Below are 71,403 nucleotides of genomic sequence, written 5' to 3'. Positions count from 1 at the left end.
CCTCTTGAAGGCCTCTAGTGAACATGAAATCTCGCTTAGGGTGAAGAGGGGTGCAACATTTAGAGCATGGAGAACTGCTGTTAAAGGGTCCTTGTTATGTTCATTCCAAATATACTCCCCCCCCCCCGCCCGGCTGCCCCCTCTCCAAGGCCGAGTCCTGAAAATACAACCAAACACCAAACGGTTCTGCAAGTTTGAGGCTGAAGCTCACTGTAGGCAGCACTGACTGCCAGTTGCCTGAAAGTTCTCCAAGAAAGCTCCTCCCCCATCCTGTCGCAAGTTTTTTAAAAAAGCCCCACCCCCCTTAAAAGTGAAACGGAATGAATGGATAGAACAATGCATGTATATACATGTGGTGTTTTTACAAATTAAGCATGAGGGGAGGGGCAAGACGGAGGGCTGAGCTGACATTTGATTGAGTGCCATGCCTGCCTGTCATCTCATTTGTGAAGCCAAGTTAACCCTGTGACTGACACACACACTGCAAGTTTTCTTTTTATAGATGGACCTTGTCTTCACTCTTCAGACGCACCTCTCGCTGAATGGGCACAGCCCTCCATTCAGGTGGTCTGGGAAGGTCCTGCCTAGATTGTGGGAAAGGAATGTGTGCAACTTCTCCTACCTGCAAAGAGGTGAGGCAGGAACTGGGAGATCAAATGCTTCTGGTCCTGAGACAGGTGTTCCGATAAGTCCCTCTGGGTGAGCACCCCGTGGCTATTCCTCCTTGTCATGTCCAGTCCTGGAACAGCCTCTGCTTGCTTGCTGAACTCACCATCCCCCTGGTAGGATGTGGACACAGATCTTGAGAGGCTGGTGCCTAGGAGGGCAGTCAGCAGCAGGCTGGTAAACACCTGGATATACATATCTGGGAAGGAAAGTTAGGAGGAGGTGAGGAGGTTTTTCCATCGCCCCATCACACAGCACCAAACACCCTAGCTGCACCAGTGCCTCCACAGCCTCTTAGGTAAACCACCTGTTATGATGATTAGCCTGTGTTGTTTGCCCTGTCCTGGACAGGGTTGCACTCCCCCTAAAGGATCGGGTCCGTAGTCTGGGGGTGTTCTTGGATCCAGGACTGTCACTTGAGGCACAGGTGAACTCAGTGGCAAAGAGCACCTTTTATCAGCTTAGGCTGATATACCAACTGCGCCCTTATCTGGACAGAGGTAGCCTAGCTACAGTTATCCATGCTCTGATAACCTCTCGCTTGGATTACTGCAATGCGTTATACGTGGGGCTGCCTTTGAAAACGGTCCGGAAACTTCAGCTGGTACAAAATAGGGCAGCACATTTACTAACAGGGACTGGCTGGCAAGATCACATTACACCAGTCCTCTTCCAGCTTCATTGGCTGCCACTCCAGGTCCGGACCCGATTCAAAGGGCTGGTATTGACATTTAAAGCCCTAAACGGCTTGGGGCCAGATTATTTGAAGGAACACCTCCTCCCATATGTACCTGCCCAGACCTTAAGATCATCCACAGGGGCCCTTCTCCGTGAGCCCCTGCCAAAGGAAGTGAGGCAGGTGGCTACTAAGAGAAGGGCTTTCTCCACTGTGGCATCCCGGCTGTGGAATGAGCTCCCCAGAGAGGTCCGCCTGGCGCCTACACTGTACTCTTTTCGTCACCAGATGAAGATCTTTTTATTCTCTCAGTATTTTAACACTTAATTTTAACTTAAATTTAAATCTTACTGTTCTAACTCTGTATTTTAATCTTATATCAATTTTGCTGCGTGGTTTTATCCTGCTTGTGCTTTTTATACTGTATTTTGTATTTGTGTTTTTAACCTGTTGGTTGTTTTATTATGGTTTTAATTTTTGTGAACCGCCCAGAGAGCTTCGGCTATTGGGTGGTATAAAAAATGTAATAAATAAAGAAATAAAATTTATTACATTTCTATATTTCCCCATGCCTAAAGCTCTCTGAGTAGTTCACAAAATAGATACTAAAGCCATAATAAAACATAGTGTACAATAAAAAGCACTACCGCATAACACCAAAGTAAAACCAAGAGCAGCACTAAGATTCAAAATTCTTGAACATGGTTTTTAGAAACCGAAGGACAAAAAAGTCTGGGAGAATAAACAGGTCTCCACTCGGCACCCCAAAGACCACAACATCAGCCCCAGGCGAGCTTCTCTGCGGAGGGTACCCCACCACTGGGGTGCCGCTTAGTTCAAAGCATTCCCCTGTTGATTGCTCCGGCAAATTGCAATAAAACGCGTGTGGCCATAAAACACGTTTGGGGAGAATGAATGACAGCTGCTCCTCAGCCCTAGCACTTCTGGTCCAAACACGCGCCTCGGACCTGCCTGAGAAGCATTTTCTGCATTCTGTCCAAAGCATGCTGAGCTACCTGAGACGGCTTCAAGCGCTGCTAATGGAAAAGATAAACATGAGGAAGGACGGACTTTAGATTTGTTTGAGATCGTAAGAATTGGCCTTGCTGGATGCAGCCGAGGTTCATCTAGTGCAGTGTTAATCTCTCTCCAGTGGCAGTGGCAAGCCAGATGCTGCCTCTGGAGAGGGGTGCTTTGGTGCTATGTTTTGCGTGCAGCATCTGCTACCCAGAGATATATTGCTTCTGAATAGGGAGGCTTCATCTAGCCACCATGGATTACAGCCCACTTGAGAGGTCTAGTGCTTTTAAAAAGCCATTTAAGCATGCAACTTCATCACAACTTGTGGTTGTGAATTATGTACATTAGTTGTACATTATGTGAGCAGGCACTTGTGTTTGCAGGAGAAGGCTATGAGACTTCATGAAGGTGGTAAATTTACCAACAACAACCATTACTACTAGAGGGGAGCTCTGAAAGAGTCAAACCAAAATCAAGATCTTCTACCATCCCCAGGGGAATGGAGGAACTACACATAATTTCAGCTACCTCTGGGGTATTTATTTATTTACAATATTTATACACCGCTCAATTATCTAACACAGATTCTGGAGTGGTGAACACAGGTATAAACAGCAAAAGAAAGACGATTAAAAAAAGCAAATTAAAATTGTTCAATTTAAAAACAACGTGGCTAGTCAGAAAAACAGTGGCTAGTCAGTTGAAGAAGGCTTCTCAAGGCGCCAGAAGCAGCCTAGTGTTTGTGCCTGCCTGACCTCCAGGGGCAGAGAGTTCCACAGAGAAGGGGCCACTATACTAAAGGCTCTTCTCCTGGTGGATTCCAGTCAAGACCATAGGTCCACGTGGAACCACCAGGAACATGCCCTCCAATGACCTCAGTGACCGGGCAGGTTGGTAAGGGAGAAGGCGCTCTCTCAGGTATCCTGGTCCCAAGTTGTTTAGGGCTTTGTACACAAGTACAAGAACCTTCAACCTGGCCCAGTAACGAATAGGCAGCCAGTGCAGTTCCCTCAGCAGAGGAGTTACATGCTGGAAAGGGGCAGCTCCAGACAACAGCCGAGCTGCAGCATTCTGCACTAGCTCCAGCTTCCGGAGCAGCTTCAAGGGCAGCCCCACATAGAGCGCATTGCAGTAATCCAATCTTGAGGTTACCAATGCCTGTACCACCATGGTCAAGCTATCCCTGTTCAGGAGAGGCTGTAGTTGGTGAACCAACCGAAGATGGTAAAAGGCACTCCGAGCCGTGGCAGCTACTTGAGCCTCCAACGACAGAAAAGGGTCTAAGAGTACCCCCAAACTACGAACCTGTTCTTTCAGAGGCAGTGCAACCCCATCCAGAGCAGGCAATGAGCCTGTCTCCTGGACTCGGGAACCACTCACCCACAGGGCTTCCACCTTGCTAGGATTCAGCTTCAGTTTATTGGCCCTCATCCAGCCCAATGTCTACTTCAACACTCAGCAGAAGGCTATGGCGTAATCCAACTCAATTTAGTTGTCACCACATCCCGTTAAAAGCAGTGGAGCATATTCCTTGTGACTAATTGAAGTCTAATGGTTTTGAATGGGCCTTGTTAATGAATTACTTTAGCTGGATTAGGCATAGCAATATTATCCTTGTTACTGAACCAATCGGGGGGGGGGGGGGAAGAGAGAAAACCCTCAAGAATTGCCTTATCTTTTATTTCTTTATAGAGCTATTTAGATTTCATTAAAATATGCTGCTAATTGATTTGTGAATAGGGTAGGGGGGAGTTAAAATCATGACATATTACTTTATTTATTTTGATTTTAAACCAGTTCTGTCCTTAAAGGGTTCTACCAAGACAGCAGAGAAGATCTGGGTTTTCCCCTCTTAGCGTACCATCCTAGATCTCAAAAAGTAGAAGCACTAGGGAAAGGGTGGGCAGAATTCCAATCCTATTTCAAAGTGCAAAATCTCCCAAGAGAACTGGCACTTCTATGGGGGAGCGAAACAGAGGCAATCTAAAGGGGGTGTGAAGAGAGCTCCCTGACTGAGAAACTCATGCAAGGAGAAGGCTACCTTGTCTCCCATTAGAACAATCGGCATGATTCAAGGGTTCCTCCTTCTTACCTGTAAGAGTTCTCTGTCAAAGCTCTTCTCTGGTCTCAGCAGAATTCCCCTTCCTCTGCTTTTCCTGATCTGGGAAGCTGACTTTTAAAGACAGAGGTGAACATGCTCCTCCCTCTCAGGGAAAGCTCCTCCCACAGTCTTTACTTCAGAGCTGCCTCTCTTATGTCAATGGCAAGTGATCAGCTGAGGTGGTGAACATCTTCTTAACTTTTCCTTCTATATGTTGTGTTGGTTATGAGTGAAAGCTGCTCCCTGGGCCGTTTAATATTCAGCTAGACTAGTTTAATTAACACCATAATTCTGATGATCTCATGCACCCTAGGACAGCAACTAGATTTGGGGGTGAGCGGAGGTGTTTTGAGGAGACAGAAGGAAGTCATGGCATAGGTCAAGCTCCATCCCCCACCTTCTCAGAATGATGCCAACAAGTGCCCCACCCCCGTCCCCAAAGCACTGTTGCTTCTCCCCCAATGCTCATTTCCTATGTCTTGGTTTTCTTCTGTCTTCCTTCCTCATTGGGCAAGTTTGCACATCATGATGCAAATTGTGAGTTACTTAACCCACAATTTGCCTGGATGCACACTGCTTCTGGCTTGCATAAACAACCTACGAATGCCCCATTCGTAGGCTGTTAGCAGGTTGTTTGAACCCAGACATTCTGGCCTATTATGGGTTAAAGAGTCCATAGTTAACCTAACAACAAATTGTTGGTTAACTCTGGGTTGGTTAACCCTTAAACAACCCAGAGTGTCTGGATTCAGAAGTAATGGATTCAGATGTCTGGGTGTTGATGAAAACCAGAAGCAGCTTATGTGCAGTGTCCATTGCTATCGTGACGTGCAAACTGGGTCATTGTCAACATCTGTTTCTATTAAGGCAGGGAGGAAGAAGAAAAGGAGAATGAGGTTACCTACGAGACAGCTGGCTAACACTCATCAATCAGGAGAGGTGCAGAGGGCCTTCCAGTTGCTGGGCGCTATTCCCATAGGCCCATAATAATAGTATTCCCAATTCCCTCCCTCTCTCTGCACCTCTCAGGCAACCTTGCCCCATGGAGGCCTGGCAGCCCACTGCTGCTTGCCCATGCCTTCACCTGGCTATTGAACTCCTTGCCTGCTCTCTGGGTCTCCCAAGAACATGAGATGCTCCAACTTTTGCTGTCCTTGTTGTGAAACAGCAGAAGCACATAAGACAACAGCTCTGTCTCTAGGTCAGCCTTCCCCAACCTGGGGCGCTCCAGATGTGTTGGACTGCATCTCCCAGAATGCCCCAGCCAGCTGAGGAAGGCTGCTCTAGGTGAAGTCCAGGACTCTGCATACGTCCATATGCCGGAAAAACAGATTTATGTGATTGGAAGTAATTGAAACAGATTGCTTTACTATATGATGTGGGCAGCTCACAAAAAAGGCAGAACACTGAAATGCAACCCTTGAATGCTGCCACTCCTGCTCAGCGTCTGGATCCTGAGGCTTCGCCAATCACTGTCCAAGACCTTTACAAGGGCTAGAAACTTTTTTTTTTTTAAATGAAAACTGTGATTCTTAAGGTATTGAATTATTCAGCGGAGTCAACACTTGCATTGTGCGCTTACAGATAGGACACATGTGGCCTTGCAAATGTCTCTTTAATAAGCAAAAGTACAAGCCTCCCACAGCATTAAAGCAGAGGTGGGGAACCAGCAGCCCTTCAGATGGTGTTGGATTCCACCTCGCATCAGCCCCACCCAGCAGGGCTAATGGTCAGGGATGATGGGAGTTGTAGTCCAACAGCATCTGGAGGGGTACAGGCTCCCCACTCCTGTGTTACAGGGTCATGTAGTGGTGAGATGTTTTTAAATATGGTCAGCAGGGTATAAATCTGTTAAATAAGTAAATAAATAAATAGCGGTAAAATCGTCTCTGCGCATTCACATGGGAATATGTACAAAAGCAATGTATTGTGACACAGAGATAAATCTGACTGTGCAAATGGCTGGACACCAAAACGAAATCTTGGTGTCTGAGAAAAGCAAGTACTGAAACTCAAACTGAGGATATTTAACAAAACAGCACCGACCACACATTAAAATAAATGGTTTTAAAAACAGAAGACATTCACATCCCACTAGAACTAATCATCAAAAGCCACCGAGGAAGCAAAAGGATGAGCTATCAATGTCTTGAAAGAAACCACACTCAGCTATAAGTTCCTTTGAAGTCTTAAGTGGCATGGAAGGACCTCTGCAGCCCATCTTCTTTGCTTTGAACAGGAATGCTCTTTTTCAGATGTAATTCTTTGATCATCCTTCTGCCATTGTCATAGCTATTTCTCCATATTTCTTTGAAGAGAAAAACACTCCACTGATATCTAAAGAGATCCTCTGAACTGCCTACCTGCTGCCATAAGTGCCATTAAGGAAGAGAGGCTGGGCCTCACAACATCTGTCATGTAATGCAACGTATTTCTTATTTTGTTGCCTTCTTTTTTCTTTTAGTCTGCTTTCTTGAAATAGGAAGCTGAGTTAAGTGCTGCCATCCCCAATCGCTCATCGAATGCCAGAACAGACAAAAATGGAAGCATCCGGTGCAACGCACATGCAGGCATAAAATTTCTACCATAAGGTATCAGCCTCATGGAATCTCAGGCAGGCTTGAAGTTCTAGTAGGTTGCCAGTTCAATGATTAAAACTTCAGAAGCATTGAACAGAATGTGGCAGGTGAATGAAATTGGTGTTTTGCCCTGGGCAGTTCTCCCATGACTCAAAGTGGCTGTGTGTGTGGACCGGATATTCTGTTTGTTGGCAGTCTTGAATTAGACCTTTGAACTCCTGGACGTAATAAGGAGCAATCAGACACAAACCCTAATGAGGCATATCAAAGATTCAATAGGTCTATATATTGTACAGATGTACAGAACAAGAATATAATGAAATGAATTATGTTTTCTGCCTTTTGTTCTCTCATCCAAACGGCTTGCAACAAAGTATTGAAATATTGCTAATTTTTCATCTGTTGAGAGCTTGTGGCTGTACATTGTGGAAACACACAAGACTGCAAACATACAGTATAAAGATAATTTTAAGAATGACGATCAAATCATTGTGAACCAAATTTCCAGATCGCTTTTTTTTCCTGGGAGGATAAACGCTTGGAAAAATGATTGCATACTTGCATAATTTTTCTGAGGATGAATCCATCTGAAGTAACCATTTCAGGCTTAGGGTGACAAATTTTGTTCAGAAAAAATTAAGTGTTCATGGAAAGACTGGAAAAATAACACCCACCTGGCTATTCTTTAATCACATTGGTTGTGTGTCTCTAGAGTGGTTCAGAACTAACTAATCTCAGTGAAGCATTCTTCGACATTGGCCCTTTCCCATTCAACATTATATTAAAAAAGCATTTAAAGATGCATCTCTTTGCTTAGGCCTTTTTCATCAAATTTGCTTCCTCTGTTCCATCTGTTTTGTGGCCCTTTTCCTTGTTTACATGTCTCTGACCCTGTTCAGACAACATACTAAGCCATGGTGGTTAAACATTTTGAGCTAAACATTATGGCTTAGTGTGTTGGATGAACCATTCCTAACCATGGTGGCTACATAACCATGGTTTAAACATGCTTACTAACCATTTACTGCAAAAGGGTTAGTGGCCTAACCATGGCTTAGCGTGTCATCTGAACAAGCCCCATCTTGCTAATTTCTGTTCATGTAAGGTACCTATCGTGTTGCTAAACAAGGTTTTTAGGATACAGCAAATGCCATGGCCACAGGCGTTGCTTCTCATTCATGGTGACTGGAGGGGCTGGGTGATATCCAAGAGGCCAGATTTAGACAGCCAACAGCTGCTGATCCCTATGCCACAGTCATCACAAAGTCATCAATGTGCTTTTAACACCCCCTCCTTTGTTGAAATAATTGGGATTTGAATACCAAGGAAAAGGGCAAATCGATGGGGAAGTGACTGCTTCACACCTATTAGGGATTGTTCAACACTCAGCACTACCGATAGGAACACAAACAATTTATTCTTCCATTACTGGAAGAGCAGGATGACAAGACATGCTTTTTCTGCTGACTAAAATCAAGTATCTATTTGCACTTGCTTTATCACTTTCCAGTTGCACACTCTTTGTATTGTTAAACCATTTCTGATGTGGAGGTCGGGCTGCTAATGAGCTGCATTGCAGGCATAAACTCAGCTAGTGAAGATTTTCATTAGTGTATTCTACCATTCCTGGAAAATCAGACATGACAAAAGTCAAGTATCCGTTTGCGTGTGTCAATTATGGGGAAAGCAGCACCTACATAATTTCTATGCACCACGCATACAGTTGCTAAAGTCAGAATCTCAACCAGGATGACAATGTGCAGGTGAGAAAGCTGTTTCAGTAGAAGACATGTCTTGAATTTCCAAAACAAATGAGTGTGTTGCCATCAAGTTCGTAGCTTGGGGGTTCTCCTAGATTGTCACTTGACGCTCAGGTGGCTTTGGTGGCACAGAGTGCCTTCTACCAACTTCGGTTGGTGGCACAGCTACACCCGTATCTGGACAAGGGAAACCTAGCTTCAGTTGTCTATGCTCTGGTAACCTCCAAATTAGATTACTGCAATGCGCTCTACGTGGGGCTGCCTTTGAAGATGGTTCGGAAACTGCAGCTTGTCTGAAATGCAGCAGCCAGATTGATAACCAGAATCAGAAGGTTCGAGTACACGGTATAAGACCCACTCTGGCCCGCTTGCATTGGCTGGTTGTATGTTTCTGAGCCCAATTCAAAGTGCTGGTTTTAACCTATAAAGCCTTACATGGCTTGGGAACACACTACCTGATGGAACACCTCTCACAACATGAACCTACCCATACACTTTGCTCAACATCTAAGGTTCTCCCCCGAGGGAAGCTTGGAGGATGGCAACAAGGGAGAGGGCCTTTTCAGTGGTGCCACCCATTTATGAAATGATCCCCCCGACAAGGCTTGCCTGGTGCCAACATTGCTATCTTTTCAGCACCAGGTCAAGACTTTTCTCACAGGCATTTAACAGCATATGCAGTGTTTTTTAACTGACCCCAGAATAGTTGTTTTAAATGGATATTGTCTGTTTCTATGCTTTTAAATTTTGTATATTTGTTTTTAATGTTTACTGTTTTAATTTTTGTAAACTACCCAGACAGCTTCGGCTATGGGGCAGTATAAAAATGTAATAAATAATAATTCCTCCATTTTGTTGGCCTCCAAGGATCATAGTTCTGAATTGCTTGCTTTTAGTGGAGCACAAAGCTTTTAATCTCACTATCACGTGGGAGGGTGCTTGAAGGTTCCTTGTCTAATTATTCTAGAGCTCAGTTCGCCTCATTTGGCTGCATTAATTTCCCTTGTGTTCTTTGACGTTTCCTCGATGGTGAGACCCAACCTGCTTTTCGGTGTGAATTTTTAAAAAGCAATTTACCTTCTCAGCGTGCAGTGAAAACTTCTAACTATTCAGCTGTTTCCTATATTATTTTCATCATGGTTTCAGAGAAAACTGGTGGTCCCCAGTCAAATTCAATAAATGTTCTAGACTGCATGTGTGCAGTCTGCAGTGTACACAAGAATCTTTCATTGTGCAGCAGTATGCACAGAGTACCCTCTTGTGTTGGACAGTGATATTGCAGTTATTTCATCTGGATGCATATTCTAATACACTTTTCAATGTAGGTTTTAAAAATGTATTTATTTATTGCATTTGTATACTGCCCCATAGCCGAAACCCTCTGGGTGGTTCACATACCATACAATAAAAACACATAAAAACAATATATAAAATTTAAAAACCACAAAAACATGCGATATACACATGCATTTAAAACCACTATAACAACTTTAAAAACTGTGGGCCAATAACAAAAAACAAATAGACCCAGGCTTATTACAAATTGCTAAATGCCTGGGAAAAGTCTTGACCTGACACTGAAAAGATGACAATGTCGGCACCAGGCAGGTCTCGCCAGGGAGATCATCCCACAGTTGGGGGCCCACCACAGAGAAGGCTGTCTCTCTTGTTGCCGTCCTCCAAGGTTCGCTCAGAGTACGCACCCAGAGGAGGACCTTAGATGTTGAACGTAGTGTTTGGGTAGGTTCATGTCAGGAGAGGCATTGTCAGGTATTGTGGTCCCAAGCTCTGTAAGGCTTTATAGGTTAAAACCAGCACCTTGAATCGGGCTTGGAAACATACAGGCAGCCAATGCAAGCAGGCCAGAGTAGGTCTTATATGTTTGAACCTTCTGGTCCCTGTTATCAATCTGGCCACTGCAGCTTCCAAAGTGTCTTCAAAGTCAGCCCCATGTAGAGTGCATTGCAGTAACCTAATTTGGAGGTTACCAGCGTAACCATAAGGCAGGTAGGATTAGTGCTGGCCCAAGATATTTTGCTGCCTGAGGCGAAAGACAAGATGGTGCCCCCTCCCATTCCATGCACAACAGCTGATTGGACTAGGTTGAATCTGTCTTCAACACTGGCAAGTAGACAGCATCCTCCACTGCACCTGAAGACGTCAAGCTAGCGTAGGGGGTTCAGGGCAGGCTGTGTGGCACACACCACCTCCCAGTATATGCCAACTGAGGTAAGTGCCTCTCTCTGCCTAACAGTAGTGCTGGTCCTGCGTAGGACTGAACAGACCCCTGTACACATTTCCACACAAAGCCTGCACTCCTAAACACACTTATAAGGCAGCAGGCGCCATTGAACGTAGCCTTAGGACTGGGCTGAGTGAATACACTTAGGCCAGCCTCGCCCAACCGGTTATACTCCAGACATTTTGGACTATGACTCCCAATCTCAGCCAACAGTGATTGGGTGGGGATGATTCAACGCATTGGAGGGCATCAGGTTGGGGAAGGCTGCCGTAGACTCACACTGCTCTCTTCTAAACATGTCCATCTTTTTGAAGACAATGGCGCCCAACCTGAATGCAGGACTGCATAACAAGCTTAACCAGAATGGAATGAAGTAATATTAATTTTGCTGGAGACTTTGGGAGCACATTTGCTCGCTGATGGATCTAGTTTCCGCTGCTAATGATTTTTCCCTCTTGTGGGGGAATTTATTTTTCTGCTTGCTACCCTTTGGTATTTAGAATGTGAAAACGAGATAACCGCATGATTTAAATGGTTTGCATGGGTCGGAGGGTGGGGGGCACTTCGGCATGCTGGAAAGTTTCTCTGCTTCAATAAATCTAAAAATTCCAGGTTAAAACAAAGTATCGATGTACTACGTTTAATCTTTCTGGTTAATGTGTAAAATGGCTAGAAGTCAGGTATATCATTTCTATAAATCATGTTGAATGATAGAAACAAACTCTATGGGCACACAATTGATTGCCATTGGCTAGTTATTTGACTATTTATCTCTGCTAAGGAGGAAGATAATGTTTTTTCAAGCTGATAAATACGAATGAAAATCCACTCTATCACCCAGAGAAGTTCAGAGCATATTTGGTCACTAACACATCAGAATGCAATTGGCTTTCTAATGAAACAAAACAAAGGTATCAACTTGACCGTAACAGATGAGGGAGATTAACGAGCCACTGGCTTCTTTAAGGAAGTATTAAGAAACAATCATTCACTGAAAAACCAGTAAAATAGGAGAGTGATAATTTTATTATTTATAACATCTGCACTTAGCTTGTCAACACAGGACACTCTGTTGATAAGCCAAGTACAGATTTAATAAATATCCATTAAAAAATCCATTTCATCCCTACAGAGATGCACTGGCGTTTCCAGATTGCAACATGACCAAATATTTGGAAGAGGAACTTAAGGAAATCCTGTATCACCTGTCCTCAGTTTATGCAGCATGTGCATGCATGCCTTTTTAAAACCACCAGAGGAAAAACATGCGCAGGAAGTTGTATTAGTCACACTGCTGCATAACTGGTTTTGCTCATCATCTTGTAGGATGGAGGTCATTCAAACCTAACAAATTGGAAGGTATTTGATGTCCTTGTCCAAGAAATTTCTTCCCCAAATCCTCAGAAGGCATGATTTTACACAAAAACATTACATTTATAGCTGCTGCTACTCACATGAATGTGCTATGTGGATATGCCAGCTGCTAAAAAAAAATCTTTGAACTGGGAAGGGTACTTTTTCAATTCAATCTTCCCTGCAATCCTCACTCACCCTTCTCTTTTTTTGAGTCCCTTCACAAATAAGAGTGAAATGGGAAATCTGAAACGTATTTCCTAGAAGTTAACTGGCTTATCCTACATCATTATTTCAGTTTCGGTAGCTACATCTAAATTTTTTTTTTCTGAATTATCTGCAGCGGCAAGGAAGTATTCTTTATAAGAAGTATTTGGGCCACTACTGTAACTTTCAGCAACTGCAAATGATTTTGCACCATTACCATCCTATTATGTAGCATATGTCTGTTTAAAAAATTGAAAGTATCATTTGAATTTTGGTCAATCCAAACACTGAACTTGCAAAATCTTTCCAGAGCTCATGTATATTGACTGCATTGCAGTGCTTAAGTAACATGGGGGGGAAAGTAGAGATACTTTAATGAAATCTGCAAGCTCCACCCTTAAGTAACCTACGCTGGTCATTTGAGTGCTGTTACAGGAACCTACACAAAAGATCCTCCATTCTCCCATTTTCCAATGGCACAAAGCTCAGCCAAGCACTACTGAAGAACAGCATTACATTCTAGCAGTTTGCACATTAAATCTGCATTTAATATACATTCCCTTCCTTAGAGGGAAACTAGGTCCAAGTCATTCTATGGGCATTAAGCTAAATTTTACGTCTTCACCAACCACAAAGCTGCACATCGCTTTTCTTGCTGCGGAGAACACACAGTAGCATGGCTGTCTGTTGTCTTAAGTAGCACAAGGCTCCTTAGTTCAGCTGCTACTTCCCAGAGATACAGAAAGCTCTTTTCAAATTTAGTGTTTAAGCAGATTATAGAAAGCACCAATTAGACTAAGTCTTGACCAATGACTTTTGATTGGAATGTTAGCCACTTCTCTTCTGCTACAATATATTTAGTTAGGGTCTATTTGAGTACAAGGATGCGTATCTAGAATTGTGCATTTGAGTGAACAACTTAAAACAGGAAGAATCTTATTTATGTATTTATCTTGGCTTAAGACACAATACACTAGAATTGTGTGTATTGCAACACTAAGGTCTAACCAAGATCACAAAAAACACATGTTGGTCTAATGATACACTAACCTATTGTTTTGACACTTAGCATTATGATGCAACTGCAAGTTTATAGCACGGTCATCCTCATACCACACACTAGTGTGGGGGCAGTACTTTGTAGTATTCCTGGCCCTTCTATCCCAGTTACCAAAATATCTTCTGAACCCCTCCTTTTCCAACACTGTCTAAAGATTTGTCAGCCGGAAGAGACCAGTTTAGTACTAGAAGAGGAAAGAGGCAGGCATTGTCCTGCTCTGGGGGTGGTCAGCTGTTAGGAAGAGCAGGGAAAAGGTGTTTGTGAATTACTACCTTGGCTGACAAATAAGTTGTTTTTCCCTTTAATAGGTTATTAAAATAACAAGGCAACTGTTTCTGAAAATCATTTTTATTTAAATAAGTGTTTAAATACATTACACAGAACATCAGGACTCAAACCAAGAAATCTGTTGCTTCACAGGGTCATTAGATGCTAAAGCAGCACTTTGCAAAGACATCCTATTTTAAAACTGCTCCCTTTAACTGTAAGCCACAGATTGAGCCCGTTACTGCCGTGTCTGGGTTTGGTCACCTCAGTGCCAGTCGCAAGGGTAGTTTGATTTCCACATCCCCAATACCTTTGAAGGGAGATTCCTTCAGATATGCAAAGGTAGTTCAAACCGAATCCCTACCTTCTGTCATTTAGTGTCAGAGTTCATTCAAGACAAGAAACTATCGATATTAGCCTCAATTTCTGACACAGGAGGTGGTCTGAAAGTTTTAGTTAAGTCCCCAACACAGCTAGAACATCCAAGGCCTTTTATCAGTAATGTCTGTGTAGATTAAGCTTCTGGCTTGACACCATCACAACTGGGCCTGGTTTAAATGAGGGACAGCAAGACGACACAACGTGGGCTCTTGTCAGTTTATTACATTGCTGAGTTACACTAGTCCAGACTAAAGGGAACCTGATGTGATTACATTATGCAAGCTGACTTGTTTTAAACTAGTGATGCAGGACTCAAGGAATTTCTCATTGCAGGGATGTATCGTCCCTTGCAACTTTGGTGACCCACAGGGACTTAAAACCCATGGACTTTCAGCTGGTCGTCTTTAGCCAGTCCAATCTGCAGAAGGAAAGAGGAATGAAGATGTAAGCATGGTTTCACTAGACCAGGCAACAAGAGTTTTAATACTCCTCACTAACTGGTAGCCAGTCACCAGCCCTTAATCCCCACGCTGATATGCCAGATAAAGCTAGCCCTTAATTCAGTTGCTGTGGTATCACAGAAAACTACCTAACCTATGCTTGTCTTCACATGCAAAAGCAACATCATTGAGCCAAACAATCAGGAGTTTTAAGGGACACCCTGGGGCTGCTCACCTCAATGAGGAACTGACATATGTTCTTCCGCTGGTCCCCTTGAAGCTGAATCACTTCTCCATATTCTGGATGCTCAATCACAGTACCATTGCAGGCAAACTTCTACAGAAACAAAACATACACATTTGTTATTCAGCTCTGAGCAGCTACTGTGGACTTCTTTGAAAGGGCCACTCACTTCTGAAAACTAAGGCATGAGCATGCTTTCCCCCCACACCTCCAAGGACTGCTCACAGCAGCCAAAGTTCTACCTGAAAAGGATGAAAGCCTCCTTCTCCCACTCACCTTCTTGAAGGCCTTCACCAGTTTCTTTTTATCATAATCATCGGCAATGCCTTGGACTGTGGTGAGGGTTTTTCTGCCGTTCCTCTGCTGGATCCTTATATGGATGTAGTCCTCAGTCCCAGCAGGAAGTAAGTCATCACCCTTACTTGCATCAGCAAAGGGGTCTGAAAAGAGGAAGAACCAGTGTCAAAAGCTACACACTTCCGTTGGACGCTACGCTTCTGCCAGAAATGTAACCTGAAATGCCAGATGTCCCCCACTGGGCTTATAGAACCGGTAGAGCTGTCCTTGTCCTTATCCTTCCTCTTGGAAATGGGAGGGGCTGTGTTTTCCATTCTGTAAAGGAAGCTAAAAATGCCTCCCCCTACCAACTTATAGGGCTTTATATGAAGATGCTTAATTCTAACGAACTGCTCCCAACCAGCATCTACTAAGGATTCTGTACCAAGGTTAAGTACCGTCTACCACATTCCCAAGAAGCTGTTGGTATGAAACACGCTTCTATTACTCCACCCCACCACATTGTCGTCACCATTACACAGGGCTTTGCTCTTCCTCCAGCTCTAGCAGGCACAGAAACGAGAACTTTCTTATCAGCCCACGTGACCCCCGAACCGCCCCTCCCTGCCCCAAAGCCCCTCCCATCCTCCGGCTGACGCAACCGCCAGGCATTAGCAACTGCGTCAGTGAGGAGGAAAGAAAGAGCGGAGGCAAGATGGCAGCCGAGGCCTCTTCACAATGCCACACTCCCAGCTCCCGCCCGCCCCTCCGCCCCTCCCTCCCTCCCGGCTGCTACTGCGGCCTAGAAGCCGGGCCCCGAGCGGCCTCGGTCGCCCGCTGCCTTGTGCCCCCGCCGTTCCTGACCGTCTCCAGGCCTCCCCCCACTCTCGAAACCCTCGAGGCCCCCGCCGCCCTTTCTCAGGCGTTCAAGCCCCTACGACGCCGTGGGGTTCGGGGGGGCGCTCCTGCTCCCCTCCCTCACAAGTGCCATCCTAACCCCCCACCCTCGCCAGCGTTTGCATTCCACCTCCCCCCCTCACCCAAGATGCACGCTGGCTTCCTTCCAATTTTGAGCGACGTTTCCTCCACCTCAGCTATTGACTCCCCCCCGCACGGCGAAGTGACCCCTCCCCTATTACCCCCCCGCAGCGAAACAGACTCCGCCCCCTCCCGCAGCCAAGGCTCCGCCCCTTCCCTAACACCCCCCCCCACAGCCTCGAACCCTAACCCCTCCCTCCGTTTAAACGAAGCGACCCCTCCCGCCGGCCTTCCCCTTGAGGGACAAAATGGATCCCAGCCCCCCCCCGCTTTTCCCGGCGCCCTCACCGAAGGAGTGGAGGTTCTGGATAGCGGACATACGACGCGCTTCGCTTCCCTCTTTCCCGGGTCGGAGGCAACAGCAGCGACGGCAAACGGCAGAGAGACGACGGAGGAGGAGTGAGGTGGAAGAGAAGGCGGCGGCGAGGACAACAACGGCAGTGGCTCTTCAGCCTCTGAGAGGACTCTAAAAAAAGGCAAAGGCAGCAGGAAGGGCGGGGCTAAGCGACCGACGGTTTATATAGCGGCTCGGCTTTTATGACGTCAACGCGCACCGGGAGGCGAGGGAAGGGATTGGCTAGAAGAAGAGAAAAAAAGTCGGAGAGGTGGGGGAAACCAAGGCTGCGGCAGTACGTCCTGTCACGCTCTGCCTCTCCCCACCCAGGGTTTGCGGTGCCTAGTGCGCTTGCGCACTTTGTGATGCAGGCGAGGGTAAACTGGATACGACTGGATTTCTTTGTGACGCCAAAGCGCAGGAGCTGTTGAGGAGGGAGATTGGCTGAAAAAGAACGTGGAGAAGGGGGGGGGCAACAGCTAGGGGCCTCCATCGATTCCCCCCCCCACCGCCTACGCAGCTCCTGGGGCGGGGGATTGGCGCACTTTCTGGGGAGGGGGGGAGATCCAAGGAGAAAAGCCACGGGGGCGGGAAAGGAAGATTTGGATACATGCGCGTTATAGCCGAGGGGTTTTTCTGTTGTGCGTGTGGGGCTTTGTTCTCACGTTAGGGTGTGACACGTGTTAATCTCCAGCGTCACCGGGGGCGGTGGGTGGGCTGAAACCCACAAGTTTGAAAGTCGACTGAGGACAGGCCTTTTTAATTGGTGGGAGGAAATTTACTCTGTATGTGCCCGGAAGCATTCCTTTACTATGGGTTAAAAAAAGAAAAGAAAAGTCGCATTCCGATAGAAAGGAAAACACGTTTTACGGAAGGTCAACGGCAAATTTCAGGGGCTGTGTCAAGCCAAACCTGCCGCCATGGGCCATCACGCCATGTCAAATCACTTTTCAGATTATATGATACGGATTGATATGTTTTAAAACGATGGCGCAACATCTCGCTCTCTAAATTTCCCCCTCCTGTGGAACTCCCTGCCTCTGGAAGTCAGGCAGGCTTTCAGCACCTCCTGAAAACATCTTTATTCCAAGAAGCCTTTCCTTAATATGCAGCCTTGAATCTCTGTTTTTGTGTCTTTTAAATTTTAGTTTTAACTGTTTTATTCTGTTTTTATTTTCATCTTATATTGTACACCACTCCGAAATTTTTCAATGGGGAGTGGTATATAAATATTCTAAATAAATACATAAATAATAAAATAAATATGTGAGATTCAGTTCCTAAACAACGCAGTTCCATTCTCCCCCCCCCCCCCGGCAAGGTATCTGCTGTAAACAGGCACAAATGCAACATCTGAAGGTTTGTTTGTGTTGCAGTTTTAGCTGTCGAGATGTTTTCGATGCTAGTTTAACACCGACTGTCCCTGGGCAGGGGTGGGGTGTGTGGGTCTTGTACTGGCTCCAGAGATGCTCCCATTGGCAGCCAGAACGGCAGAACAGCAGCCACCCTAACCTATCGTTTCATCTCACTTCTCATAGACTTTGTGCAGAGTTGGTCTTCTCAGTGTATTTCAGAAATAGAAACATCTAATCTTGTTCCTTCGTCCTTTTAATCCAGCTGGTATCTTGGTGGTTTGTGCCGGTTGTGTTTATAAAACCAATAGTGGCTTTAGCCTTGTGTCAAAGACGTCGTTAGGCTGATTCGCCCAGAGTGCAAATACCTGAGCTGAGGACAAATTGAGGATTTTTTTTTTTAGCAAAATCCCCAGGGCAGAGTCTAATTAGCCAAACAAAAAGACATGCATGCGTAGGCCCTCAATTAATATAAAGAACACTAGTTTGGTCAGCAATTAGATTGGCTGGTGGAATGATGCATGCTACACAGCCAGGTACATATACCACCAAACTGCAAAAACAACAAAGATACTTGATCCAACCCTCATGTTTTCCCAACTGGCTCTCTGACTTTGAATAAGGTGATATCATCAGTTTTCACCAGGGCCTAGAGATCTCTACATGCTGAACATTGTGGCTGGGGTGGGTATTTCAACTGTTCAAATTTCCACATATGTCCAGTTTGTCCAAACTATTTTTGCACTGAACCAGAAGTTTGCTCATCTACAGAGCCAATACTGGGGCAACATCCCATCCTCTCCTGGGAATACTTTGTATTCTGTCACAACACCCCTCTAGCAATGTATGCTCTGTTCCATATGTGCCTGCTGAGCTGGGATGTTCCCTTTTCTTTGCTCAATCCTCACAACTTGCTTCCTTGAATTGTACTTGATCCTGGGGCCGTTAGCTGCTTGACCCCCTATGTTAAAGCTATGCAGAGAAACACCTGGATGTCATTTTCCTATGACCCCCCCCCCCCAGCTAGAGCCAGAACACACCTGCCCGAACCTGATTCCTGTTTTGTATGGAGTGCAAAGCACATAAACTCTCAACATAGACTCTGTTGGCTGACCTTGCACAAGATTGTCTATAAGCCATTGTACAGAGGAATGTGGTCCAGTCAGTGAATATAGGTTAAAGCTCTTTCTGTTTACTATGGGTTTAGATGCATGGCCCTTCTTTCTGTTATCCCCATCCTGTAATTCTGTGCAAAAGAAGGGAAGTGTCACTGGATCAACTCCTGTGCAAATGTTGGTTCATCATACCTAAGGCTTTGGTATTCTCCATGTTCCCTTTCTCATGGCATACCCTAACCTGAAACTCAATTCAGACAAGACTGAGATGCTGTTAATGGGTGGTTCTTCTGACCAGATGGGTTGGGTGTTCAGCCTATTCTGGATGGGGTTGCACTCCCCCTGAAGGAGCAGGTTCATAGCTTGGGGGTTCTCCTGGACTCATCATTGTAGCTATCCGGAGAGGGTGGTAACCTCCGCGTTAGAGTACTGCAATGTGCTCTACCTGGGGCAACCTCTGAAAATGGTTTGGAACGGCAGCTTATGCAAAATGCAGCAGCCAGATTGATAGCAGCAACCAGAACACCTGAGCATATAAGACCTATTCTGACCTGTTTTACTGGCTTAATTCAAGCTGCTGATTTTTGACCTATAAAGTCTAACATGGTCTAACATGGGACCACAATATCTAATGGAGCGCCTTTCCAGATATGAACCTACTTGTACACTATGATCAACATCTGAGGCCCTGCTCCAAGTGCCTTGTCCGATGGAGGTTCAGAGAATGGCAGCAAGGGAGAGGGCCTTTTTGGTGGTGGTGGTGCCAGTTGTGGAGTGCTGTCCTGTGAGGCGCCAACTTAAAACGTTCCTCTTCTCCCAGTCATTTGATGGGTCTCCTTAATTCGGTTCTTTTATCAGGTTTAGGGCATTTTAAATTATTTTCAACTGTTTAAAATTGTTTTAATTTTGTGTGTGTTTCTAATCCCTTTTGTATGACACCTTGAGTCTTTCTTTAATAAATGTAATAAATATAATACCTTGCATGAGTTAGATATTTTTCAAGTGAAGTGCGGAAGGAAGAAACCTGTGCAGTTATGAAGGAAAGACGTTTGAGCTATGTAAGTCTGGTCACCCTATTTGGTTTAGAAAGCCATTTTCTCATGCAGATTTGCAATGTTTCTGCCTCTCCCCCATAGCATGGAGCTGGCTCACTTCCTTGAGTTGTGTGAAACAATATGCTTTGCCTTGAATCTTTTCGTCAGTGCACTTGCTGTCTGGTTGAGTTGGAACACTGTTAGCAGTTTTATCTGTCCCCACCCCCACCCCCACCCCCGCCTTTCCCTGGAGGCCACACCAATTTCAACCAAGGTATGGTGGCGGGAATCCTCTGCTCTCCTCTACCATTTAATGAAGAAAAAAACACACCCTCTGCTTTCCAACAGGGCAAATGTTGTATGCACGGGCAATCCTGTCTCATAGTGTTTTTGTTCCCTTCTCATACATTCTATAATTCAAAAAGAATTAGGTACAATTCATTATTCTGGGGGGGGAAAGTTCAATGTGACATACTAAGATGACATTTCCTTGAGACGTTGGATCAGAACGAAGTTAGTTGCACTTAGACCCCACTAAAATCAATTAAGGCATCGTGTAAGTCTGCTTCCAGTTCACAACATTTTCCAGCAATACTGATCATCCTGGGGAATAATCACTTATCTGAAACATAGGGAGAGGACTGTACCCTCTGCCTTCCCTAAGAGGCCCTCAAGTTCTACATTTAGGAAATAGAAACCAAATGCACAGTTACAAGATGGGGGATACTTGGCTCAGCAATACTACAAACGAGAAGGATCTTGGAATTGTTGTAGATCGCAAACTGAATATGAGCCAACAGTGCGATATGGCTGCAAGAAAGGCAAATGCTATTTTGGGCTGCATTAATAGAAGTATAGCTGCCAAATCACGTGAGGTACTGGTTCCTCTCTATTCGACCCTGGTTAGGCCTCATCTAAAGTATTGCGTCCAGTTCTGGGCTCCACAATTCAAGAAGGGCACAGACAAGCTGGAGCGGGTTCAGAAGAGGGCAACCAGGATGATCAGGGGTCTGGAAACAAAGCCCTGTGAGGAGAGACTGAAAGAACTGGGCATGTTTAGCCTGGAGAAGAGAAGACTGAGGGGAGACATGATAGCACTCTTCAAATACTTAAAAGGTTGTCACACAGAGGAGGGCCAGGATCTCTTCTCGATCCTCCCAGAGTGCAGGACACGGAATAACGGGCTCAAGTTACAGGAAGACAGATTCCAGCTGGACATCTGGAAAAACTTCCTGACTGTTAGAGCAGTACAACAATGGAACCAGTGACCTAGGGAGGTGGTGGGCTGTCCCACACTAGAGGCCTTCAAGAGGCAACTGGACAACCATCTGTCAGGGATGCTTTAGGGTGGATTCCTGCAGTGAGAAGGGGGTTGGACTCAATGGCCTTGTAGGCCCCTTCCAACTCTGCTATTCTGTGATTCTAAACAGGCCTTCATTTGTCAAGATAAGGGTACAGTTGATGGACTGATGGGAGTCGGCAGAGAGGACATATTAAAGGATGGGGGGCGGGGGCGGGATAGAAGCAGAAAAGTCATGGTGCTAAATTTATAGAGGGGAAGGTGGCTCCAGATCTTAAATTAGTTTTAGAAGTTGTTCCCTTTCACTTGGCATAACTTACTTCTAATTGAGAGGCGTAGAAGCTGAAGGCATTTCTTCGTGTTCTATAACACGGGCAGGGGAGAGAGCAAACGTACGTGCTCCCAGCAACGGAGAAGGTCAGAGTGAGGTGGGGGGGCAGGGGGAAGGAAGGGTGTGGAGCAGGAAACAGTAGGCTTTTGGGGGCTGTGGACACATCTGGAAATTTGAGAAACTGTCCTGGGCACCATCACAAAATGGCTGTTGTGGGAGTCTTGGCAAATGACAAGTAATGTGCCCCAAAGTCTGAGTACCTTCCAGAGGTGGGGTCTGATCCCCAACACACTAAACAATTTCTTTGATCCCACAGTTTTCAATATCAACAACAACAAACTATATTACAGCAAAACGAGCCAATTTATTTTTTTTAAAAAAAGTTGGGGGGGTAGGGCAACTTCTATATTATGTTGTGTTCTGGAATTAAAAAACAGGTTTTAGATCTAAATCCTTATGAGTCTTGATTCAAATTAGCGCATGCACAAAAAAGTACTAGCCTTAACAGAATGCAAATTGTTGATAAAAATGAAGTTAAGGGCCATAAAAAGCACAACATTTAATAAAAAGCAAATGAATTCCAATTGACAATATTTTCACATAAGAGCGCTTGTATTTCTGAATTGAACATCTAAATTGATAAAAAAAGTGCTCTTTTTCTAATGGTGTACCTCTCAGATGTTTTTATAAAAGTCCCCACTTTTATAAACCTACTAGCAAAAAAGCCCGTCATACGACTGGTGTAGAGGAGCAGCCTGGTGAGGAAGTTAGTGGGTTTTGGTCCCTCTGCTAGGCCGGAAGCTCCTGGCACTGATCTTTCTCGGAACTTGGAACTTCCATAGAAGGCTGCAGTTCCGAGAAATGTCGCTAGATGGCACCAGAGGGCAAAAACTATAACTGGCTTGGAGGAGTAGTCTGGGCTTTTATATATATAGACTAGTGAAAAAGCCTGTCATACGACAGGTGTATTTATTGGCCAGGCCGGAAGGTCCTGGCAGCTATCTTTCTTGGAACTTGGAACTTCCATAGAAGGCTGCAGTTCCAAGGAACATCCCTAGAAGGCGCCAGAGGGCAAAAACTATAACTGGCTTGGAAGAGCAGTCTGGGCTTTTATATAGATAGATAGATAGATAGATTGTACTGTACCTTCATGCACCCCGAAGCTTAGCACCAACAAACTGTTCCATAAGTGAATGTAAAGCGATCTTTGTATGCCTATGGTTGTGCACGAAGATCTGTGGACTGGAGTAGTAATTCCATGCTGGCAATTAGAAGAATTAGAACAGGGTTATCTCTGATGCCATCCTGTCATGGCACCTTCAGTCTTTCCAGGTCTGGGCTGATGAGGAAGGATTGGAGCAGTCACCATCCGCTGCAGGAGCCTACTTTTTCCTGGAACTTTGCACTACATCTTCTTGGGGCCAGGGCCTCAGTTTTTGAACCACTCTTAACTATATTTGGGAATGATGAACCAGACTGTGTTAGGGGGATATCCTGGAACAACATTAAAGGCAGCTGGTCCCTGCCATATCTTGCCCTGCTCTCTAGAACAGCCTCCAGGCAAAAACATTCCTTCCAACCAGATTTTCTTCTCTGAGATTCTTCCCTTCCGCTCCTTTCACAATAACCTCAACTTTGGTGGTTAGAATGTTTCACAGCAGGCAGGCAGAGACGATTATTTATATATGACAGATGGCTTGGGGATTAGAGCACTTGGTTGAGACACTGGGTTCAGACAATGCGATAGCCCACCTTCAAGGGTTGCGTATGGGTTGAATGTGAGTTGCAGTTTGTGGCATTCCTCCCTATTCCTAGTGAGAATTCCCCTTCTCCAAGGCCTTTCTCACCCCTGCAGGAAACACTTTCAAACACGCATGCACACACACACACAAACACACACAGTTCCGGTGCCACAAGGACTTTTAAGGCTCAGGTCCAACCCTTGACTCTGTCCCACTTGTTTATATTTTCACTTGTATTGTTTCCTTTTCTTTATTACCTCCCCCTTTATGTAGCCAAGAGTAGAATGTGTAGGATTTGTATAAACAAATAAACCTTTATTAATTACAGCAATAAGTTGTTGGCTAGTAAACAAGTAACACTTAATGGTTCTATTAATGTTTGTTCTCTCATACACAGTATTCCAGATCACACTCTCAACCAAACACTACACAAGCTAGCCTCTACCTAATCCAACCCCTGTCTCTGACGTAACTCATCTGACATCAACTCTCTAACCCTGCCCTATCTGGCTTGCACAGCACAGCACAGCACACAGTTTATATAGCAAAACTACTCACCACCCCTTCACACACTCAGCCAATCATCGCGCATATGCAAATCCACCATTCTTCCAGACGCTCATCTCGCTCTCACCCCAGAGATACTCACCATAAAATACAGTGATAAGACAGGAATACATAACTATAACCATAGACTCACTATATGCAGACATCACATTGTTTAACTGTGGGTGTCGTGAGCTCCATCACATCTATTCCCCTCACCCCCTGATATTCACCTGCGATTTTGACCTCCATTTCATTAACGCAACATAGAATCATAGAATCATAGAATAGCAGAGTTGGAAGGGGCCTACAAGGCCATCGAGTCCAACCCCCTGCTCAATGCAGGAATCCACCCTAAAGCATCCCTGACAGATGGTTGTCCAGCTGCCTCTTGAATGCCTCTAGTGTGGGAGAGCCCACAACCTCCCTAGGTAGCTGATTCCACCGTCGCACTGCTCTAACAGTCAGGAAGTTTTTCCTGATGTCCAGCCGGAATCTGGCTTCCTTTAACTTGAGCCCGTTATTCCGTGTCCTGCACTCTGGGAGGAACGAGAAGAGATCCTGGCCCTCCTCTGTGTGACAACCTTTTAAGTATTTGAAGAGTGCAACAAGCACTGGTTACTTTCATGTGTCCTTCATGTGTGTGCGTTGTTGCGATATTACACCTTGTTCATTTTCCCACTCCACCCCTGTCCCTTTCCTTCCCTCTCCAGTTTGTTGATGGATGGCTGCCTTCCCCCACTCACTCTGGCTTGGTTATCTAGTAGGGGTATGCAGAGTGGGTCTGCTCAGCCTGAACCGTTCCATTTTTAGATACCCGCTGTATTATATCCTATGAGAATTAACCAAAATGCTTACAGCTCTGTCACTTTTAAAGATGAAGAGATGAAACTTGGCACCATGATAGCTCTTAAGTAGGGTCTTAGGCATGCCAAGGTTGAATCAGATCGGTTCATCCCTTGATTTTTTAGATTTTTAAAAACATTTTCTCTCCTCAAATCATCCCCCCCCATAAACACACACACACACACACACACCCCTCTCTGATTCTGCATTAATTCAACCCCTGCACATTAAGTAAAGGATAAAAGATCCCTCCATAAATGTGTAGGGGTGAATTAATGCAGAATCAGAGAATCGTGTGTGTGGACAGGCATGCCGTCATGTAAGTACCACGCTGCAAAACAGGCATGTCAAGAGTGCAATAAAACGCTGGTGTGATGGAGCCCTGTGGAAACAAGTTATCGTGTTGCCAAGCTGCAATAACAAACTATAGTGAACAACCCACAGTTCAACCCACAGAACAACTCACAATCAAATCATGGGCTCTCTTCAGGGTTTGTTTGTTGTTAACACACCATGGTTTGTTAGCATGACTGGGTTCAGACAACACAATAACCCATGTTTCAATAACAACCCATACTGAGCCCATACTCAACCTTTGAGTGTGGGTTATCATGTTGTCTGAATCTAGTCATATAGTTTGTGGTCTTGCCACTGAAAACTTACGTCTTTGAAAAAGTTGGATGGGGCCAGTTTTCGCTCCATTGCACTCAGCAACAAAACTCCCATTGATTTTACCAGTTCTAGACTGTTCCCTTAGTTCCTCTAGAGCTGAGAACTCACTTGGCCCAATTCCAAATACATGACAAAGCGCTCGGGCAAAAAAACCACGTAGGATAGGGGAACCAACAACCACCCCAGCTCAGGCAAACTGAAATGAGCCCTCAAAGCTTGGCTTGCTTCCCAGCCTTCTGGAAAACAGGGCTTTCCTGGGCTCGGGCTATACAGAGGAGCTTTGGCACCAGGAGGCGCCTTGCACACGCATTTGCCTTCCTTCCCAGGGGTTGCATGGGAAGGAAGGCAAGTGTGATTTTTCAGATGGGGGTTGACTGGTCCTCCCAACTCATCCTGCCCATCATCACTTGAAAAGAGAGAGAGAAAGGAACTGGGCTGTTCCTCTCTGGGGTGGGGTGGGGAGAACGGGCCATCCCTCCCCCTTTTTTATTTTAAGATCCCAATATGCGGAGCTCTGCATATTCAAATGGGGTAGACTGAACCTCCCATTTATATTTATATTTGTTTCTGCAGAGCTCGGCAGATTTAGCTGATTAAAAAAAAAAATTAAAATGGGGGAGACGAACGTCACTGCTAATCTACCCCCCCCCCCCGTTTTTATGTTTGTTTGTTTGTTTTACTTTTTCTTAGTTTTCAAGAACCTCGGAGCCGCCTCCACTGCCAAAAATGTCGAGGTAAATGCCCAACTTTTTTGGAGTGGATTTTCCAGGGTTTGCCCCAGGATGGCTTCGCATTTGCGGCTGCGTCATCTGTCTGAAAATGGAAACAGCTGTATGGACAAGCCCCAGGAAGTCATATCAAGGCCTGTGCGTGAAGTCTGGAGGTGGATTCCTGCATTGAGCAGGGGGTTGGACTCGATGGCCTTGCAGGCCCCTTCCAACTCTGCTATTCTATGATTCTATGATTCTATGGTACATTCGGTTGTGATGCATATTGAACGAATCTCCCCCATATGGCTTCGAACGACGTTGATTCTGATTTTCCTTGAATTTGAAGCAAATCATAAGTTATTTTTTCTGGTATTGCTTCAGACCATATGTTTCGATACCATGCAGATAAATTCAAATTGTCCAATTTTTCCCACTGCTGCGTGATTGTCTGACGAGCAGCCGTCCACAGGAATATTATTAAATCTTTACATTTCAATCCAGTATTAAGTCCTTTATATATTGATAATAAGAATGATTCTGGATCATATATAATTCTTTCTCTAGTAATAACCATTATTTCTCTATGTGCTGATATCCAGAATCCCTGTATATATGGACAAGACCACCATAAATGAAAATACATGCCTTTTATCTTGCAGCCTCTCTAATAGAGAGGACTACTAGTTTTAGTGATGTGTGCTAATTGTACTGGTTTTCGATACCATCTATGCAATATTTTTAAAGAAGTTTCTGGAATAGAAGCTGATATTGATTTAATGGTCTGTTATTCCATAATTTGTTCCATCCAGCTTTCTCTAATTCTCCTTCACAATCTCCTTCCCACACTTTCCTCAATCCCTCCATTGTGCCCATCTGGGCATCTATTAATAAAGCATACACTAAAGGTACTATTCCCTTCCCTCCTCCCCCTACCAATAACAATATTCATTCAAATGCTGTTAAAGTTCTGAGTGTGTGTATCTTTGTGATAGCGTCCCTAAGGAAATGGGATAATTGAACTTCTTGTAACCATCCCAGGCCTAATTCTCCTATATCAACTCTAAGGGCCTTGCTAGACCTACCTTTTAATCTGGCCTTCAGGTGTGGCGAGCCTGTGCTACAATTAACATGGGCCGTCGCACCTATCCAGATGTCAGACGCGACGGGGAAAGGAAAGCCCCGTCGCGTCCTCCATTTTTTTCAAAAAGTTAAAGGGGTCATGTGTGCAGGAGCGCACCAACAAAAAGGTAGGTCTTTTTTTTTTTAAAGGGTTCCCCGCTCCCCCCTGCCCCGATTTCCCCCAATGTCTGATGCCCCCCCCGCTTGCTCGCCCCCCTGCTCACCCGTCCGCTCGCTCGCCCGTCCACTCGCCATGTCCGATGCCCCCTCCACCACCACCCTGGTTGCGATCTCCCCACCCTGGCTCCGCTCTTCCCCCCCATCTCTCCTGCCAGGTCCACTCTTTTCCCCCTGGCCCCCATCACTCCCCCCCCGCGCCCGATGGGCACATACGCTCCTATGGAGCGCCCATACGCTCCTATGGATTCCCTCGCCCCCGGCCCGATGGGCACATACGCTCCTATGGAGCGCTGTGCCCAGTGCACGGCTTCTCCCGGCTACTCGCGAGTAAGTGAGCAGCTGGGAAAAGCTGCGGAACCAGCTAGACTTTCCGCAGCTCCGGGCTCAGCCCGAGGCTGCAGAAAAACCAGGCCACAAGTGGATCCATTTATCCCGGGTCAAGGGAGGGTTTAGCCCGGCCTGACCCCGGGACAAAGAAATCTTTCAGTCGAAAATATCCCTTCTTTTCCCATTCAGAAACTTTAGTAACCATAGTTGCGTTTAACTTACCCAGATACAATTGTATTGGGGTAAGGAGAGACCACATGGGAGACAGCTTATGCTGCCACTTTTTCCAAATTGTAAAAGTAGTCTTGGTGCATGGGTTTTGAATATTGTTTATATCCTTTGTTTTTATAAATTGAAAAGGTAATGCCCATAAAGGGCCTTTATTCAACATTTCCTGCTCCAAGCGTATCCAGTTTTTACTTGCCTTCATAATTATAAAATGACTGCCATATCTGGAAGGCTTCATAATATAATGCACGATTTCGAAGTCCCCAGCCTCCGTTGCCTAGAGCAGGGAAGGGATGAAGGGCTAGCATGAACCAATTAGAAGGGGAACCTGCATTTCAAGCCAGTGATTCTAATTATAGAGGAATTCAAAATCGGTGTCTGTAATTGACATTCCTTGAATTATTCGAGATGGATGCTCTCAAATACATGGTGCAATGGCATAAACGGCTTGGGGCCAGGTTATCTGGAGGATCATCTGCTCCCACATGTACCTGCCCAGACCGTAAGGTCATCTTCAGGGGTTCTTCTCTGAGAGCACCTGCCAAAGGACATGAGGCAGGTGGCTGCCAGGAAGAGGGCCTTTTCTGCTGTGGCACCCCGGCTGTGGAATGAGCTCCCTAGAGAGGCTCGCCTGGTGCCTTACATTGTGCTCTTTCCAGCGCCAGGTGGAGACCTTTTTATTTTCCCAGGCATTTTGACATTTTAGCATCTTTTAGTTCTGTTGTTTTAAACCTGCTATTGTGTTTAAATCTTTGCATTGCTGCTAGGCTTTATTCTGACGGTACTTTATACCGCACTTTTAAGCTCCTATATGTTATATTGTATTTTATGCTTATTTTGTGGTTTTAATTTTTGTGAAATGCCCAGAGAGCTTTGGCTATTGGGTGGTACAGAAACGAAATGAAATAGATAAATAAAATAAATGGTGCACAGGTAGGCTTGCCATCTCCATCCTGCTCCTATGTGCCCTGAGCAGCAACCTGAGACACAAAAATAAAGTAAAATGTCAAAATCCACAGTAGGGCAGTACCTGTATTATAGCAGCAAGCAAGTTTTTGAGCTCTCCAGAACCCTTCACCACGGCTGCCTTTGCCTGTTGTTTGCCTTGAAAAAATTAAGGAAGTGAAATTTTTCCATCACTTTATTGCTAAGCCACAAAAAGCTTTAAGGTGCAATCCTATGCATGATTAGACAAACAAACAAACTCTTCAACTCCCAGCATGCCCCAGCCAGCAGTGCTAGAGCATGCTGGGAGCTGTAGGTTCTTTTTCCCGTCTAAAAACATGCACAGACTTTCCCTTTTACTTGCTTAACTTCTTTGTTACTGGCTATTGTTAATGACAGAGGAGCAGGGCTTTATAGCACAATTAAGGCAGGATGCCTGGGAGTACTTCACAATCAAAGCAGATTATAAGGTGGAAAACTTCTGAGTCCTTTGCATGCAATTCACAGTGATTGCACCGTATAACGCTGGTGTGATAAAGCTCTTAGACCCACTGTGGAGGGAGAGATTTGTTTATTTTGACTGGCATCTCATGTGTCATTGTAAGCCTAACACACTTTCAGAGATGTAGTTTGGAATGTCTTGCCGAAACTGCAAATACATTGTTGGGGATTTTCCATGTTATTTATTTTATCTTTGTGAAGTCTAGTTCATGGGGGGGCGGGGGGATGTGGAAAATTCCATGCACTGGAAAATTCCCCATACCTGTGCTGATGTTTCCAACAGTCCCTGCTCCTGACTGCCCCAACCCACTATGTTTGAATTGTTGAAATGTCCACATTTTTCATGTGAACTACCCACAATTTCAACATTCTTGCTTTCAGCTTTTAAAAGTTGATCTTGGCCTATCTAGAAAATCCTGTACTTGAATTTTGAAGACATTAGCAAAATTCTGGAACTTCCACAGTTGAAAATATAACCAGAATATTGAAAGAACTATCCAATTTGATTTTTAAAACAATAACATGCCTTTAATAAAGCAAGGCCCACAACCCTAACCCTAGCACTTGTGTCACATTGCCATGCAAAATCTCTCTCCCCCTCCGGAACATTATGGTCAGAACTGCATGGGGGTGTTGTGGCCGTGGGCCTGGAGGGTGACAGCCATCCTGTTCTCCTTTGCATTGATGAAGGGAGGAGGCCGTATTTGAAAATGGGCACTGCCATCACATTCTCCACTGGAGTGGCCTGACCCATTTCTTTCAAGCATCACAGCATTTAAACTACAAATATTTGGTCCCAGGTTCAATCCCCCAAATCACAGGTGGATGCTGCAGTAATATGGACATAGGAAGCTGTCTTATACTGTCCATCTAGCCCAGCATTGTTGACACTGACTGGCAGCAGATCTCCAGAGTCTCAGGTAGGATTTTTTCCATCCTTACCTGAAGGTGTGGGGGATTGAACCTGGGACCTTCTGCATGCAAACCAGGTGCTCTATCACACTGAGCTATGGCCTCTCGTAAATCATAGAATCATAGAATAGTGGAGTTGGAAGGGGCCTACAAGGCCATCCAGTCCAACCCCCGGCTCAATGCAGGAATCCACCCTAAAGCATCCCTGACAGATGGTTGTCCAGCTGCCTCTTGAAGGCCTCTAGTGTGGAACAGCCCGCAACCTCCTGAGGCAACTGATTCCATTGTCGTACTGCTCTAACAGTCAGGAAGTTTTTCCTGACGTCCAGCTGGAATCTGGCTTCCTTTAACTTGAGCCCGTTATTCTGTGTCCTGCACTCTGGGAGGATTGAGAAGAGATCCTGGCCTTCCTCTGTGTGACAACCTTTTAAGTATTTGAAGAGTGCTATCATGTCTCCCCTCAATCTTCTCTTCTCCAGGCTAAACATGCCCAGTTCTTTCAGTCTCTCCTCATAGGGCTTTGTTTCCAGACCCCGATCATCCTGGTTGCCCTCCTCTGAACACGCTCCAGCTTGTCTGCGTCCTTCTTGAATTGTGGAGCCCAGAACTGGACGCAGTACTCTAGATAAAGGCCTAACCAGGGCCGAATAGAGAGGAACCAGTACCTCACGTGATCTGGAAGCTATACTTCTATTAATGCAGCCCAAAATAGCATTGGCCTTTCTTGCAGCCATATCACACTGTTGGCTCATATTCAGTTTGCGATCTACAACAATTCCAAGATCTTTCTCGTTTGTAGTATTGCTGAGCCAAGTGTCCCCCATCTTGTAACTGTGCATTTGGTTTCTATTTCCTAAATGTAGAACTTGGCATTTATCCCTATTAAATGTCATTCTGTTGTTTTCAGCCCATAGAATCATAGAATCATAGAATAGCAGAGTTGGAAGGGGCCTACAAGGCCATCGAGTCCAACCCCCTGCTCAATGCACTCCAGCCTATCAAGATCACTTTGAAGTTTGTTTCTGTCTTCCAGGGTATTAGCTATCCCACCCAATTTTGTGTCATCTGCAAATTTGATAAGCGTTCCCTGCACCTCCTCTTCCAAATCATTAATAAAAATGTTGAAGAGCACTGGGCCCAGGACTGAGCCTTGCGGCACCCCACTCGTTGCCTCCCCCCAGTTTGAGAAGGTACCGTTGATAAGAGTCCGATTCTGTAGCCAACTGTGAATCCACCTAATAGTTGTTCCAACTAGCCCACTTTTAGCTAGTTTGTTAATCAGAATATCATGGGGCACTTTGTCAAAAGCTTTGCTGAAGTCAAGATATACGACTTCCACAGCATTCCCTGTCTAGCAATGTCTAGCAATAAGCTGCACTCAGTACTGAGGGACAAAGTCGCACCTTTAAAAATTCTCTTTCAAACCAGGGTTAGCCCCAACAGTCTAGCATGACACGATCCACTTCCAAGCTGTTCCCTCCAGCCTGTTCTTGCATGATGAAACCTGCAAGATCACTGCCCGGCTCACCGCCGTCCACAGCCACACACACATATTAAGATTTTTTGCCTCCATATCAGGTTTGGGGACTGTAGAGTGATGAGAAATGGTATGAGAAATGGTTTGAAAAAAATGACATTTTTCATCTTGTTTGTCTTGGCCTCTCTCTGACATTGACAAATTGGCTGGGATCCAAAACTGATTTGCCTCGCAGAGGGGGGAAAGGAATGACCCCAAGCTTAGTTTTCAAAACAAATGCCTTTCTGGTTTATGACCATAAGAAGAACAAGATGACCCACTGGGGGAAAGGCTGTGAGGTGGCCCCGCCCACCCGCTTGCTGGTCTATATAAGGGCACGTTCCAAGAGTTACATCGCTCACTCACCCACTTTGCCTTGCCTTCTACTGCTGGGATCATGGCGACGACTTTCTCCAGCCGCAGCCTGTCCTTCTCTGGAGGGACCCAGAGATCGAGAGGGGGAAGCTTGCTTGGCCTAGGCAGGTCTCAGACAGCTTCAAGTATCTATGGGGGCTCAGGGGTCCTGGCTAGCTTCTTGCCCCTGGTCAAGGATGGGCTAGCAAGGCGTTACGGGCAGGGGTCTGCGGAGACCCATATCCTTGACATGAATGAAAAAGGGACCATGCAGAATTTGAATGACCGCCTGGCTGCCTATCTGGACAGGGTGAGTAGCTGGAGGGTGGTGGATGGAGTACTGGCATTACGGTACTGTGGGTGGTGCCAAGAGTGCCACCCAGGTCAGCCTCTGCTTTTGGAATGTAGTGCAAGGAAAGGGGTGAGGGCAGTGCTTGATCTTTAAAAAGGCTGCCATGGCCCGTTTGTGTTGGGAGCTCTGTGATCTTTCCTGGAAGAAAGTGTTAATTCTGTGTGTGTGAGGACCGGCTACAGTTGCTTCGTGGCGAGGAAAAGGCACTCTGGACGTGCTCAGAAGCACCTTTATCATCCCTTCTTTTCTTAAAAGAAGGGGTGTGGCCATAGTTGGGAAGGGACATGGTTAATACAAGACTAATAGTGGCCCCGTTCAGAAGACACCTTAAACCATGGCTTTAACCATGGTGAACAAAGCAAAAAGCTTTATTTGCCATGGTTAAAGCCATGGTTTAAGGTGTCTTCTGAACACAGCCTGGCTTTCTGGCTTAACCATTATGGTTAAAGGCATGGTTTAAGGTGTCTTCTGAATGGGCCCATTGTCTGTAAGAGGTATTTCTCCCCTCATCAATACTGAGGCTGCGTTTTCTAGGTGTTTCCTCTTATTGCTAACTGTGCAAGGGCAAGGGCGCTTGCACATGCTGGCTGGCGAATGCTGGCAATTGTAGGATTCCACCCCCACCCCCCACCCCCTGTCTAAGCATGCGTAGGGTTGAGCCTTTAGTGAAGAAAAATTCAAATATCTGCTTCCTTTTGACTAACAGTGGAGATATTTTCCTTGAATGTACATTGATGGTGCTATATAAATAAATAATAATAATAATAATGAATGTGGATGGTCATCTAAGGCCTTAGCTAGACCTAAGGTTTATCCCAGGGTCGTCCCTGCCTTCTCCCGGGATCCCCTGTGTGTCATTTATATGAACAGGGATGACCCCGGGACGATCCCGGAATAAACCTTAGGTCTAGCTAAGGCCTAGGTGCTGCTTGCTGCTTCAACATTTGAATTTAAAACTTTCATTCAGACCCTGTTAGTCTGAATGAATAGAGGAGTATTTCACAGCATCCACTGCATACGTATACCCACATGTCCTGTTTCCAATATTGAATTTTTTGGATCCGTGATGAAGCAAACATCTGAAGTTTTATAAATCTGCCACTGAAGAAGACTATCCAGTCGAAACACGTTTGGCAAGCAATAAGGTTAAATTCCATAGATTGCCCTTGTAATTTGAGACTGTAAAGTTTGTAACATGGGGTATGTCGGGAGTTGTAAGTCTTTTCTCTCTCTGTCGAAATATGCTTAGGATTGCGTCCTAATTGACTTTTACCTGCACCTTCTAGTTAGGTGGCGTCTTGCAGATGCTTGTGATCAGGGCTGGCCTTAGGGGTGGGCAAGCTGGGTGGTCGTCCTGGGTGCCCAGTTGAAGGCGATGCCAAGCTGAGCTGAGGGGTCGCCAACATCACACCTGCACTAGGCCCCATAAACCTTCTGGGCAGCCCTGCAAAGGTGACCACGGGGGTGTGGGTGTGGGTGTCCCAAAAGACGCACCCCCCACTCGGGGCGCCATTTATTCTAAGGCCGGCCCTGCTTGTGATTCCTATCAGCCTGGTGGGATCTCTGTTGTCACCTGCCTGCCTGACATCCACCTGCATTGCAGGAAAGGCTATTTAAGGCGGGGCGCTGTGACAGTGCTGCTGGTATTACATTTCCAAAAAGGGAGGTGCCATGGCTCGCCCCGGAAGTGTCACCCACAATGCTTTCTCCTAATCCCATCAGTGCAGGGGCAAAGGCAGCTTCTCAAAGGCACTCTTCTATAACTTTTTAAATCTGCAAACCAAATTTCGGTGTTGAAAGCCCCGGCGAGCGTCAGCTCAAATTACTAAGGCTTCAGTGTCGATTACCACATAATCCTTGTTTGTGCAGGAAACACAACGTAACTCCTTATCTTTGCATGTCCTACCTTTGGTTGGAAATAGGTATTACTGGAATAAATGTAGGTTTGAATCTGGATTTAGTAATCATTTTATCTGGTGGGTCGATTGCCTGGAATTAACTAAGTTGGCTTTTATTGATTTAAGTTTACTTTTTTTTTAAAGTATTATATAATGACCTCTTTTATTTTATTTTCGCTTTATATTAAATCCTCACACATTTATTTTATCCAGCTTCATAACACCTGAAAAGAGCTAAAAAATCCCAGGCATTTCCAGAAGGGTAGCCATGTTAAGTCTGTTGTAGCAAAACAGTAAAGTATCTTGTTCCACCTTAGAAACTAACACATTTATTTCAGCATATGCTCCCATGCACTATGAGAGGCATGTGGGGAAGGAGGAATCCTCACACCCACATAATACCATTGAATTTAACCCAGTGACAATTATTTAAAGCTTAAAGGTGACCATTCACAAAGCACTGTTGGTAATAGCAGAAACAGCTGGTTGTTGGTAAACTAATAAATACATATCAGTCTTAAAGACGCCACAAGGCTGTTATTGAATATGTTTAATAGAATTTACTCTGTCATAAGCAGTTTTAGGATTGCAGTTGTAAACTCTTAAGTAGACTGGCTTTTTCATAAGCAATGTTTGTTCTGAAGATTAGCTGTGAAACATTTTCAGCAGAATTTTTTCCCAGTGCTTTATTTTTCCATGAAGAATTTTCCGTTTCATATGTTCATTAGTAATTGATTGCAAATACAGTATTAAGCAAGCTTGGCAGTTTCAAAGTTGTAATTAATATTTTTCAGGTAATTATCCCTAGCATGTATGTAAGGGAATACATATATGTCATTGAAATACATATATCTCAGTGTAAAATAGAACTAATAATAGAACTGACAGTGAAACGAAAAGTGCCCCAATAAACATATTGGGAATCTGTTGAAATAGATGAGTCGTTGCCAGTATATTATGCAGTTCTTTGGGTTGCTAAAATTTGTTAGTGTATTAGTGTGAAATAGTTGTGGTGTATTAGAAAGAGAGAGAAAACATGTGAACCGTCAGAGAGCTTTGGCTATTGGGCGGTATAAAAATGTAATACATAAAATAAATAAATAAATAAAAATATTGTGATTTGCTAAGGCAGCCTTCCTCAGTCCGGTGTCCCAGGCGTGTCGGACAACTCCCCAATCCCCAGCCAGCAGGTGTAGCGGGGCTGGGCATCACACAAGCTACATATTATGGCCCCCCTTCACCATTTCTGCAGGGGCCCTCCTGCCTTTGCCACTGCTGCATTTGTTGCCACAGTGGGAGCATCAGCAAAAACGCAGGTGATTTCCCTTGGAAACAAGGTGTGTGGGCGAGAGTCTGGTTTGCAAGAAAAATCGCTGCTTTTTTTTTTTTAAATGGAGTTGCAAATTCAGCTGTGGCAGTTTTGGTGGAGGGGTGGGATGTGCCCCCCCCCCAGTGATTTCCCTGGAGTGGGGCATGCAGCCACCTAACTCCTGGAATTTGCTCATCTCTGAAGTATAGGATTGCAGCCTATGTAAACCAGCAGTAACCTGCCAGTACAAATAGAGCCATTTTGAGGGAAGAAAATTAAAGTTAAAAGATTTGTTTAAAACAAAAATCTGACAGACAATCTGACACAGACCTATGTGGGTTCAAGGACTTATAGAATATTATGGGTGTCAATGACAGAAAGAAAGAAAGAAAGAAAGAAAGAAAGAAAGAAAGAAAGAAAGAAAGAGGAAAATGTAGTAGTAGTAGGGGGTGGCCTGGCCTGCACAACCCTTTACTTGTGTATGAGCCTTTCTACACAAGACATTGATTGTGCTCCCGTGGTTCCTCACTCCCCATAGTTTGCGGGTACTTTATGTGATGTTGTCACCTTACTGGGTTTCTCCTGTTCTTTGGAACCATTTTAGCAAGGCGGGGGGTTGTAATGAGGAAAGTCCTGTATATCTGTGAAAGGCAACACAAAACCCTAGTGTATTTGCGCAATTCTGATGTACCACAGTGCCACCTAGTGGTTGTGCAATGGAACATATAAAAAGGCAGAGAAAGACACACACACACACACACACAGAGAAAAACAGCACATGTAAATGAGCCAATCTTATCTTAATCCCACAAAGATTACCAAAGCAAAAGCTTTGGTAAAGTGGTGGGTTAAAAACCTCATGTAGAAAAGCCTGATTTCTGCAAAGTTAATAACAGTGGTTATCTAGTGGTTATCCTTAAAAGTCAACTAGCAAATAGAAAACAACTATATTTTAGAGATTCAGAAACTTCTCTTTTATTTTGACCTCATCACCCCGTTTGATTTTTCTCTGCCTTTTGCCAGGTGCGTTCTCTTGAGGATTCTAATGCACAGCTGGAGCAGAACATCCGGGAGACCTATGTGAAGCGAGCATCAACTGGCGGCCCCGATCTGAGCAGTTATTTCAACACCATCACAGACCTGAAGTCTAAGGTACTGTTATTATTACTATTAAGTTGAATTTGTATTCCACTTTGGAGTTCTTTTTCTTCCTGTTAGGACTAGGGTTGAGGGGTGGGGGGAGAGAGAGATTTGTTCAGTTCACTATTACACTTATTTATTTATTACATTTGTATACCGCCCCATAGCCAAAGCTCTCTGAACGGTTTACAACAGTTAAAAACAGTTAGCATTAAAAAGTATACAAAAATTTAAAACCATCGAAAACATTTACTGTTTTTTACTGTTTACTGTTTTTAAGTTTTGTAAACTGCCCAGAGAGCTTCGGCTATGGGGCGGTATATAAATGTAATAAATAAATAAATAAAAACAACAGTATAAAAACAACGGTATCCATTTTAAAAAAACAGTACAGAGGTCTGTTAAAAAACAAACTTAGCGTTGTTAAATGCTGTTAAATGCCTGGGAGAAGAGAAAAGTATTTACCTGGCCCCTGAAAGATAACAGTGCTGGCACCAGGCGAGCCTCATCAGGGAGATCATTCCATAATTGGAGGGCCACCACTGAAAAGGCCCTCTCCCTTGTTGCTGTCCGAGCTTCCCTTGGAGTAGGGACTCGGAGGAGGGCCTTAGAGGAGTAGGCACTTGGACGAGGACCATTAACCTAGACACAGTTATACTTCGATATTTGCACTTCTCCAAATTTTGCGATGCAGTTCTCCAATCAAAAAGCACATAGAAAAATGTGTAAATTAGGAGAAAGTATGTACGGAAATTCATACATTACTGAAAATAACAAAATGCACTATATTACAGAAAAATTGATTGCAAAGAATTGTGTATATTAGAAGAAATTGCACGAAAATGGGGATACGTTTTCAAGTGGATTTTAAAAATAAATTCATAAACTGATACAAAATAAATTTAAGAATGGAAAAATGAGAAACTGAGAGAAACAAAATGGACAGATTCATCTATCTCTAGTTAGGACATTCAGAGGTAGAGGCAGAATATTAGGTGACATGAAGCTGCACTCAGTAACATTTTCTTGGGAAATCTCTTGGGCAGATATCTACGTTCCAAATGTGTACCAGTTCTGTGCACACTTTGAGCTGTCCGCAAAAAATCCCGAGAGTTTTACATTAGCAAGATGTGGCAGATTCTCTGTCAGTAATCTCCAAATCCCCACCACCACCAAATTACAATTCCCATGGTTTCTTGGTAAGAAGGAAAAGCTATTTAGGGCACAATCTTCTGCATGTTCAGACAGAAAAGAGTCCTAAAACTCCAAGCATGAAGGATTCTGCTAAGAGAGTGTTAGTAGCCTTGCTTATGTATTCACCAAGTTCAACCAATCATATATCAGTTTATTACACCAAGAGAGGCACATGGATTTTGCTCGCACACTGAAGCCCTTAATTCCTCCCTTTACCGCAAGCTATGTCAACATGAAGCCTCTAACGAAATTTCCCAGTTTGGACAAAACAGGAAACAATGGTTTCCAGCTTTGGAACAAGCCAGGATTAAAAAAAAATGGTTTGAAGTTGGTTTAATATCTTGGCTTGTTCCAAAGCTGGTAGCCATAGTTTCCTGGTTTGGATGAAACAGGGAACTATGGTTGATTAGAAGTCCTAGTTGAGAAGCAAAGAGGCTCTGTGCTTGATCAAAAAGGCTTGTGCATATTTCAGTTTAATAATCTGATTTACCATCATCTGAACTGGCACATGTCATCTCTTTCCATTCTGGAGCTCTGTTCTATATCAATTCTAGGATTATCTTCTCTTCCTGATTCACTCATATGTGATCATTTGATGACAGCAGCAGCGACAACAAATGCCACCCTCCATCACAGACAATCTAAATTATGCAGGCGGAAATGTCATCATATCCCTGTGCTAGACCTAACCACAAATGCAATATCCCCCCCCCCCAAATGGGAGTGAGTTCCAATATTTAGCCATGAGTCAAAGGGTTGTGTAATCCAGCAGTGCGAACTCAAGTGACCACATGCATAAACTGAACCGGCCTTTCGTTTGGAGCCGCCTTGTGATGTGAAGGTGGTGCAGTACCCCAGGCTGGCCAGGTTATTTGGGCACCTGAGGCAGAAAAGCCCACAAGCATAGCTCCCTGGGAATAAAAACACAACACTAATACATTAAATAACAACTTGCCCCCACCCCCTTCGTGACACCCACTCCACTCTGCCTAATGGTAGGGCCAGCACAGCTGCCTGGGAGATTCTGGGAGTTGTACGGAGGTACTGTTAGCGGGTGGTTCATTTGTCCGGCGAGGTGATGTTTGCCCTGTCCTGGACGGGGTCGCACTCTCCCTAAAGGATCGGGTCCGTAGTCTGGGGGTGCTCTTGGATCCAGAACTGTCACTTGAGGCACAAGTGAACTCAGTGGCAAAGAGCACCTTTTACCAGCTTAGGCTGATATACCAACTGCGCCCTTATCTGGACAGTGATAGCCTAGCTACAGTTATCCATGCTCTGATAACCTCTCATTTGGATTACTGCAATGCGTTATACGTGGGGCTGCCTTTGAAAACGGTCAGGAAGCTTCAGCTGGTACAAAACAGGGCAGCCCATTTACTAACAGGGACTGGCCGGCGAGATCACATTACGCCAGTCCTTTTACAACTTCATTGGCTGCCAGTCCAGGTCCGGGCCCGATTCAAAGTGCTGGTATTGATATTTAAAGCCCTAAACGGTTTGGGGCCAGGTTATTTGAAGGAACGCCTCTTCCCATATGTACGCCTCCTCCCATAAGATCATCTACAGGGGCCCTTCTCCGTGAGCCCCTGCCAAAGGAAGTGAGGCAGGTGGCTACTAGGAGGAGGGCTTTCTCCGCTGTGGCACCCCGGTTGTGGAATGAGTTCCCCAGAGAGGTCCGCCTGGCGCCTACACTGTACTCCTTTTGTCGCCAGCTGAAGACCTTTTTATTCTCTCAGTATTTTAACACTTAATTTTACCTTAAATTTAAATTTTACTGTTCTAACTCTGTATTTTAATTTTATATCAATTTTGCTGCGTGGTTTTTATCCTGGTTGTGCTTTTTATACTGTATTTTGTATTTGTGCTTTTAACCTGTTGGTTGTTTTATTATGGTCTTAATTTTTGTGAACCGCCCAGAGAGCTTCGGCTGTTGGGCGGTATAAAAATGTAATAAATAAATAAATAAATAAATTGTAGTCCAACATACCTGCAAGGCACCAGACTGCGAGAGGCTGCCCTACTTGGAGGAGAATGGAACCCTGAACAGGAACACACCTTTTAGGAAGGATGGCATTTTGTTGCAGGCCTCACTAGCGGTGCCCTTTCGGTATCTCCTGCCCTGGAGGCTTCCACTGTCGCTACCCAGCCTTGGCCAGCTATTTAGTGGCCCTCATACCCCCTTCCTGAACTGTCTTCTCTGATAGTATTTTGAAGCCTTGCCTACCTCTTTCATCCACCTGCAGATCCAACAGGAGACCCTGAATAATGCTGGGCTGCTCTTAAGGATCGACAATGCCAAGCTGGCCGCTGACGACTTTAGAGCAAAGTAAGAGCTCTTCTTCCTTCCTGCCTCCTTCTTTGTATCGTAACAGACACTTATTATTCGTTTTAGGGGCCGGGTTGCCTGGAACGTTAACTGGCCCTGCTCTTGTGCCTTAACCTCCTGGCATTCTGACATGCAGAAATTGGATGCCAGCTTTCACATAAAAATGTCTGGCAATGGCTGAGGAGGTTAAAAATGTGACCAGGCTGTTCCACCCTCCCCCACCCCTGGCTTGGCCAGCCATCCTAGCTGACAACAAGTAAAAATGCTAGATGGGGCTGATGGGAGTTGTAGTCCCAAACAGCTGGAGGACGCCAGGTTGGGAAAGGCTGGCCTAGCTCCTTGCTCCATGAAGTCCTGGTTATAATGACCTTGGAGAGCCGTGGATGGAAACATACTACGTGGACTCTTTTGCCCCGGTAGGCTGGAATCTGAGGTGGCCATACATCTGTCTGTGGAAGGGGACCTCAGCGGACTGCGCAAGGCCCTGGATGAGCTAAACGCAAGCCGAGCTAGCTTACAGGTGCAAGTTGACCAGCTCCAAGAGGAGCTGACCTACCTCAAGAGGAACCACAAGGAGGTGAGTGTGGGTGTGGGTGGGTGGGTGGGTGGGTGGGTGGTGGGGGCAAGGCTCAATGACATAAAGGACAGAGAGAATACATGCTGGATCTGTCTTGTGGCTCAGTGCTTCACCAGAGCAGCCTTGCATTAATGATTGCTGGAAGTTCTAGTGGTCCTTCACTTCTCTCCTTCTTCGATGCGTTTGCCAGGGTTTGATGTGAAGTATATGGGATTTAGTCTCTTTCTCGGGGTCTCCCGGAGGAGGTGTAAGACCTCCAAGCCTGGAGTCAGAACTACAGGCCAGGCTGTTTTCTGCCTGGCTTGATGAGAATATTTGCCTTGAGTTCTACACCCAGGTCTATAAGTGCCACCACCCCTCGCTTAGCCAGGCTCCACCGCCCGCCCACTGCCCTGCACAGGTGCCATCCCTTGCTTCTACCAGCTGCCACTAGCCTCCACCCCTGATACACAAGGCACCAACCATTATCCCCCAGGCTTCTCTCACTGTCTCTGAGGTTCTGGAGACCTTGCAATCCCACCAACAATCTGGTGGGATAGAGCAGGACTTCTGCTGTCTTCCTGGACAGAAATGGTTGGGCAGGATGCTCTTGTTCAAAGAGCAGTTGGTATATCAGCCTAAGCTGATAAAAGGTGCTCTTTGCCACTGAGTTCACCTGTGCCTCAAGTGACAGTTCTGGATCCATGAGCACCCCCAGACTACGGACCTGATCCTTTAGGGAGAGTGCGACCCCGTCCAGGACAGGGCAAACATCACCTCGCCGGACAGATGAACCACCCGCTATCTTTTATATGAAAAGATAAACTAAAACAGATATGTGTTTTAATTCAATTGCTATCTGCCCCGAGCCATTTGGCATACAGCGGGTAATAATAGGCTTGTGGGCTTTTAAAAAAAGTGCCTTCTGGGAAATGCACCTTTCAAACCCTTCCATGAAGCATGTGGATCACTGGAGCCATATGAAAGCAACTCGCACGTACGGCTCGCTTGCTATGCAACTGAATATAACTCCCTCTGTTTCCAATGTTGAGGCATGGGTGCCAGCTGAATGTTGTTCCCTCTATTTCCAGTGTTCAGGGGTGAGTGCCGTTGCTCATTTAGCCAAAACAACACCACCCACACAGAAGAGGGATCTCCAAGGTTTGCAGCAGAACAAAAAATAGTTAGGGGAAGAATAAAAACTACAAGTGGGGTGGGTGGAAGGTGGAATCCCAGAAACAACTCAATTAGGACTGAGCCAGTGGGCACAGAATGCCGAGGGACTCTTAGGGCTGACCTAGTGGGAGACTGTAAAGGAGTACTTCCTGCTGCAACATTTTGTTGCAGGTTCCCCACTTGTAGCAATTCTACTTCTTTCCATTGACTCCATGTTTGGGGTGTGGCATTGACGATTGCAGGCTGTTTCGATCCAGCCTTTGCCCCTGATGGCTTCCGGCTGGTTCCCCGCCGATGTGCAATCATCAGCACTCTCTCTTTCCACCCACAGGAAGTGTCCTCTCTCCAGGGACGGCTGGGGGGCACCATCAACGTCGAGGTGGACGCCATGCCTGGCGTCGACCTGCAGAAAGTCCTGGGTGAGATCCGTGACCAGTACGAGGAAGTCACGGAGAAGAACCGCCGGGAGGCCGAGGCACTGCATATCTCCCAGGTTTGGAAGGGCAAAGAGAGATGTTGAAATGGCCAACATGCCGGAAGGGGGAGCTGGTCATTTGCCAACATAACATGATGCCAGGCAAAGTGGGGGCAGGGGGGGTCTGCAAGAGTGGGAAAGAGGCAGGATATAAAAACAGGCTTTGAGGTACTCCTGGGAGAGTTTTCTGTTGGTTGAGCTGCTGTCTATCTCTCCTCCTCCTCCTCCTCCTCCTCCTCCTCCTCCTCCTCCTCCTCCTCCTCCTCCTCCTCCTCCTCCTCCTCCTCTTCTTCTTCTTCTTCTTCTTCTTCTTCTTCTTCTTCTTCTTCCGTGAAATGAAGGACTTATTGCATGTCTTTACCCAGAATCCTCCTGCCCTTTGTTTCTCTTCGTGTTCATTTTTTCCTACCATCACCAGAAAATGGTGGCCAAAAGGCAGGGTGTGCTTCATAGAAATAAAGGAAGCCATGTGGGCTTCTGTCACAACTAAGCAGGAGTGTGTCTACTTAAAACACTCCTGACCCCTCTAGGCAAACTCTTTCCTTCTAGCTGAATCCAGCTGGCAGAACGGTCTCTTTCCTTTTGGTGTATAGCCTGTAAGGATAAAGGCTGAGGTGGATTTCCACTGGCAGGCATTACCAATCACTGACAACTAGGGGACAGCCCTAAGATCCAAACCCAGGATCCTTTCCTTTCTTTTCAGAAAAATGAGGGCATAATATTGTGGTATGCGCCATAGTGAGCTTCTCTACATGGGCGATTTGTTGCATGCTCATGACTGGGCACTTATGGAGATTTGCTGGCCCCCAGAATATCTCTCGCACCTTCCACCAGTAATCTTGCTTTAGAAAAGATCACAGATAATGCACTATTTAAAATTATGGCAGGATATCACAGGCCACTAGTTGGCGAAATTTCATTTAACTTTATGGAGCATTGCCAAGAGGGGATGTTTTCAATTATAAATCACATGGTCACTGTTGGTTGCCATCTAAAGGAGCCGTAGGCAATGCAGAAGAAGAAGAAATGGTAAGAGTATGGGTTTTTTCCTTAATGAAGAGACACTCAGTATGGTGAGGTCCTGACGTGTGTTCCAGATGCAGCTTCCCGAAAGGACTGTTTCTGGAATGTCTGCAATCACAGTTTGTAAGTGCTGAGCATTCAGAGAACAACTCCTTCTCCTCCTCCTCCTCCTCCTCCTCCTTGTATCTCCCCCCCCCCATGTTTCTAGTCCTTATGACTGTAGAGATTAAGGTGAAGAACATTTGGGCAGTTCATGAAATTGCAAAGGACGTACGAGGGAAGAGGAGGCAGTAGATGAGTGTAGGAGCAGGGGATGTCTTGCTTCAGGGCCCTGTATTAGTCTTTGCCCCTCTGGGTGGCTAACAGAAGTAAAATAAACGAGGTGAGATAAAAGAAGAAAGCAAACACACACAAATGCATCTGATTTGCATGGTCTCTTTGGGTTGCAGAGCCTTAGGGTGGGTGGAGGGCTCAAAATACTGAATTGCCTCAGTGCAGAATCCTGATTTGATTAGAAACAAACACCTTCCCTTGCAGATGGGACAGGCACACCGGAACTGACGACTTCTTCTCTCTTGCAGTGTGATGCAATCAATCAGGAGGTTGCCATCAGCACTGAAGCTCTGCAGGCCGCTCAGCTGAAGATCACGGAGCTGAAGCGCTTGGCCCAGACCTTGGAGATCGAGCTCCAGTCTCTCCGGAGCACGGTTGGTACCAGCAGTTCTTCTGAGCCACTGGTATGCTGAGGGCCCCTTTCTGCAAGAGGCTGTTGGTGGGGCGCTGTGGATCCATTGGTTGCAATGTACAAATGCAGCGTTTGGTGTTGGACAAAGCAATTGAATCTCAATTTTTAATACCCTATTTCTTCTATTCTAACACACACTTTTCCCCCCATATAAACATCCCTAAAAATGGGGTGCATCTTAGAATCGCAGGTATGTCTTAGGTTTTTTTTTCCTGTTGGTGGTACTGAAATTAGTGTGCGTCTTACAATCGAAGAAATACGGTATCTATCTATCTCAAGTTTCTGGCCTTATGTGAAAGTCTATGGGCAAGGGCTGCTGCAGTCTCAGTGTGTGTATCGACTGAACAGGATTGTGACTGAGGAGACAGGTGGCACATCAGCACGCCTGTACACAGGACAGGCAGACACAGAATTTAATTTGCACATTCTCTCCAGGTTGCAGAACATTACCTTTTCTTGGCTATGGAATTTGGCTTCCCTTGGTGAAGTGCTTTGATATTTTTTTATCTTGTGGGGTGAGGGGAGGGCCCCCCGTCCATTGCATGTCACATAGCGAGCAGCCATTCAGTCAGGCTTCTCTACAATGCCAGGGTTGGGTGTGGGGTCATTCCCAAAAGTGAGCGCGTGGAATGGGCCTGGATTCCTGTCTATTTGACACACCTGTCGTTGCAGGTTCGGGGCATTTCTTTATTTAGTTATTATATTTATATCCCACCTTTTCTCCAAGCAGCTGCAGGTAGAAAACATGTTTCTTACCCCCGCTCCCAAAATGTTTGATCTTCACAACAACCCTGAGAGGTAGCTTAGGCCAGGAGAGAGTGACTGGCCCAAGGTCATCCACTGAGCTTCATGCCTGGGTGGGGATTTGAACCTGGGTCTCTCCAGTCTTAGTCTGACATTTGAACCCAGTCGTCCCCAGCCTGCTGCCTTCTTTCTCTCTTGGCAGCAAAGAAATTGTATCGCAGCATAGGAAGAGCACCCTTATCAGCTAGAACAGCCTTCCTCAACCTGGAGCGCTCCAGATGTGTTGGACTACAACTCCCAGAATGCCCGAGCCAGCTGGCTGGGGCATTCTGGGAGATGCAGTCCAACACATCTGGAGCGCCCCAGGTTGAGGAAGGCTGAGCTAGAATTATTATTATTATTATTTATTTATATAGCACCATCAATGTACATGGTGCTGTACAGAGTAAAACAGTAAATAGCAAGACCCTGCCGCATAGGTCTAGAAGGTACAGAGATCTAGAAGGTACATAGCTAGAAGGTACAAACCGTACAGCTACTGTGCAAAGAAACTACTGTGCATTGTTAACTTCTGTTCATAGCAAAAAAATACCTGCCTTCACTCTATGTGAATGAGGCTATTAGAATCAACTCTAAAATCATAAAAAAATGCCAACTGCTCTAGCAAATCAGTATTCATATGCATTAAATACTGCATATGACTCTGGGTAAAGTCACACCCGACTGCCCGCCATTCTTCTGAAACCAAATCCAATACAACCACCACTATGGAGCCTGAAGAAGGAAAGCTTTAGCTTGAAAACAAGCAAATTCTGCCCATTTGATTATAACCGCGTATTAGTTTTGCCATTGCTCCCCAATTCAATGGTGTAGCAGTGAGGCCTACACAAGAGGGTGGGGTGGGGATCACGCAGTCCACGTGTTGCCCTCCTGAATTAAGGACTGGAACCGTGAAATGCAAATGAGCAAGACAGGAAGCCAGCCATTAAAGTACAGGGTGACTTGGTCATAGGAGGATTAACGTGATCTTAATTTCTCCTCAGGGCAAACATTTGTGAAGGTACTGATTCATGAGTCTTCTGCCCTCTTTCCTCCATAGGAGACTGAGCTTGTAAGGCTGGGCCAAAGCCTCCTAGTGCTGGTCATCCACTCTCTGGCCCCGTTCAGAAGACACCTTAAACCATGGCAAATAAGGCCTTTTGCTTTATTCACCATGGTTAAAGCCGTGGTTTAAGATGTCTTCTGAACGCAGCCTGGCTTTTTGGCTTAACCACCGTGGTTAAAGCTGTGGTTTAAGGTGTCTTCTGAATGAGGCCTCTGTGTTGAAAAGGCCCTGCAGGGCTGCCGGGCGCCTTCCTGCACCCTTCACCTAATACCCCTCTTTGTTTCCAGAAAGGAGCCCTGGAGGGCACCCTGGCCGAGACCGAATCCCGCTATGGGATGGAGCTGTCGCGGCTGCGTAGTCTTGTCGCTACCAGGGAGGCTGAGCTGCTCCAGCTGAGGTCTGATGCCCAGCGCCAAGCCGAGGATTACAAGCGGCTGATGGATATCAAGAACAGATTGGAACAGGAGATTGCCACTTACCGGCGTCTTCTTGAAGGGTGAGAAGGAATGGGGACGGGCAGGCACGGGGCTGCTGCTGAGGGATCATCCCCTCTTATTTCCAGAGTTCACTGGTGCGTGTGGATCCTTATGTAGCTAAAACGGCACCATCCACGTGTAAGGGGAGGTGTCAGGAGGTTTGGGAGAATGCCAAATTTTGCAGCAGTACAAAGAATAATTAGAGGCGAACCACCTAAGGAGGGGGACCTCTTCCCTTCGCTCTCCCAGTGAGCAGTAAGCGTGCTCAGTGGCCACAGAATGATGCTGACTCAGTGTTGGCAGGAATGGAATATCCCGAGGGAGGGCATGGCTGGCTGATGGGAACACTCTACTTTATGTTACATTTGTAATGTAGATGTGGCCTTAGGTGGGCAACTTGTGGCTCTCCAGATGTTGTTGGACTGCAACTTCCATCAACCTTTGCCGGCATAGTCAGTGGTGAGGGATGATGGGAGTTGCAGTCCAACAGCATCTGGAGAGCCACAAGTCGCCCACCCCTGCCTTAGATTACTATGTGGAGGGTTCAGACAGGGAACTGGGTGGCACAAATGGCCCCCGTGCTACGTGCTTTGGAAGCCTGGGGCTCGTTTAACTGATCCAGCTGTCTTTTACTCTCTTCAGGTCAGATGCTGAGGCACCGACTACCCCAGGTATGCAGAAGACCTAGGTATTTAGGGGAGGTCGCATATATTTGCATCTATGCCAGTTGAAAGACAGATTTCGTGCAGAGTTTTGGACTGAGATTCTGCCAGCTTCTTTTATTGTATTTTCAGACACATGAAAAGAAAACTGGTTGTTCTTCCTCATCAGATCCCTGGGGATGTCTGTTTCCAAAGGGGCTCCATATATTGTCTGTACTCCCCACCTCTGGCTGAATGGTCTTTACAATCATTCAGCACGTCCTGATTTACCTCACGTTCCGAATGCTGTTCCCCCCTCCGCTGCACAAATACGTCTTGAGGTTGTTATTCCACTGTATCTACTTTCAGTTTTGTCACTGAATTGAGATCTGAGTTCTACACAAGGAGCGTTTCCTTTCTTGTTTTTCAGTTTTTCACTTCTAGGTGGCATGATGGTATAGCGGAATAGTGCACATACATAAGTGGAAATAGCGTTTTCTTTCTCTTTCTTTAAATACACCACTTTGAACGTTCCCACATTGAATATCCATGACTCCTCCCATCCCCAGCATCATCATGAGTATTTCATGGGTATTTCCCATCCTAAACTCAGTGTCTTCTGTCCCTCCTTACAGAACCCTCTGCAAGCCGTCGAGTGAAGACTCTCATTGAAGAGCTGGTGGATGGCAAGGTGGTCTCTTCTCGTGTGGAGGAGGTGGAGCATCAGCTCTAAAAGGCGCCTTGTTGACCAAAATGGTGGCAGAATGGTGGTGGTTGTGATGGGTGAAGTAGCACAATTCCACATGACTCTTTTGAATGAGTAGATTCCACGGCTAAGACTTCGGTGCGCAAATAAAGCAAATAAAGCTGTTAACCTGTTGGTTGTTTTATTATGGTTTTAATTTTTGTGAACCGCCCAGAGAGCTTTGGCTATTGCGCGGTATAAAAATGTAATAAATAAATAAATAAATAAATAAATAAATAAATCTTTCACTTCTGCTGCGGGAAGGACTCTGTTGTGGTTTCTGTGATGGGCTCCTGGGTTTGGGGCCTTCAAATCAGCATGTGACATTTCTCCTCTGACCTCACCTCCTTCATCCCTGTGGCCTTTTCCTTCCCACCTTATTGTCATCATGACCCCCTCCACCCCAGCACTGTGGGTTTACCTGGGAGGGACTGCAGCACAGTGGTAGAACATGGCATGCAGAAGGTCCCAGGATCGGTCCCTGACATCCAGGAGCAATTGATGAGAAAGACCTGCTTGAAACCCTGGAATCATAGAATCAGAATAGTAGAGTTGGAAGGGGCCTATAAGGCCATCAAGTCCAACCCCCTGCTCAATGCAGGAATTAAGGGCGTGCGCTCTGCACTGAAAGTTCGAGGGTCTGATGGTGCTCCAACAGAGCTCCAAACTTTTGGTGTGGTTAGGGGGTGTTTTTAAAACTGTCTGATACCCACAGTGTGGAGTGAAGGTCGTTTGGAGCTCTGGCCCATTTTAGGATAGCTGCTTCATTATAGGCTACGGCAATTAACCAAAACGCTTACAGCTGTAGAGATGAAATTTGGCAACATGATAGCTTTAAAATGCTTACATCTCTTTATCTTTGAAAATGACAGAGATGTAAGCATTTTGTTAATTGCCATAAGCTAACTGGCTGTCACTTTTGACAGCTGAGCTGTCAAACTTTTTAAAATTCCTAAAAAATAAAGGGATTAGGGAATATGCTTCAAACTTGGCATGTCTATATCCCTTCTTAAGAGCTATCCAAATTTCGGAGCACAGCAGAGCCGCTCTGCATACCCCTAGCAGGAATCCACCTTAAAGCATCTCTGACAGTTGGCTGTCCAGATGCATCTTGAATGCCTCTAATGTGGGAGAGCTCATGACCCCCCAGGTAATAGATTCCATTGTCGTACTGCTCTAACAGTCAGGAAGTTTTTCCTGATGTCCAGCCGGAATCTGGCTTCCTGGAACTTGAGCCCATTATTCTGCGTCCTGCACTCTGGGATGAGCGAGAAGAGATCCTGGCCCTCCTCTGTGTGCCAAAGCTGCTGCCTGTGTGGAAGGCTGCTGCCTGCAAGTACAGACCGGGTCAGGCAGCCTAGTGACCTTCAGAAATTTTGGGCTCGAACTCCCAATCTGATTGAGGGCCAAATCCAGTGTGATGGTGTCAGATGGGTTTCTTTGCACCAGGGGTGGGCAACACGCATCCCACAGACCACATGTGCCCCGCTTCTGTGAATCCCCCTGTCCCCTCCCCTAATGCCAAATTTGCTTAGAGAGTAGAAAACATTTTTGGAGTGGTTTGCTACCAAATTTTGGAGGGAGAGCAGCAAAAAGGCCCTATTTAGCTTTAAAACATGGGCTCTTTCTCGCTGCCACTGAAATTTGGCAGCAAACCACTGTTTTGTCTCTGCCCCTGACACTGAATTTCAGTGGGGAATTCAGTAGTGTGACAGGGACCAGTAGATTGGCCCCTGGTCAGTTCCAGGTGGGCAAAATTGGTCACCACTGCTTTACAAATTTCCATCTGAGTCATATATAACAGTGGGTTGAGGAGGGGCTTACTCTAACAGTAAAGGAAGCAGGGGGTGGGTGGTGCCTAACCAGTGGAGGGGGGGGGCTGTTGGCTCCTATGTCAATAGGGCTGTGAATCTGCTCTGGGTTCCAGTCAGAACTCTAGAGCTGTCCAAGGTGCTGAATCCAGTTTGGGGATATGGTTTAGCACATTGCACAGTAACTTCAGAGTTCTGACTGGAACCCAGGCCAGATCAACACTTCATGTCAAATCGTAATGATTACGCTATATCACCCTTGAGCATTTTAAAAGGCTGTCACACAGAGGAGGGCCAAGATGTCTTCTCGATCCTCCCAGAGTGCAGGGCACGGAATAATGGGCTCAAGTTAAAGGAAGCCAGATTCCACCTGGACATCAGGAAAAACCTCCTGACTGTTAGAGCAGTATCACAATGGAATCAGCTACCTAGGGAGGTTGTGGGCTCTCCCACCCTAGAGGCCTTCAAGAGGCAGCTGGACAACCATCTGTCAGGGATGCTTTAGGGTGGATTCCTGCATCGAGCAGGGGGTTGGACTCAATGGCCTTGTAGGCCCCTTCCAACTCTGCTATTCTGTGATTCTATGATTCTATACCTCGTAGGCAGCGCAGTGACATTTGTTGCAGCATGAAAGTGGAATGTGCTCCAACAGTTATCAGTACACTTCAGTGCCACTATAAAGCAGTAGTGTAGATTTACCTCTGGAGCGGATTCACTGCCCCACTGACATGGGACCCACCAGCCCTTCCACTGTGCTCAACCCTTTCTGCAGTCAATTGCAGTAAAGGACCCAGGAAGGGAGAGAGGTGCACTCCTAAGACACCCCCCCCCACATACATAATGTAGATGTGGACGGGGCAGCAGGCCTGCAATTATTTGGCCTGCCATGTCTCGCTTGTCCTAGGCAGACCCATTGGTAATGCTGAACATCCCTGGTCATGATCTCTTCTTGCCACTCGGTGGCGGTAGAAGCTGCAGAATCAGATAAGTGTGCCTGCTGCTAGCTACATCATTACTTGAAGTCTAGGTGATTTAGATGAGAGACAGTAATGGGAGTGGTTGTCTCCACAGTGCCTTGTTGCTAGGCTGAACTTGCTAGGGTTAAAGGTAGTTTTGCAGTAGCCTTGAATATAACTCGTTCTTAGAGATGAAGGCATCAACTGACATTTTTCTTGGCGGGGAGGAAGCAACTCAGAGTCCTGAAACACCTTAAAGAGTTGCACATTTATTGTAACATGTAAGTTGGAAATTAATGGTCTAGCTGATCTGTTATGGAGCCATTCCAGGCCTGTGTTCAGGATTTCAAACAACAGCAACAACAAACACTGCAGACTAACGAAGTTGTTTTGAGCCAAAGTTATCCATGTGAACAGAAGAAGAAGAGCTGCCCACTTTAGCGCCATTTGAATCAGGGTGTGTGCCGGCACCCAATCCTACTCTGAAAAACGATCAGCGTGTCTTACGTGATGGGAGAAAATCCTTGTGTCGTTCTATGTGGGGCCACCAGGTGTCAGTGCAGCCCGCATGTCAGAGAGGGTGGAGTCCAGCCGCCCCGGTTGTCAATATAGTAAGGAAGGGTGCATTATGGGCAGCTCACCAGCTCGGGGTGCAGTAGGACAAGAAATGTACAATTAATAAACCAAACACACACGGCTCAAGTAACTGAGCCGAGCTAGACCAGACGTGGGACTGATTTCTTTTACAAGCCGCTCTGAGGGAGCCCTGGCATGCGTCCCCCAAATTGCACCGTCCCCCAAGTCTCTGTTTTCTCTAGTGGTGCAAATAGCAGTGGCTGAGAGGAGGGTGCGATCCACTCTGAGTGCCTCCCCCCACCCAGCTTTATTCCAGAAAAAGGAGGGAGATGGGTCTCCGACATCTTGCCTAGCATGGTCTTCAGGGCGGCTGCTGGACAGCCTGGGAAGTACATTTGAAAATAATAATGATAATAATAATAATAATATATTTATTTGTTACCCGCCTCTCCCTCTGGATCGAGGCGGGGTACAACTCAAATAAAAACACCAAAAATGCTGTGAGTGGCCTCAAGCCTTGAGATGGAGCAGGCTAGAGAAAGAGCCATGCTGCCTCGCCCCTGCGCACCGTGCTCAGTGCACTGGGTGTGAGCCACAAATGACCTAGGAAGAGGGCCCTTAGCGTCGCAGCGTCCGCTTTCAGGAACTGCCTACCCTACAGATTAGTCAGGCGCCAATCCTTCTGGGTTTATGGCACCTACTGGAAACATATTTTCCCCAACAAGCATTCCCAGGAAGGTCATATAATCTTCCGTGTGCAACAACACTGTTCAGTATTTAATTATGATCTTATGTCACAATCTGTACATCGCGTCGAGATTTCTTTTAATGCCATAAATCTCAGCTACCGCGGCCATGTTCTGTTGTACGTAGAATGCAGTGTATTGGTGTGGGGAGGAAGCCTGAGAAAGTGCTGCCTTCCCACATGACAACAAACAAACCGAACCACTCTGCCATGAGCTGTACTGGTGGCTAACTTTTATTTCCTGGGAGTGGACCAGAAAGGAGACGTCCTCTCTCTGGTCCAAATCCCAGGATCCACCTATAAGAGCCAATAAGCGATGCTGATCATCTCCTTTAAAGCTCCCTGATCACAGAAAGCCTGTGCTGCGGCCCAGAACTGCCGTGCGGTCTTCCAGACAGTCACATAACTGCAAATGCACAGTAGCCTCTTCCTCCTCATCCAACCTCCCACATGTTGGTGCAAAGAGGGTCCCAGCCACAGTTTCCAGGAGGAAATCCACGACCCTCAAACCAATAGTAAACTGGTTTACATGTAGTTTATAGAAAGACTTCAATTTCCTGTGGATGAGGACACCCTGTGCCTGTTTGCCTACCGAAGACTAAAAAGTCAAGGTTCTTCAGAAGGAGCGACATGTATAAAAAGAAGTTGGAATTTGTAACGTCAAACAAATTCTGTGAGTCAAATGCATTTTCTAGCTGGTGCCTCAAACTGGAGAAATGTTTTATTCACCATGCATTGGTTTCAAGTTTTTGCTATTTAAAACTGGCAAATTCAGCACTTGATTCATATACTGGCAAATTGAACACTTGATTCAGACTATACCATCTAAAGCTGACCCAACATTTCAAACCAATTTGATGTTGTTTGAGAACACTGGGACTTTCAACATGGCTTGACTACTCGACAGAAGGGGCTTCCTAAGGGAAGGAGTACCATACTTTCGACACCACTATCTTGTAGGCCCTGTCATGCTTCCCTCAGCTGGCTGAGCCTATGAGACTAAGTGGGACTGGAGCAACGCCTCTGATGATGAATGTATTTCATACATTGTGTTGGGTAGCCGGGTTCATAGGGGAGAAGATAGTCCTTCAAATCATTGTGTTGGGTAGCCGGGTTCATAGGGGAGAAGATAGTCCTTCAAATCAGTCCATTCAGGGCTTTACAGGTAATAATCTGCACATGGAATTGTGCCTGGAAATAAACTGGATGCTAGCACAACTCATGGAACACCAGACTCTTGTGCGCTACAAAGGTGATCTTAGCCAATACTCTGGCTGCTATTTTCACAGCCTGTTGGCTTGCTTCCATGTGTATGCGTGTGCATGCTGGTTGTAGTCATGTGGTAGCATAAGCAAGGCACTCTGCACAAGTTCAGAGGCTCAGTCTTGCCTTCATTAGTGTTTCACATACTCAAAGCTTGAGGTCTAGCTCTGAAAACACAGTCCAGCACCAACTCAGTCCTGGTCAGTGTTTGCTGCAGGATGCTGAAGGCCCTTGAGAAGACAACCTCTGTGGGCCTTCTTAGCCTAGAAGGAGCAGAGCATGCAAACCATGAATTCTCTCACTTGGTTTCTCAAGCCTGGTACCAGCACGTGGTACCATAAGGCAGGTGCCACCGCCTCAGTGGGCCCACCCCTGTGTCTGCCCTGGACACCCCTTTAACTACCCCTCCCCCCAGCATTCTGGTCAGTCCTGGGTGATGGGGTCCAAGAACCACCATTTTGATTACACGCAGTGCTCCTGATGTAGCAATGCTCTGGGGCATTGTGGGGAATTAAAATGGCAGCTCCCAAACTTAGCCGCCTAGTGCTGATCAGAGTGCTGCTGCTGCATGAGCTTGTCATGGCACACCCACAGAAGGAGGGCAGACTGCAGGAGGAGCAGGTCCACCAACATGGGAGGGACACCACCAAACGGCTCTGTGCCATGAGCCCCCTCCAACCTGGAGCAGGCTCTGGTGCCTCTGTTTCGGGTTTTCTTTCCCTGTTTGAAAACCTGTAGCATTTTCTGCTGAGGATCCAACATTCAAAGGTAAAGGAGGATCAGAGGCAGCTGCCAGAAGGAAAGCCGTTTGCTAAATACGATTCTCGCCAAGCAAAATGACCAGAGAGAGCTGGCTGTGGCACTCTCTTTGCCTTTGATGTAGGATTTAATCGGCAGCTGGTACCTCTGAGTCAAATGTTTGGCATTGAACCCAACACAGGGGGAAAGAAGCAATCGCTCAGAACATTTGCAAAGGCAGGCCTACCATTGCTTTCCAGGCCTCCCTTTGAGACTTTGCAGGTGCTGTGTATGTGTGTGTCTCTCTCTGTGTGTGGAGCCCCCAGCTGCTTGGTGGGAAATGGTTGCAAACCACAAATTCAGTGCTATAGATTTATTGTTGCAACTTCACCCTGATCTTAAGCACATTTGCTTGTAAGGAAGCCCCTTTTCATCCCTGCAGAGCAGCCTTTCCCAGCCCAGTGCCCTCCAGATATGTTGGACTGCAACTCCCATCATTCTGGCTGAGAATAATAGGAGTTGCAGTCCAACATTTCTGGAAGACGCAAGGTTAAGTTCACTTCCAAATACATGTGCTTAAAGTGGACAGTGTCCATGAAAGTTTATGCCAGAGTAAGTGTGTTAGTCTTTACTCTGCCTTAAGACTCCTTCGTTGTGTTTTGCACAGACTTACACAGCCACCCCTCTGGAAGGTGCTTGAGATGGCCGCTATAGAGCCAGTCTACACATTCTGGAAAAAACCCAAAACCACAGGCCTCTGAGCTCTTCTAATACAGTGCCACTTTAGATTCGAGGTGCACATGTGTACGTCAAGGGCTTGTAGGTTTGAATGCTCCCCCTTGAAATAATCTCCTTGCACACTGCAGACTTAACAGGGCTAAAACCTGTCACCCTGAAAAGCTAGCTCTCCGCTTACAGGGCATGTGTTGGGAAGACAGCACAAGAGGCTCCACGTTTCTTATTTATTTAAACTGCCTTTTATTAATGGTTTCAAGGTGGTTTGCAGAAATGAAAACCACAAGCAAATCAACAATAAATACATACAAACAATGTTAACCTAAAGATTGAAGAAAAAGTGTGGGCCCCGAAGGGGTTTACACCCCAAATCCCCTGAGCTTCAATGGCTTGTTTCAATGAACTCTTCCTTAGCACCTGTTGACAGATCATCTGTCCTCCAGTGTTTTTAGAAGTGCAATCACCAGGATACCTGCAAGGCTCACTGGAAGCTGCCTTATATTCATAGAATCATAGAATAGTAGAGTTGGAAGAGGCCTATAAGGCCACCGAGTCCAACCCCCTGCTCATTGCAGGAATCTACCTTAAAGCATTCCTGACAGATGGTTGTCCAGCTGCCTCTTGAATGCCTCTAGTGTGGGAGAGCCCACCACCTCCCTAGGTAATTGGCTCCATTGTCATACTGCTCTAACATCAGGAAGCTTTTCCTGATGTCAGCCAGAATCTGGCTTCCTGTAACTTGAGCCCATTATTCCGTGTCCTGCACTCTGGGAGGATCGAGAAGAGATCCTGGCCCTCCTCCGTGTGACAACCTTTCAAGTATTTGAAGTGGGCTATCATGTCTCCCCTCAGTCTTTTCTTCTCCAGACTAAACATGCCAGTTCTTTCAGAGTTAAGGCATTAGTCTATCCAGTGGAGCTGGTGGCGCTGATGTCTGTGTTTCAGCCAGAACCAGTCAGAACTCCAAAGGAACTATCCAAAATGCCAAACCAACTTTGAGGTTTGGGTTCAGTGCCTTGGATAGCACTTTAGAGTTCTGACTGAAGCCCAGAGCAGATTCACCGCCCCACTGATGTTGGAACCACCAGCCTCCACTGTTCTTATGGCTCTCTCAGGGTCAGTTTGTGCCCCCAGGCTGGCTTCCTGTTGCTGCTGAGACTGGTGGCCAAACCTGGGAGGAATTGGAATCAGACTCAAGCAGCGACTGGAGTGCTGGGCGAATGGCTGCCTAAACACAATGCGTACGGCAGCAGAGTGCAGCACTGAAAAAGTCCCTGCCCTTCGCCCACAGGGACTTGCCCTGGCTCACTCACTATCAGTGGTACCTTAGATCACGGCTCAGGGGCAGAAGTCCCCGTCCCCACCCTGCAGATTGAGCAGGGGGGCTCAATTTGAAGGAAAGGAAGCAATACATGGTGATTGAATCCAGATTTATGCTGGATCAACTGGGCTGACGGAAGTGGACTTCCCTGTCACCTCCTGCCCATTGCAGCCCCCTGAAAATGCTGCACAGAGTCAGGAGACCCTTCTGAATGGGGTGAGAAGGGGACCTGCATCTACCCATTAAGTCCAGAGTCTAAAATTTCCTAACAGTATTAGTGCTGATATAGGGTGACCATATTTGGGAAACCAAAAAAGAGGACACCTAGTGTGTGTGTGGGGAAGCAGCTTTCTGAGTCCTGCAGAAAGTACGTTATTCCCCCGCCACCTTAAAGAACCCGATTGGAGTGGAGGAGGGGAAAGGATTTCATTCTGTACCACCACCATCCACTCCAATGGGGGCCTTTTCTATAATGTCCACGAATGACCCACTTTCCCCTTTAAGACCTCAATTGGAGCTCGGGATGGGGGAATGATGTGCCTCAAGAAAGCATGTCATTCCCTCCTGCCATGCTAATGGCAGCCTTAAAGGGGAAGGTGTGTCATTCCAGGACATTATTGAAAATTATAGAAAATCCCCCCTGACACCATGGAAAGAACAAAAACCAGGACAAATCCGGGGAAATCCTGACAGTTGGTCACCCTAGCTGATAATATGAATGGATTATTCTCGTAAATGAGTGAATTAAGGGGCCCAAAGAAAGATAGCTATCAATGGCTACTAGTCCTGATGGCTATATACTATGTCCGGTATCTGAGGCAGTATGTCTATGTACACCAGTTGCAGGGGAACATGGACCAGAGGGTGCTGTTGAACTCATATCCTGCTTGTGGGTTTTCCATGGACAGCCGGGACCAACTTGGGGAAGGCTGCCTTCAATTGTTAAGGAGAAATACGTGTTGTGGTTTCCAAAAATCCTTAGCAAGGCCTGCCATCCATTGGAACCTTACTATACCCTACTATAAGGAACGGCTGTCTCACACAGGTGAAATCAAGTGTGTCTCCTAGAAATATTTGGGGAACAGGCAGTGAAGCCATCTTGGAGGGGATCCAGTGATCTGGATTTATGGAAATGGCTTTTCAGAAAGGGGAGGAAGGCAGCACTAAGCCACGAAGACACAGGTTCCTCTCAGGCGCTGGGCGGGGTTGCTGTTTGCTCATAACTCACACGAAAAGGAGTATTTGGCTGGCTGCCACTGTTTGGCCCTGAGGGGAGAGAAAAGCTGTGTGGGTGGGAGCAGTGTTCGCTCTCTTTCTCCCTCTTCGCCAGGCCCTGCAGTGAGGAACTCAAGCAAGGTGGCAGGTTGAGGCACACATTCTTGTTTCTGCTTCAACAGTGAAATGACGAACTAGAGCAAAAACGAGCTTGGGATGAGCCCTCTCCTGTGTGAGGCAAAAGGCCAGTCAAACCTTTCACCGCCACAATCTACTTCAGCCAGTGTGTCTGTCCAGAGGAGTCAAAACAATTGGAAAAGTGGGGAGCCTGAGGGGAAAAAAAGTATTGCGGTTTCTTTAGACCAGGACCGGCCCTACCATTTGGCACAGTGAAACAGCTGCTTCAGGCTTCAGGCAGCAGTTGCTGGGGAGCAGCAGCAAGATGTTGGAGAACAGAGCTGTGTGTACAAAATGGCCGGCCCTGCATTCTCTAAGCTAGCCTGCTGCCCCCAGGTGCAGCAGAAGACGCTGCTCCATTACCAGTGTTGAAGTAAGAGCCAACTGCCGGTTTGGTCAGTTTTTATCTGTGGAATGAGAGGGAAAGAGGGCGCCAACTTGTCCTTCACCTCTGGCAGCAAAATGTCTTGGACCGGCCCTGTTTTAGGCCTCTGCCTTCAGCCTCATTCCTCCTCCCCACTCAGGGCTGGCCCAACACATTTTGCTGCCTGAGGCGGAACAGGAAATCTCCCTCCCCACCAGCCCCATCAAGGTAAATAATACCCAATTTACTTTGGCACCTCAGCAATAATAAAAAATTGAAATATTTAATCATTGACTGCCCTCTCATGGCACCTAAAATGAGCTGCCTGTGGCAGCCACCTCCAGAGTAATTTTTCCCACCTTCCTCGCTGTTTACTTTGTACCCTTTGTACTCCTTCATCAGCCCATTCTACACCTTTCTCAAGCCCTCTCCATTTCCTTCCAGTTTCCCTTTCTCTTATCTGACTTCCCTGGACCCACACAATTCTTTTTTATGTGCTAAGCTGTGTCAGCATCTAAGGCAGGTTTTCCCAACCTGGTGCCCTCTAGATGTGTTGGACTACAGGTCCTATGCTGTCTGGGAATTATGGATGTAGTCCAACACAAGGCTGACCTCAGGTGATCACATGCAAAAAAGGAGAGAAGAGCTCCTGCATTTTGTGTAGAAAATGGCATGTGCGCTCTACGTGTGAGTTGAAACGTAGCTGTTGAAACGCCCTTGTCATGCAGCTGTTCAAGGGACAGGAGTCCAGGCTGACCCTCTGCACCTGAGCATCCAAGCACCTTATCTACATCAGCTCTTCTGATCAACTCCCCGCCCCCTGCCCATCCAGCAAAGAGGGATGCACACTTTTCCCAGCAAGCTCTTAGGCCGGATCTACACTATTGCTTTAAAGCGCTTTATAACAGTTTTATAGCGCTTTAAAGCAGTTAAAGCGCTTTAAAACGGCTATAAAGCTCTTTAAAGCAGTAGTGTAGATTCGGCCTTAGACTACTTTTATCTCAATGGGAAGCCTGGGGGCGGAGGAAATAATCAGCATGGTGCCAAGATAAAGAAAGATTCCAAGCCAGCCATTTCATAGGACTGGCCGGAGTCTTTCCTTTGCTCAAAATTTTAGTCCTAAGAGGTAAAAAATAACCCCCCCTCCTGAGATGCAAGGTACTATGGATAACGATCAGGGTGGCCTTTGTCCCTCCAACTCCAGTCTGTAGAGGCCAGGAGAGAGAGAGAGAGAGAGAGAGAGAAAACCAGGGTGGCCATATGGCCTCTTTTACAGAGGATAGTCCTCTATTTGAAGAGCTGTCCTACCCAAGTCTGGTTCAAAGATAAAGAACAACACTGGGCCTTGAAGACCCCATCAACAGCACCTAGACAGCAGACTGAGCAAGGCATACAGGTGCGTTCACCTACTCACAGCCTCCCACATTACGGTGTGACGTACTGTCTTTCTTTTAAAGTTATGATAATCATTTCTACATTTGCATCATACATATAAATTAGCACATACAATCTTTACATACATCTGTGTTCTCTCTTTTTTTGGTGATTCCTAAGTGGCCACCCGATCTGTTGGGAGCTTGCCCATTGCGCTTGATGGTTGATCATAGTAGGCGACTGGGAGTCAGTCTGCTTTAACAAATGGCTTCTTGCATCGCACAGCTCCAGAGGACCAACAGTTGACCCAGTTCATTGCAATGTCTTCTGGGATGCAACTATAACCAGGGGTGAACCAGGATCACCAAGAAAAAATGGAGCAGCCCAGCATGTCCAAATTCGGAAGACGCAAAGGAAGACACACTAGGAGGCAGAATCTGAGGACTTTGGAGTGGTGGGTGGCAAAGGTTGGCTTCCTTAAGGTCCAGAGTTTGGTACCTCCCTATGATTAATGCATCAAGGTTAGACCCAGTTGAGACAGACACAAATGAGGCACAAAAAGAAAGTCAGAAAAGGCTTTGTTAGCATATTATCTTAAGACTGCTTCTCTCTGAGAAAAGAAGATTTATGTGACCTGAGAAGGGCTGTGCCCATAGGAAGTCCAGGATAGGGGCCAGGATCTCACTGACAGAGTGAATGTGTATCTGGGTTATACCACTTCAGAATGGGAGAAGAGTTCACATACGAAAATAAAAATAATATTCCCCATACATAGAAATGTAACAAGTTTTGGAAAAATAGTTCTAGTCTACTTTTTTCCTGACATGCTAGTTTTCTATATGCATGGGTGTATATATATATATATATATATATATATATATATATATATATATATATTGCACAAGCACATACTTTCATGAGCAGAAGGTCACCTTCCCAAACATGAACAAAGCATTTTAGCTGATGGAACATTCTTTATGGAACAGGCAACATCTAGTTTTAGCTGATGCTTCAGTTTTTGCAGCACACACCCCAGCTTAGTCACTGATTAATGGGAAGAGTTGAGTCCTCTCTGCCTCTCTCTGGAGAGGATTCTGGGGCCCTGCCCAGGGCGTTCCTCCTCTTTCAGGTCTTGCCAAGGTGTTAATGCAGGTGGGAAGAGATGTTTGTATAACCTGAGCTGCCTGCCGCACCCTACCAGGGAACTGGCCATGATTTTTAACCATATAAGGAAGAAAATTGCAGCATGGTTGTTTTTGCAAGAGCTGTAGCTGTAGATGGCTACTGAGGCCAACGCACCTGTGACCTCCAACTCTGTTGAGATGATAACATTTTGCCAGGCATGGGATGGAAAGAGAGTCGGAGGGTCTGCCAGGGCTATTGAAGTTTGTGGATGAATCTGACCCACATCTTTTGAATACAGGCCCTGAAGAGGGACTGCATCTGTTAGACTGCACCATCCACCCCTTTCCTCAAACCTGAAAATGAGGATGATGCCGCCAGAAAGGCTTTGCATGGATCCAAATGCACGTCCCCGAAGTGGGGCAAATGGTCTTGCTAAAACTGAAACTACCAAAACACATGGAGGTAGGAATCCCAATATAAAATCCATGAGTGGTCACAATGGTTGCACTGAGGTGGTTGAGCTGGATGGCTCATGTGTGGCCTCATTTGGCTTTCCGTAAGAACAACAAAAAATTGCCCCAGTGGAGCACGTCAAAAGATCTACGTCATCCCACACTTTCACAAAGGAAGCTACCTCATACCAAGTCAAACCATTGCTCCCAGTGTGACGCAGTATTGTCTGCACTGGTTGGAAGCAGCTCTCCAGGGTGTGAGACCGGAATCTTTGCCATCCCTGCCTGGAGTGGCTGAGGACTGAACCTGAGACCTTCTGCATGCAAATCCATGTGTTCCACCACTGAACTGTTCCGCCCTTGGAGAAAGTGGTCAGCCAGTACCTTGCTTTACAGATAATAACCCTCTTTTTCAGCCTCGTGTGGCGCAGAGCGGTAAAGCAGCAGTTTCTGCAGCTGAAACTCTCCCCACGGCCTGAGTTCCATCCCAGCGGAAGCTGGTTTCAGGCAGCCGGCTCGGGTCGACTCAGCCTTCCATCCTCCCTAAGTCGGTAAAATGAGTACCCAGTTAGCTGGGGGAAAGGTAATAACGGCCGGGGAAGGCAACGGCAAACCACCCCGCTATAAGGCCTGCCAAGAAAACGTCAGCGAAAGCTGGCGTCCCTCCAAGAGTCAGTAATGACTCAGTGCTTGCACGAGAGGTTCCTTTCCTTTCCCTTCAGGGATAGGCAACCTGGTGTCTTCCAGATATGTCTTCCCCACAAGCCCTAACCATTTGGCATGCTGACTGGGGCTTATGGGAATTGTAGTCCAAAACATCTGGAGGATTTGCCTATCTTTGCTCTATTTGAAGTCATCTAATTGAAGGGCTGCCCAGTCCAATCTGGTCTAAAGAACCCTAAGAAGGTAGAGCAGCAGCGGGGTTGAAGTTGCCCATCAGCCGTGAGCACCTGGACAGAAGACTGAGCAGCAGGCACACAGGTCAACAGGTTACAGTCTTCCCCACTATGGTGAGGTGTCTTGTGTTTCTATTTTAATGATATCATTATAAATTAGCATATGCAATTTTTATGCAAATCTGCCCTCATATCCTCTTTTCCTGCAATATATTAGTGGTCACCCAATCAGCCACCAAAGGCTCTCTAAAAAGTCACACATGGGGTCCTGCAGCCCTGGCTGTCAGCCTCGTCTTGTCTCCAGCACCTCTTAATCAGAGACATACTGGCAAAGAGAGGCTCCATTTTTAGCCATTGAAGACAGACCCTCTCCTCCTCCTCCTCCTCCTCCTCCTCTTCCACCATGTGTCTAATCCTTCGTAAAAATGGCCACTGCCGCATCTTGTGGTAGTGAGTTCTATACATCTGTGTATAAGGAGAGTGACGTTTTGCTTGTCCTGCTCCTACAACCGACCCATTTCACTGGATGACTCTGGCCCTTTCTACACCTAAGGATTATCTCAGGAAAATGGAGGGATCGTCCCTGCCTGCTCCTGGGATCCCCTGTGTGTCATTTACATGCACAGGGATGATTCCAGGATGATCCCTGGAAAAAAAGGCAGGTTTAGAAACAGCCTCTGTGTCTTAAAAGAGAAACATGTATTTCATCATTCCATAAGCTTCTCTTACACTCCTCCTTTTGCCACTAACACCCCCACACACACAAGTAATACTTTGCACATCTTGACCCCACGGCTCCCAGACACTGACATCGCTCTCCCCGTGCTCAGCTCAGCTTCGTGTGCCTGTGCCTCAGCTTTGCCTTGACGAAGGGAGGGAGGGGGACTAGAGAAAAGCGCTGAGCGAATGGTTTGGTGTCAGCTATCCAACGCCTGCAGGTCCCTGCTGCAGGCATCCAGAGGAGGTGCTGGGAAGCACTTTCACATGCCTGTGCATGAGTTTCAGCCCTACAAGTCCCAAGCACAAAGAATGAGGGAGTTTCCTAGGGCGGCTGCCGAGTTCCCAGGTTCATACCATGAGTCACGCAGAGGCTGGCAACTCCTGGCATTGTGGCCCAACAAAAGATTTGGCAAGAGGGCCCATGAGGCCGCCCATCAATACAGGCCGCCCTGTACCAAGGGGATCTTGTTCAGCACTTGGTGGAGCTCAATGAGGGGTTCCTCATAAGGCTGATTTCCCTTTCAAATCTACTTTCCCAAGGCAGGTACGTTCTTGGGCAAAGTTAAGGTTAGTTGGATAATACCCTTCTGTGCTTGAAACCTCTTTCTGCAGCAGCGTCTCCATTTCTTCCTGTTCTCTGCTGGTTACCCAAATGGTGGCCTGGATTGCACTTGGACCAGAAGGGCATTTGGTCTTTTGTGCAGATGATCCATATGTGGTCTTGGTGGTTGTCAAGGAGTGAGAACCAATGCAGCAGAGAGGTATTGCAGACAACATTTACCAACTAACAAGTTAAGCCAGCCTATCCCTACTAGATGTTTTGGACTATAATTCCCATCACCCCCAGCCATCATGGCTATTGGTCAGGGATAAAAGGGTTTGTAGTTCATCTACAGGGAGCCAGGTTGGGGAAGACTGATACAAGCACCGTGTGCCTGTAGCTTTGTGGCAAGCAGCCCATTTGAAATGTGGAAAGGAAAATCTTACTGCTCCCGTATCCTCTGGATTTCTGATCTGGTGCAGAAATATAATAAGGTCCTCGTTACCACTTGGCACTGGACAGTACAGATGAGCAGAGTCTATGTGGCTATATGCAAGCTGTGGTCAGGTTACCACTTGGTAAATGATTGCCTTTACTCACCCAAAGACCTTGGGGTTTCTGAAAGGCTGGGCACATAAGTGGATGATACGATCATGGCAATGTTCCAGTTATCATGTCTCCTCCAGAGGGGCGTTTGTAACTTGTGGAAGGATGAAGGAGGGAGAGTTAAATGCTGGTTGATTGACTTGCAGGAGAAAAAGAATCCTTAAAGGACAGGGCAAGATGGCATGGCTGGGGTGACTTTTCGGTAGACCTAGAATCTCATGCCTACCGAAACACCCTGGGCGCTTCCAGATGAGGCTTTTATTGTGCAATCACCCTGCTTCACTCACAAAATGTTACAAGGAGTCTAGAAATCACCATCTTCCACTGGCAACCTTCCTGTGCTTTACCACCACTATTTCTGTCTTTTTTCTTATCACAAAAAAATCTGTTAATGAGGAAATTGCTGCAACTGTCTTTTGATTGGTAGCATTAGGAGCTCTCTGTCTGGAAACACCCCCTTATCCACATTTGTTAACCCTCTAACACAGCCATCTCCAACCTGATACCCTCCAGATGTGTTGCACTGCAATTGCCACCATCCCCAGTCAGCACAGCCATTGCTGGCTCATTGGCCCAAAAGAATAGTGAAGCAAGACTTTCCATTGCAGAAGCCATGCTGACTCTTCTTCAGCAAGGCTTGTTCTTCTATGTGCATAAACATTTTATATTTAATGTTCTGACAAATTTACACAGAACAGATATTAAGGTAGTTGGTCTGTAATTTCCTGCCTCCCCCCTGCCCTCAGTGCCTTTCTTCAAAGGATGACCTGTACCTTTAATAGTTGTACAGAGGATACTATTTCTCACCCTAGACAAAATTTCCTCTTGTGTCAGACAATTAAATGTTCAGTAGCTAAGTTATTTTGTCTGGAGATCTGATTGACTCATGGACTGATCAATGTGTTGCCCTCCAGATGTTTTGGCCTACAACTCCCATCAGCCCTAGCCAGCATAGCCAATGGTAAGGGATCATAGGAGTTGTTGCCCACCCCTAGACTAGAGGTAGCCTAATGATAATGTCCTCATCCAGCCCTACTTCTTGCACTTCTTCTGGACTGGCCAGGCCTGCTTCTTGAGCAAAATCTTCCAGGCAACAGCACTGGCCAGGCCAAACACAGCACATGAGATGCTGCATTTTACCTGGATAAGGCCCCTCCAAGGTAACCTCTTGCTTCCCACTTGGAGGGGCAGCCATCAGGTGGGAAGTGGCACCTACCTATCATATCCAACCCTGACATGGGGCCTGGCCACTTCAGCACCACCAAAAAAGAGGAAGTGCATAATCAAAATAGAGGCATACTATTTGCACACACTAATGCATATGTGTAGATGCAATAATTTAAATAGAAATCCAGTGCATCTCACCATAGTGGGGAGGATTGTGACCAGGTGACCTCAGTCTGCTGTCCAGCTGCTGAACAATGATGGGCAACTTCAAGGCCTCTGCCATCTCTCCTGTCTTACGGTTTACATTAGACCGGGACTGGGCAGCCCTTTAAACAGAGGGCACGTTCAAATAGAGGACTGTCCTCTGACAGCTCTTCAAACAAAGGACAGTTCTCTGTAAAGTAGGGCACCTGACCACCCTAGGCCGGACATGTCCTATGAGCCACCATGGGCCTTCTGTGGCTTAGAGCACCATGGGAAGGAGACCTAGTGGGTGCATTTCCCTCCCACACAGACACGTCCTCTCAGGGTTGGTTCCCCAAAAGGTGTGGAAAGCTACTACACACTCATGGAGCAACCGCAGCATTTCTGAATGTCTCGACTTGGGTGCGGCTTGCTGGGAAAGAATGCAGAAGCTTTGAAATCCTTGCCCATCCTGTAATTAATTTCCGTGCAAGTTTCAGCAAGGCTGATCTGGGGCCTCCCTAGCCCCAGGTGAAGTACAGAGGAAGGCGGCTGAGGCAAACGGAAGAAGCAAGAAAAAGCGCAGGCCCTTTCTGACAAAGGAACGAGCTGTGATTCACAGGGAGCTGGGCCTAATCCCCTGCAAGGCTGATGGACGGAGGGCCTTGCCAGCCCACCTGTTTAGGGCACGCATGCATGCTCTGGACGACTACGTCAAAAGGCAAAGCACATATTGCAGTAATAAATGTGATTCCCCAGCCAAAGGGGCCGTTGCAACGTGTCGTGCTGTCTAGAAAAAGCAAGGGGCCACTGGAAAATATCTGTTTTATAGGCAAGGGGTTCAACCCTGCCCACTAAAAGCATATTGGGTCACAAACCTGGGAAACGCCACCTCCCGACTCCCAGGAGAGCTCTGGCCAGTCCAAGCAGACATTACTGGGCAAGCTGGATCAATGGTCTGATTCAGTCTAAGGCTGCTCCATGTATTCAATGGGGTTGCACGACTGAGGATACTTTTGGTCAGTACCTGAGATGTTGCTGAGAATAAGCACATCCCACCCATCTGTCCTGCCAATGGCATTTTGTGACACCCCCCCCCCCCAAGACCAGTGTGATCGCTAACACACTTTTGGAGACAGCATGGTGTAGTGGTTAGAGTGCTGGACTAGGACTTAGGAGACTGACTCTTGGCTTAACCTACCTCACAGGGTTGTTGAGTGGGATAAAACAGAGGAGTACCATGTAAGCCACCTTGGGTTCCTTGCAAAAGGAAAAGAGGTAGGATACAAATGTAGTAATGGTAAATACTAAATACTACCAGCATTCAGCCTGCAGGATTCAGCCTGCAAAAGAGTAGTAAACAGTAAACAACGCCAGCATCCAGCCTGCCAGGACTGATGTTGACAACATCAGTTTCACACTGGGCTGCCCCACCTTCAGGTTTTGCCTTGAGATTAGTCCATTTTGGTTTCCGCATGATTTGTCTTTTCGTTGGTTGAGTTCTTCCATTTGCGTGTGTCGGAGATGAGTTCCCATCATCTAGTATTCTAGAAGAAAGGGTTGAGTGGGCAGCCGCCTTGCTCCCCACTCTCCGGAGCAAAGCTATTCCACTTGCAGCAAGGCCAGCCTATGACCCATCCCTGTGACCTGCTCCCGCAGATTGTAGCATTTTGCGCCTGTTTGCTGTCTTCTCACACTGGTTACCCTGTAGTTTCTTCCTTTTAGAGCAGAGTGGGCTGCAAGCACTCACACCAGCCTGTTTTACATCCCCTGCTGATCCACAAAGTGCCGCTACCACGGCACCAAATTCTGGCCATACAGTGGCAGCAGCAGAAGCAATGCAAGACGCATGTTCCCTTTACAATAAGGTGTGTGGTGAGCTCACGCTTTGTTTTAATGGCAGATCACGCTCTTCCGGTCTTCCAGGAGCTGATTTGCCTTTAAAACAAGGCACACGCTCACTACCCATCTTGTTTTAACATGGGGATGTGGCTTTTTTTGCCACTGCACTGCCAGAATTCAGTGGCGATTTTGTGATATGTCAGTGATTTCGGCAGCTGTGTGTGTGTGTGTGCAGTCCCCAGTGGGTGAAAAAATTGGTCCCTCGACCTCCAAAGTTGCCCACCCATTTCAGGGTAGGTTCAGGAGGAGCTCTTGCAGGATTGAGTCCTCACCCTGCCCCACAGAAAGCTAAAATGTGTCAGGAGGCAACCTTTGATCACCTGAACAATCTCTAAAGGGTCTGTTAAATATTAGCTAGATACTGTGGGTGCTTCTTATATTTTTATATGCAAGTTTAAACCCTCCCAAAATATATGTCTGTCAGCTTTGGAGAATCAAAAAAAGGGGTGGGGATATAGAGCTGGGCCACAGCTAGACCTACGGTTTATCCTGGGATCATCCAGGGTTCGCCCCTGCCTGAGCACTGGATCCCCTGTGTCACCTAGATGAACAGGTTGGACCCCTGGACGATCCTGGAATAAACCTTAGGTCTAGCTACGGCCATGGTTTCCTAATCTACCCTCACTTCCCATGACTTGTTTTATAGTCTTTTTAAACTATATAGTTCTTCTACAGAGTTTTATTTAAGTACTTTCATCCTCACCGTAGGCTACAGGAGTATGAACTTGTGTACAATTAGAGTAGGGATGGACAGATTTCGTTAAATCCATACTGTCTCTGTTGCACAGATGGTCAGGCATCTTTCGTTCCATCATCTGCTCACTGGCAGAATCAGATTGTTTTTTATAAGACTTTCGTTCCACTTGCACAAGGGTACAACCTGGCAGCCTGTGTTGGACTACAACTTCCATCATTGGTGTCGCTGCACACATTAACATGTGATGTGTAGTTAAGTTACCTTTTCTACAACCTCCATGGGCCATCTTGCTTGCAGAACTCTGTGCAGTGATTTACATAGGTTGAGTGGGAGGAGAGGAGCGGAGAGGGAACCAATGTGGTGTACTGGTTAGAGTGTTGGACTGGGAGTCGGGAGATCTGGGTTCGAGTCCTCACTTAGCCATGAAGCTCACTGGGTGACTTTGGGCCAGTCAGACTCTCAGCCCAACCTACATTACAGGGTTGTTGAGGTGAGGATAAAATTGGAGAGGAGGATGAGGATTATGTATGCTGCCTTGGGCTCTGTCTGTGCAAAAGGGTGGTGGCGCGAGTGTGATATAGATGTGACAATAAATAATGTATATGATCATGACTTGGGCCAGATCTACACCAAGCAGGATACTGCACTATGAAAGAGGTATGAAAGCAATATATAAGAGCAGTATGAAAGCAGCATATATCACCACACCTAAAAAAAGGATATTATTATAGAGCTGGAAAAAATACAGAAACGGGCAAGTAAAATGATTAAGGGGCTGGAGCATCTCCCCTAGGAAGGAAGGTTACATCCGCTGGGATTGTTTAGCTTGGAAAAAAGGAGGTGAAGGGGAGACATGATAGAGGTGTGCAAAATTATGCATGGTGCAGAGAATGTGAATAGGGAGACATTTTCCTCCCTCTCTCCAAATACTAGAACCCGGGGTCATCCCATGAAGCTGATTGGTGGGAGATCCAGGACAAATAAAAGGAAGGGCTTCTTCACACAGCACATAGTTAAATTATGGAACTCACTGCCACAGGATGTAGTCATGGCCACCAATTTGGATGGCTTTAAAAGGGGGTTGGATAAATTCCTGGAGGCAAAGGCTATCAATGGCTACTAGCCCTGATGGTTGTGTGGTATCTGCAGTATTCGAGGCAACAAGCCTGTGTGCACCAGTTGCTGGGGAACATGGGTGGGAGGGTGCTGTTGCACCATGTCCTTCTTGTTCATCCCTGGCTGATGGCTGGTTGGTCCCTGGGCATGATCCAGCATGGCACTTCTTACGTTCTTAAGAGGCAGAAGCCACACTACTGCTTTAGAGTGGTATTGAAGTGCACTGACAACAGTTGGGGCCCACTGACACATACCATATACCGCTTTCATAGTGCTCTATCCTGCATGGTGTAGATTAGGCCCAGGAGTGTCTGCACTGGCGTATGCTCTCTACTCTTGTACAGTCTTTATGCAATGTCTTGGAAATAAAATACATTCAACAGCACAATGCTTGGAAAGCACCCATCAAGTGCAGTCTGCCAGACTAAAGTCTGTTATTTTGAAGTGTGTGAGTGGATGTGGGTCACAGGGCATCTAATTTCATGAATGTTCCTGTGGGACTTTCCTCTTCTACATGGTGAAGCAGCAGTTTGGCGCCACCTCTGGGCAGGTACTGATATTGCATGTAGACCCACGCCCTGCACACCTGCGCTCCCTCCTAAAGAATAGCAGAAGAGGGTAATTGCAAAGCCAGCACAGGAAAAGGACTAGAGAGATAAAATCGGTAACCTCCTGCTTATTAAAACAGATACAGTTTGGGACTTCAAGTAGCTAGAGTCCTATAGTTTCCAGGCACTGGACTTTAGACAACTCAAACTGTTTCATGACCTTTACCCTATCCTAGTGCACAGAGATAAGAATAATGTATAGTGCATAAAGCAGCTTGTAAGGACATATTTACAGTGGCATTACAGACTCAGGCAAACCTACACACCAAGGCCGTATATAACGTGAGACCTATCAAGCTGAATGCTGCCCCCAGCCCCAGATTGTGGCCTGCAGGTGCTTGTTTTGGCAGTGGCAGGCAGGCCGAAAAAGGCAGGAGCTGCATCAAGTCTCTGCTGGGCTATGTTTGACCTTTTGGTGTGCAAGCTCTCTGGGTTTCCATCTGATCTACACAAATTTGGGTCCATGTTAGTTTGCTGGCGTGCAGGTCTTTTGAACCCCAGGGCCTCCCCTCTCAACACAGCGACATCTGCAAGTGTTGCCATGGAATATGGAAGGGGTATTGATTATGCATTTATTTGGTACACACATCCTACTTCCCTTCCACGATGGAATCCAAAGCAACCTCAATGGGTTTCCAGATGGGTCCCAATCCAGGTACTGACCAGACCAGACCAGCTTAGCTTCAGCAATGTGGTTACAACACATGCCCCGTGGCCTGGATCCCTGCCATGTCCACCTCCCTTCGGACATTTGCCAGAGAAATGGAAAATCAGCGGAGAAGAAACAAAACAGCAAAGAGACAAGAGAGGTGAAAGACACCAACAGGCTGGACCTGAACTTGTGAAGGGCCTGGTTTCAGATTCCTGCTCAGCTATGGACGTGGTCTTGGGTGAGTGGCTGAGTCTCAAAGCTTTCCTGTCTGTAAAATGGGAACACAGGAAAAGCTGCTTTACACCGGGTGAGACCACGGATCCCTCCAGCTCAGTATTGTGTGGCAGCAGCACGTCTCCAGGCTTTCAGGCAGGAGCCTTTCTCAATCCCAGCCCCACCTGGGGATGGCAAGATTGAACCTGCCACCGCCTGCATGCAAAGCATGAGCCTCAGCCCACTCAGCTCCAGCATTTCAGGGACAATTTTATTTTTTTTCCTGGTAAGAAAAAAGACGGAAGAAGTGTTGGGAAGCCACGGGATGGCTGCAAATGGAGATGGGCGATGTCAGGACCCCACCCCCATGCAAAATGATGCGAACGAAGCAGTGCAATTGCACAATAAAAGCCTCCGCTGGAAGCACCCCAAATCAGCTCTGCTGATTTTGTTTTGGCTTGTGGAAATGCGCTTGCACAGCTGCTCTGTCGCCAGATGAGGGCGCCCTTGATAAACTTTTGGATCGAGCCGGGCCCGGTCTTGCAACAAGTGAACAGGTCGACAGAAAGCATCGATTTTGCTTTCGGTCTGCCTGCTTCCCTTTGACAGGCGATTACGGATCTCAGCCAAAGCTCATCTGGTATCTTCAACTTAAGAGCGCAAAAGGTGCAAACAGGACTGCTGCATGGAGAGGCTTACTAGAGCATTAGGAAAGAAGTAGGGCTGTGCACGGACCCCCCAATCCGCAACTTCCGGATCGGGTCCACTCTGCGCTGATTCATCAGTGGTCCGCTTTGCTCCGCAGTGGGGGTGCCGGCGCCAGGTAAGGCCCCCTCCCCCCTTACCTGCGTCCGTCCGCAGTCCGGCGGCTGCTTCAATTGAGCCCGAGGACTCAAACCGGAAGACCAGGCTGCAGCTGTGGCCTGGTCTTCCAGTTTGAGTCCTTGGGCTCAGTTGAAGCTGCTGCCAGA

General features: G+C 46.4%; 3 protein-coding genes across 3 annotated transcripts in view; 1 reads left to right on the top strand and 2 right to left on the bottom strand.

The window, feature by feature from the left end:
* Window positions 1-863, bottom strand: part of LOC134406863 (gastrin/cholecystokinin-like peptide) — a 1,644-nt gene extending 781 nt beyond the window's left edge. The window contains exon 1 of the mRNA XM_063138482.1: window positions 623-863. Within this exon, the coding sequence (XP_062994552.1) occupies window positions 623-863 (241 nt within the window). The remainder of the gene's footprint in view (window positions 1-622) is intronic.
* A 13,133-nt stretch (window positions 864-13,996) lies between these two features.
* On the bottom strand, window positions 13,997-16,799 carry EIF1 (eukaryotic translation initiation factor 1). Its single transcript, XM_063137731.1, has 4 exons — window positions 16,599-16,799; window positions 15,273-15,436; window positions 14,988-15,089; window positions 13,997-14,730 (listed from the first exon to the last, which is right to left on the bottom strand). Exons 1-4 carry the CDS (start codon window positions 16,627-16,629, stop codon window positions 14,686-14,688), a joined length of 342 nt encoding a protein of 113 aa, XP_062993801.1. The 5' UTR covers window positions 16,630-16,799; the 3' UTR covers window positions 13,997-14,685.
* Window positions 16,800-32,292: 15,493 nt separating this feature from the next.
* On the top strand, window positions 32,293-48,330 carry LOC134406576 (keratin, type I cytoskeletal 19-like). Its single transcript, XM_063138064.1, is given in 10 exon segments — window positions 32,293-32,340; window positions 32,343-32,684; window positions 36,957-37,085; window positions 40,511-40,593; window positions 41,014-41,170; window positions 42,657-42,818; window positions 44,405-44,530; window positions 46,705-46,913; window positions 47,536-47,564; window positions 48,170-48,330. Coding segments are annotated over 10 exon segments (1,383 nt in total). The 3' UTR covers window positions 48,268-48,330.
* Window positions 48,331-71,403: the final 23,073 nt, after the last annotated feature.

The sequence above is a fragment of the Elgaria multicarinata genome, chromosome 11, assembly GCF_023053635.1.
Source record: "Elgaria multicarinata webbii isolate HBS135686 ecotype San Diego chromosome 11, rElgMul1.1.pri, whole genome shotgun sequence".
Taxonomy (NCBI): Eukaryota; Metazoa; Chordata; class Lepidosauria; order Squamata; family Anguidae; genus Elgaria; species Elgaria multicarinata.
The sequence above is the reverse complement of the archived record's forward strand: the minus strand, read 5'-3'. Positions and strand labels throughout refer to the sequence as shown.

Excerpts from the sequence above, each read along its gene's own strand:
- EIF1 (XM_063137731.1), bottom strand. The coding sequence starts at position 16,629 with ATGTCCGCTATCCAGAACCTCCACTCCTTCG. Across the intron at positions 15,090-15,272 it reads TGGTGAAGGCCTTCAAGAAG|AAGTTTGCCTGCAATGGTAC; the intron begins GTGAGTGGGAGA and ends TTGTTTCTGTAG. Across the intron at positions 14,731-14,987 it reads TATGTCAGTTCCTCATTGAG|ATTGGACTGGCTAAAGACGA; the intron begins GTGAGCAGCCCC and ends TTCCTTCTGCAG.